General features: G+C 36.4%; 1 protein-coding gene across 2 annotated transcripts; it reads left to right on the top strand.

The window, feature by feature from the left end:
- The first annotated feature begins 18374 nt into the window (after positions 1 to 18374).
- LOC126617325 (Holliday junction resolvase MOC1, chloroplastic-like) lies at positions 18375 to 22417 on the top strand. Of its 2 annotated transcripts, XM_050285356.1 has the most exons (6): positions 18380 to 18940; positions 19273 to 19378; positions 19446 to 19498; positions 20474 to 20605; positions 20978 to 21050; positions 22006 to 22417. In XM_050285356.1, exons 1-6 carry the CDS (start codon positions 18575 to 18577, stop codon positions 22095 to 22097), a joined length of 822 nt encoding a protein of 273 aa, XP_050141313.1. In that variant the 5' UTR covers positions 18380 to 18574; the 3' UTR covers positions 22098 to 22417. The 2 variants fall into 2 exon arrangements, with proteins under 2 accessions (XP_050141314.1, XP_050141313.1); XM_050285357.1 differs by lacking the exon at positions 20978 to 21050 and having other exon boundaries at positions 18375 to 18940.
- Positions 22418 to 72089: the final 49672 nt, after the last annotated feature.

The following is a 72089-nucleotide window of genomic DNA, read 5'->3' as shown; positions in this document are numbered from 1 at the left end:
ATTCAAGTAAAAGTCAATTTTCGTCCAAAGTCATTCATAGTGTCTAGTTTAAGTTTATTTGGTTGTTTTAAGCTGTTTTGAGTATTTTAAGTTTGCTTTGAGTCTTGTGAATCTTGTGAAGTGTTTTTAAGTTTAGTTTTATGTTTTTGAGTCAGTTTAGAGGTTATTAGCAAGCCCTCCTAATCCCCAGTCCAGAACGATCCCTACTTATACTTATACTACAATTGTCAAAATAGGGTTAAATTTGTGTGTTAAGTTAATTTTCGCATCAGCCACGAGATATGGTACAAGTCTATCCGTGTAGGCCTCCAGAGGTTTAGGGGATCAAAACCCAAGGAAGTGCACGATGCCTCTCACTCCTAGTGTCTCTCAATCTTGGAGTGTTTATTTCCAACAACTATACCACATAGACTATCCCGCAGGAGTAGCTCGTCCGTATAACACCCTCTGAAGGTTTCGGGGATCGAAACCCAGGGGAACTTCACAGTCCCTTTCACTCTCAGATCATCAAAATCATCCATGGAACCTGCATTCACAATCCACATGAAACTACATGCCCAACCTCACGCGTGAGTGATTCACAATACATATGCATTTCACATAAATGCCCCATGATTCATAAAACTTATGAAATATTTCAATATCACTGCAATCATATTTCACATCATTAAACACACGAGAATACACACACACACACACACACACACACACATACACACACACACACATACATTCACTCTCCTACCAGTGCGAGATTCATAATACATGTGTATTTCACATTAATGCCACATTAATCATAGGAATTATGAAATAATGTAATATCAATGCAAATCATAATTCACATCCACAAAGCTCCATAATGTTCCATATTGTAAAGCAGGATCATTTGCTCTGATACCACTTTGTAACAACCCAAAATTCTTATTTGGAAGCTAAATCAGGTGATAGGCCAAAACAAAGTCATCTTTATGCTATGAACCATAACAAATTTCTTTCCTTAAAGAAATCAAGTACAATAATAAATTTGGGTTAGTTTATGGCTGCATCTAACTGTGTGGTTAGACTGCCTACGTATCCTACGAAAGGATCAAGTCCTTCGTAGTTCACAATTCAATGTTAATCCATTTTCTAAATCATTCAAATAACAGAAATAACCAACATTAGTTTTAATAATCGAAACACATCAATTGAATACCAACTACATATTTAGAATATCAAAATTTGCATAAAAAGGCATCATCAGCCCATTGGCCACGCGCCGCTATGAGTGGCGGTTTCCGGCAAACAAAAACTCAGTTTTCTGACAAACTCCAAAAATTACCAAATTTTATAACAAGATAGAGCTCAACAAGAGGAACAAGTTTTATGACTGCCACAATGTCCCAAAGTGGACGGAAAAAGGTCAATTTTGCTAATAAAGTCGGCATGTGCCTAAAGCTTCCTAGTGTCAATTTGTTGCCTACGGTGGTCCAACGAGGTCAAAGCTGGTCGGGATTTACTCCTGGGATGATGGGCTACAAAATCCAAGTGGTGGCATCAGCCATCGCTTTGCCGATTCGCCAGAAAAATGAGAAGGGCCAAAGTACTGTTGATTTTCGTCAGTTTTTGTGGCCTTGCACCGCCACGTACGGTGGTTAATCAAGATGTCTCTTGGTTGGGTTTTGTAGAGGGGAATGAGTGCTTCAAGATGGTGGTGGTGGCGTCGAAAAATGCTACCAGAGTTGGCCAAAATCGAGCTCTGAAAATGGGAGGTTGCGAAGGTCAAATGGGGTGTGTTTTCTGGGTTATTTAGGCCTCTGAACCAGGTTTCCCAAAATGGAAACCTGCTAATTTAGGCAGTGGAAACTTACTACCAATAGTAAGTCCACGTGTCTAAAAGGTCTCACTACTTCCAAAGCTCGTAACTTATTCGCTCTAACTCAGAATTAAGATCCGTTTGCATCTACGCGCTGGTAATGTCGTCCTATATTCAAATATACCAAAAAATACGATAAAATATATGAGGATAAAATACGTCCTCGTATAATTACGTTAACCACATAGAGGTATTTTCATCATTCCCCACTTAACGAAAAATTATACGACATAAATAATAATAATAAAATATGGAAGTAGAATTTCACATTTTCCCCATTCGAGTTTCATAACCATAAATCGATTTATTTTTTATTTTCCTCCACATAAACAATAAAATGAATATCCATATCATTTCTAAAATATTCAGGGTGTTACAGCATTGTTAACTAACGAAAAAACTATCGTCAGGCAAGTTATATTCATCGAGCCAAGTTGGTCAACGCACTTCGCTTGACAAAACTAGTCGTCAATAGTTTCATTGATGGATTTTAAATTTTCATTGAGCAAATTTTTGCGCAGCGAGCTTTGCCAGACGAAACCTTATTTGGCTTGACGAAATCCTTTTATTTGGAAAGTGTTTTTTTTTTATTTTTTATTTTTATTTTTTAATTTTTAATTTTTTTATGTAGTGGTATCGGAGATTGAAAGTTAGATGAGATACGGATCGGATCATGTGGAAGATGACTTTTCATCGATATCTCTCTCTCTTTGCTGTTTATCGCCCATCCTCATTATCCTTCGAAAACTAAATGTTTTTAAATAAACTATTTCTAGTAGAGGTTATTTATGTATGTTGATTTATGACTAATAAATGCTAGTCATAAATCAGGTAGATGTCATTTCACATGCTTGCTACACAAATTGATTTACTTGGAGTGTTTGATTGATTTACTTTCTTTGATATTATGAGTGATATGAAGAGAACTTGTTTACTATTATGGTAGTATGATATTTATGTAGTTTTTGACTATATAAGTGATTTAAAAATGGAGGTTAGTATGTGCAAAGGATTTTGACTAGATAAACTTGATCCACTCACACTATGTTTTGTTGACCCCTTAGGACATAGCGAGAACAAGGAAATTCATGGGAGTGACGAGTGGGCTTGGCAAGGAGGCTTCCACCTACGGACTTGGGTGATGACTCCTTTACTGCACTTTTATCTAGTTTGTAATAATTGCAAGATCGTACATCTGATTATGCATGACACTGCACTATGTTGTGTTAATTGTTTTATGAACTATTATCTGAACATTGCAGAGTTATACTCAACAACCGTCTTAAAATTATGGATTCTCATGTGTGCCCACTTATAACGAGTTCTTGGGAGAATCACCGTTTTTTGGTGATTATATATGTTTCTCAATGAATTCTAGAGAGCCAATGGGTCTTCAACTGTTAGATACTTGCTTTTCAATCCTTCATGGAAGTGGTGGCAAATAAAGATTATGGGTTTCGCCCAATCTTAGGAGGATGTAGTGCTTCCCTCCTTCATGGTGTCTCCAATATTTCCTGCCTCTAGATGGATCTTGGCATCCACGACCTAGGTAAGGTAGTTTTGCCTAGTGATATTAAGTGCAACAAAATCAAGCTTTGCCAGTTCACCATTTTCCTTTTCTGAAAGAAAAATGAGATGTGTAAGAACTTGTAATAATATAAATTCTAGAGGAATGTAGTGTTAGAACTTCTGGTTCTTACAAATTTTTCATTTTGAATTTCAAGTCAAAATGATAAGCACTCGAAACTTTAAGCTCGAGATTTACATAATTTAGACATTAATTCAAATATTATTAGGTAGTTAGTAATACTCTAGTACGCAGACACTGCCATCAGTATTGTGCACTACCACCAGAAAGAAAGAAAATTAATGAGGAAGTTGATTCTACTACACCACTCTCATTAAGATAATATAGTGTAGAATAGTTGATTATACTGCACCATTCAAGTAGCAGGAAAACTAAATATGCAATGCAGGATGAGTGACTACACCGCGTCATCTAAAATTGTCGTAAAATTAAATATTTAGTTCAAAGTGGGCGATTATACCAAACCATCTAAAATTGCAGTGCATAATTAGTAATAGGAGCTACATCAAATAAGAAATAAAAAAAATATAAGTAATTATTAAATTGAGGACTAGGAAAACGCATGGTGCTAGTAGCTTTTGGTGAGGAAACACAAAGCAAGTGAGGCAGATAAGGAAGAGGAACAATAACATCCTATGCGAAACATTTTTTGGCAAAGGAAATGAAAACTAGTTAGGGTTCGAGCATTGTGCTATAAACGTGGTATAAATAGGTAAAAGTGAGAGAGGTACCAATTGCTAGAAATAGAAGTGGAACGAGTGCATGTATCTAATATGCACAAATTGTACTACTTATTCTATCCCTAAAAACGACATTTTGTAGTGATATCTTTGCTTATAGTTGAAGAGATTTCAATAGAGCAAAGATCAAAGAAAGATGGAGAATCAATCTCTTAATTCCATCTTCAAGTCAGGGGTCTTCACCAAGAGTATAAGGCCATCTCTAACCGAAGGGTCCAGAGGGCCAGAGGGCCGAAAATAGCCCTAAAACCGTCTCCAACCGAGGGCTAGGGCCAAAGGGCTCTGGAATCTGGGAGGGCCCCACGGGATCGGAGAGGGCTGGAGGGCTGGCTATTTTTTTTTTAATGGTTTCCTATTGCTGTCGGTTATAACCGACAGCATTAAAGAGATTATTTTTTTAATAGTTTTACTATTAGTGTCGGTTATAACCGACACTAATAATTTGAAATGTTTTTTAATATAACGGCTAGCTGAGTCAGCTAGCCGTTGCAACTAGCCGTTGGGTTTTTTTTTTTTTTTTTTTTAATTTTAAACATTTTTTTCTTCTATAAATATGGTGAAGTTCTTTCAATTCTTCACTTCATTTGCAATATTTCCTTCTTCAATATTTTTCAATATTTCCTTCAATATATTTCTCAATATTTCCTTCATCTATAATATTTGTTTCAATTTTTCAATATTTCCTTCAATATATTTTCCAATATTTCCTTCATCTATAATATTTGTTTCAATTTTTCAATATTTCAATATTTCCTTCATCTATAATATTTCTTCACTTCATTTGCAATATTTCCTTCAATATTTCCTTCATTTTTTTTCAAAAAAAATGGCCTCATCTGCAATGAAAGGTAGGGCTTGGACCCGAAAAGAAGATGAAGCTCTTTGCAAGGCTTATAGATGGATCTCAGAAGATAGTGTGAGGGGGATTTCTCAAACAAGTGAAGGTGTTTGGACTCGTGTGTCCAAAAAATACTTAGAGTTCTACGAAGGCACCATTCCACCGAATACCCGAAACCACGAAAGTTGTTCTTCAAGATGGAAGAAACATCTTCATCCAAGTTTGAATAAATGACATCAAGCACTATTAGCAGCAGCAAGTAGACATGAAAGCGGCGCCAATTACTATGACGAAGTTAGTGTTTTTACAGTTTATTTTAAATGTTTAATTATATTACATTAATTTCGTGAATTAATTTCCTAAATTTTTTTTAATTATATTTTCTAGGTACGCCAAGCGGAGGACTTGTATATGGAGGGCAGCTCAAAACCCTTTCAGTTTCACGGTTGTTGGGAAATTTGTAAAGGGTGGGTGTTATTTGAAGATCCACCTCAACATATAGTGGATCCTTTGGAAGCTGCATCCCCATCTGTAGATATGAATGAAGATGGATTTCCTACCATTCAACAAACAAGGGTAGAAAATCCGACCCCGTCCGAAAGTTCTTTACCTAGGGCTATGGGACGAAACAAGGCCCGAAGGTTGAGGGAAAAGGGCAAGGCAAATGCTGATTACGCCGCTCAACATGAAGTGGCGGCCTTATTTTGATTACTGGCGGAAGAAAGGAAGTGTAGACATGAAGAGCGAGCCAAACAAATACAAGAAGAGATGGATGATAAGAATATGGAAAGGAACACTTCGAATTACACTCCAATGAGTAAGGCCTATTTTGATAGGAAAAAAAAAGAAATTATGGCTCGGCGGCAATTGTTTACCTCTGACTATACTCCTACAATGGCGGATGATGAAGATGATATTGATTATGGATATTAAATTTAAGTCGTTGTAATTTTTAAATTTAAGTTAATGTTGTTTTTAAATTTAATTTGTAGTGTTTAAATATAAGTTGTTGTTTTTAAATTTAAGTTGTTGTAGTTTTTAAATTTAAATAATAAATTATGTTTGGTCCTATGGCCCTTTGGCCCTCGGTTGGAGATGGTTTTTTGTGACAGGGCTAAAACGAGCCCTTTGGCCCTCTGGCCCTCGGTTGGAGACGGAGGCAAATATGGCCCTGTACTGTTCATTAAAATATTAATATCTTGGGGAATCTTGGAGGGCCAAAGGGCTCAAACGAGCCCTCTGGCCAGCCCTCGGTTAGAGATGGCCTAAATATGAGAATTTGGGTGCTGATTTGGTTCAGTTGGTGTGGGGATTTGATCACTTTCAGAATTAGAGGATGTCCATTTGGGAAAAATACGATTACCGTTTCGAAACAACCAAGGAATCGAAGAGGGCAATATGAAGGCTATATCTGCAACGATTAAATCCAACAGGCACAAGGTAATAAATCGGTGATTAAGTCTTTGTCGGTTACCGAAAGTAAATGAATCAGAAGGGGGAAGAGAAAAAAAAGAAAAAGGAGTGGCTGTTTGGCATTAATTTGGAATATTTTTTGTTGATCATTAAGGATCATTGAAGAAGGTATTGGCAGAGCAAATAGAAGAAAGTAGTGGGAGAGCAAGGGGATTTTTCAGGCTTTTTCTAAACTAAATTTTCTTCTTATTTCTTATGGATTCAGTACCAATTTTGATTATGTTTGGGAACTAATTTCTTTTCGTTAGGGCTACAATGTAGCCTAACTATGAATTCTTAATTTCTCAGTTTAATTATTTATGAATTTTCATTCACTTTGAGTATCATTTTGTTGTGCTTATGAGCTTAATTTTAATCTTGGTGATTAGCTACCACTTGGGTTTGAATCGAGTGTATGTGATGCGAGTTAACGCATATGCCATTTTGTTAACTCGGTTTTAGCATCTTGCAAATGGTACCATGAATTCCTTGTTGTAGATGCCATACACTAGGTTTCATGAGGTCTTTTAGTTAGTTCTCAAATTGTTAATGAACTTGTGTGTGTTTAGTAGTCAAGATGCCATGGATTATTATCACATATGAGTATATGTAGTAATCTAGATGCCATGGATACTATATGAATTAGAGGAACTAGACCGTCAAGTTGGATGTTTATTCGTTAATAATTAACTGTTGGAATTAAGTAATATTGATTATGGTGAATCGGATGCTCTATTGTTTTTCACAATTGAATTATAATTTGTTTACTTTGTCGTTGTCATCACTTAGCTAAGTTCATTTCATTTTATTTACAATCACCATTTCAAAATTCTTATTCAAATCATCAATTTTTCTATTCCAATTCAAGTGAAACTTAAATTTAGTTAGATAGTTAGAATTACATTCAATCTTAGTTGGAACGATCTTGTGCTTGCCTACTATATTATTCTACGATTCGTACACTTGCGAGCATTAAAATTTGGACTTCATTGGGTTGATTTCAATTAATCTAATTTTAGCAACAAGTTTTTGGCGCCGTTGACGAAGATTGAGTTAGTTCTTTTTCTAACTTATTTTTATTGTGATTTGTGTGATTTTAATTTTTGTGTTTGTTTTCTTTTGCTTTCAGGTACGTTTTGAAGTGCATGCATGGTCGCCGTTCTCGAAGTTTAGAGCTTGAACCGTTTGATCCAGAGATTGAAAGGACTTTCCATCACTTACGAAGAGAGCAAACTAAGCAAGAACTGACTGACGAAATGGCTCTTCCTAATCTTAACGAGAACCAAATGTTGATGAAGTTTTCTGCTCCTACTATGACAACCTTACCGTCATGCATCGTTCGACCGAAATTTGCTGCGAACAACTTTGAATTGTAGCCATCTTTCATTCAAATGACACCATCATTTTATGGCTTGACTACTGAAGATCCTAATTTGCATATCAATGAGTTTCTCGAGATATGTGATACTTTCAAGATTCATCATGTGCCAAGTGAGGCTATCAGATTACGCATGTTCCCATTTTCCCTGAAAGACAAGGCGAAAAATTGGCTTTATTCACTTCCACTGAATTCAATAACTACTTGGAATGATCTGGCCAACAAATTTTTGCAGAAATTTTTCCCTCCCAAGATTGCAAAGCTAAGGAATGAAATAATGACTTTTGCTCAATTCCAAGGCAAGCCTTTCTATGGGAGTTGGGAGAGATTTAGAGATTTGTTACTAAAATGTCCACATCATGGTTTGCCGAAATGGTTGCAGCTTCAGTCTTTCTATCAAGGTTTGAGCACTGACAATAAACGAATGATAGATGCTGCCAGTGGGGTGCTATAATGACTAAAACTGTTGGCGAGGCGTCTACACTTTTCAATACCTTGGCTGCCAATTCTCAAAACTGGGGTGGAGAAAGAGAATAACCAAAGAAAGCTGGCGTACATGAGATTGATGCATTTACGGCTATGGCTGCCCAAATTTCTAACTTAAATAAGAAATTTGATTCTTTAATGTCTTCTAATCAGTCAAAAATGGTTTCTAATATGTGTGAAATTTGTGCAGGTACATGTTCTAGTATGGATTGTCCTATGAAAGGTTCATTTCCGAAGTTCATTGAAGAACAAGCCAATCAAATTGGAAATTTCAATTGCCAACAGTTTAATCCATTCTCTAACAAGTATAATCCCGGTTGGCGTCATCATCCAAATTTTGCTTGGAAGAACAATCAACAAAGTCAAGTGAACCCACCTCCACCGTTCCAAAACAATGAAGCTAAGAAAAGTTCAATGGAAGATATGATGGCTCAATTGGCTCAAACAACCAACACTCTAGCTCAAAACACCAATAATTTCGTGCAAGCAACTCAAACTTCTCTACAAAATTAGCAAGCATCTATACGGAAGCTAGAGAATCAAGTTGGGCAGATTGCACATGCAATGGTTGAGAGGGAGAACGGCAAGTTTCCCAGTCAAACTGAGATTAATCCGAGGAATATGGAGCAATTAAATGCTATTACACTCAGGAGTGGGAACACTATAGAGATGAATGGTGAAGAAAATGGGTCGTTGGTTGAAAAGTCTAAGAATGTTGTCACCAAAGCAAAAGAGGAGAGTTTTATGAATTCAGCTGCTCAAGTTCTTATACATCAAATTCTACACATCTAGGCGATTCGATTTTGGAGAAGGCCAATGTTGCACTCGTTCCATATCCTTAGCGACTTCATAAGGCTAAGAAAGACCAAAATTGTTCTCATATCTTAGAGTTATTTAAAAAAAGTGAACATTAACATACCTCTACTTGATGCAGTGAAACAAATTCCCAGTTATGCAAAGTTCTTGAAGGATGCATGCACGAACAAGAGGAGGTTTTTGGAGCATGAAAAAATAATGCTTTCGGAAGAGTGTAGTGTTATTTTACAAAAGAAGTTGCCATTGAAGTTGACCGATCCAGGGAGTTTTACGATTCCTTGCACAATTGGAAATTCTTCCTTTGAAAAAGCTTTATGTGATCTTGGTGCTAGTATTAACTTGATGCCATATTCTATTTTTAAACATCTAGGTTTGGGCGAGATGAAACCTACTCTTGTGTCTCTACAACTAACGGATCGATCTGCCACTTATCCACGAGGCATTGTCAAATATGTGTTGGTTAGAGTTGATTATTTAATCCTACATATTGATTTCTTGATTCTTGATATGGAAAAAGATAGAGAGATTCCAATTATACTTGGTCGTCCATTCTTAGCTACTGCCGGTACATTGATTGATGTTAAAAGTGGTTTGCTTACTTTGCGAGTTGAAGACAAAAAAGTGGTGTTCAAAGTTTTTGAAGCTATTAAGCATCCAAGAAAGCAGGAAGAATGTTTTAGTATTGATATCTTGAATCAAATTGTGAGCGGGCAGTTCTGAGCACAACATCCAATTGAACCTCTTGAAGCTTGTCTAGTTCATTCATCCATGCCTAGAGTTGAAATGGAAGAAGTTACTGAAATTGTCAATATTCTCAACTCTACCCCTCTACCCAATCTGCGTTGGAGACACCATTACGAAGCTTTGGGACCTACCCTGGTGAAAATTTATCCATCTGTTGAAGTTGCACCAAAGCTAGACTTGAAACAATTGCCTACCCATCTAAGGTATGCATTTTTAGGTGCTTCTGAGTCATTGCCAGTGATTATTGCATCCAAGTTAACTTCTCTCGAAGAAGAAAAATTGCTTCGAGTACTCAAAGAATACAAGACAACATTGGGATGGACTATAGCTGACATCAAAGGCATCAGGCCAACCTTATGTATGCATCAAAATTCTTTTTTAAGAAAGTAGCAAGCCTATTATTGAGGCACAAAGAAGACTCAATCTGCTTATGAGGGAAGTTGTTCGAGCAGAAGTTCTCAAGCTTTTAGATGTGGGAGTTATCTTTCCAATATCTAATAGTAAATGGGTGAATCCGATTCAAGTAGCTCCCAAGAAGAAAGGCATCACTGTTGTTAAAAATGAGAACAATGAGTTAGTGCCCATAACCGAAAACAGATTGGCGAGTTTGCACAGATTATCAGAAGATAAACAATGACACATGCAAGGATTATTTCCTTATGTCGTTCATTGATCAGATGTTGGAGAGACTTGCAGGTCATTCCCACTACTGTTTTTTAGATGGCTATTCTGGATATAACCAGATTGCCATTATGTCGGAAGACCAAGAGAAAACAACATTCACTTGTCCATTTGGGACGTTTGCTTATTGAAGAATGCCTTTTGAACTTTGCAACACACTTGCCACTTTTCAAAGGTGTATGATGAGTATTTTTTTCTGACATGATTGAAAGGTTTATCGAAGTCTTCATGGATGATTTTTTTGTCTTTGGATCTTCCTTTGATGATTGTCTTCACAATTTGACTCTTGTAATGAAATGGTGTCAAGAGACGAACTTAGTGTTGAACTGGGAATTCAAAAGGGCATTGTATTGGGGCATCGAATTTCTAGCATGGGCATTGAGGTTGATCGAGCAAAAATTGAGCTTATTAAAAAGCTTCTAGCACCTACATCAGTTAAAGGAGTCCGAAGTTTCGTTGGCCATGTGGGGTTCTACCGGTGATTTATTAAAGACTTCTCCAAAATAGCTAAGCCTCTTAGCAACCTACTGCAAAAAGATGTCGCATTTGAGTTCAATTTGGAGTGTTTGTTAGCTTTTAACACTTTGAAGAAGCTTCTCACATCAACTCCAATTATTACAGCACCCAATTGGAGTCTTCCATTTGAGTTGATGTGTGATGCAAATGATTATGATGTGGGAGCAGTTTTGGGACAACGAAAGGAAAAATTACTGCATGTTATTTACTATGCTAGTCACACTCTAAATGATGCCCAGTTGAACTATTCAACCACTGAAAAAGAGTTACTAGCTGTTGTATTTACGCTTGACAAGTTTCGATCCTATCTTATTTATTCAAAGGTCATTGTGTACACTGACCATGCTGCCTTGAAATATCTTCTATCCAAAAAAGATGCAAAGCCAAGGTTGATCAGATGGGTACTTCTTCTCCAAGAATTTGATCTCGAGATTTGAGATAAGAAGGGGTCCGAAAATGTGGTGGCAGACCATCTATCCAGGATAGTTCGATAAGAAGATGTTGATGTTGTTCCATTCACTGAGACTTTTCCTAATGAACAATTGTTTGTTGTCCAACATGGTGCAGTCCCTTGGTTTGCTGACTTTGTAAATTACTTGGCAAGTGTGGTGGTTCCGAAGGATTTGAATTCTCAACAAAGGAAGAAATTCTTCTCTCTAGTGAAGCATTATTTTTGGGATGATCCATATTTGTATAAGCATTGTCCACATTAAATCATTCACAAGTGTATTCCTGAAGATAAGCAGCAAAGTATTTTGAACCATTGAAATACATATGCTTTGGAAGGCATTTTGGAGCAACAAAGACATCAGCCAAAGTTCTGTAATCTGGATTCTTTTGGCCAACCTTGTTCAAGGATTCTCATTCATTTGTTGTTACTTGTGATCGATGTCAAAGGCTTGGTAATATCTCTCATAGAAATCAAATGTCGTTGAACAACATTTTGATAGTTGAGCTTTTTGATGTATGGGGCATAGACTTTATAGGGCCCTTTCCTTCATCATATCAGCACAAATACATTCTAGTGGTTGCTGACTATGTGTCTAAATGGGTGGAAGCCATTGCCACACCAACCAATGATGTTATAATTGTTCTACGGTTTCTCAAGGCCAACATTTTCACTCGGTTTGGAACACCAAGAACAATTATTAGTGGTGGAGGTTCTCATTTTTGTAACAAGTAGTTTAAAGCTCTTTTGGAAAAGTATAATATCACTCTTCAGGTCGCTACACCATACGATCCTCAAACTAGTGGCCAAGTAGAGGTGTTAAATAGAGAGATTAAGCGGATTCTGGAGAAGATGGTGAATGCATCACGGAAAGATTGTTCTCTTTGTTTAGATGATGCTATATGGGCGTTTAGAATAGCTTACAAAATGCCCATTGGGATGTCTCCATACATATTGGTTTTTGGTAAAGCTTGTCACTTGCCAGTTGAACTCGAGCACGAGGCTTATTGGGCAATCAAAAAGCTTAATTTCAATTTTCAAGTTGCTAGATAGAAAAGGCTTTTGCAATTAGATGAGCTTGAGGAGTTGAGAAACGAGGCTTATGAGAATGCTCGAATTTACAAGGAAAGAACTAAGCGTTGGCATGATAAAAACATCCTGCGAAAAGAGTTCTATGTTGGTCTGAAAGTGTTGTTGTACAATTCTAGATTGAAGCTTTTTCCTGGAAAGCTTCGTTCACGTTGGTATGACCCATTTCTAGAATTACAAGTCTTTCCTCATGGTGCAGTTGAAGTGCAAAATTTGGAGATCAGGAATGTATTCAAAGTTAACGGTCAACAATTGAAGCCTTATTTGGAAGTCAACTTCAATGCAATGAAGTTTGACATCCCTTTATTTGATCGAGTCTGAGCAACACTATAGTCCGGCTGAAGACTCTAAATTTAGCGCTCTTGGGAGGCAACCCAAATTTTCTTTTCCTTTATTTTTCCTTTGTTTTCCTTTTATTTTCTGTCATTTTATTTAGTTTTGAATTTTGTTTCTCTCTTGCTCGGTTACTGATCCTTTCCTTTCCTTTTACCCTTTGTTTTTGTAGGTTCATGTTGCTGCCATCCAACACAAGTTAGAACTCTGAAACATAGAAGTTTAGGGGTGGTGATTTCATTGGAAATTGCCTTTACGAGTTGGAAAATAATGGCTGCCATACGGTGCATAAATTAGGGAAATGTCTTACTCCCAATGTTTTTCCTCATTCATTTTCATTTGCTTGTCTTTAGTTATTATGTTTTTAAACATTGGGGACAATGTCCAGTTTAAGTTGGGGGGTATGACAGGAAAAAATTGAATTGAACAAGAACTGGTGCTTTGTTTCTATGTTGCTTCATGCATTGCACTGGAAGTTTTTATTTTGAAAAAAGAAATCTGAAAATTTGAAAATCCAAAAATCATTGTTTTGTTTTAGATTTTTGTTAGTTTCCTGACTCAATGTTATGATTGGATTGAATTCGAAACATGGTGATCGAGAATTTAGTAAGCATGTTTTAGGTGAATTTCCTTATTCTCTTGTTAGTTTGTACATGTCCAATCATCCTTCAAACACAAATGCACATAGCCTTGTTGGTGTGAAACTAGAGCATGACTTAGCGCTTCATGTGTAAATTTAGTGATCTAATGCAACCCTTGTGAGATTTTGAGCCTAATATGATTGAACTATCATGCATCAGTCACATTTATTCTTGTGTGTTTGATCTCATTTTTACATGTATCTCTAGAACTTGCTTTATACCTCTCGATTCATTCATCAATTCATATAATAACTTGGAAAGGATATTGGCCATTCTTGGATCGTTTAAGCCTTTCATGCCCTTATATGTTAATTTTATCCTAGCAACCGTTTGAGCCTATAAGCCTTTTCTTTGTTAGCCATATCTCCCTACCATTCTTCGATATTGGAGTTGAGCCCTTATGCATATACCTATCCTTTATAATTTTGAGGAAGTATTACCGAGGTTGTGCTAGCTATTGGGGTTTTGTTGTATAGAAAAATGGATAGAGAGTGTGTTACATTGACATGTGAAAATGAGGGGCATTGTAGCTTTGTAGATTTGAGCATGATAAAAAAAATAAAAAATAAAACAAAAGAGAAGATTAAAAATCCGCAAGAAGGTCGTTATTTTTGTGGGTTTCATTCATTTATGCAAAGATTGAAAAGAAAACAAATTGGAGTTCTATGGTGTTGCAATGTGTTTTGTACATGCATACTTGTATTCTTAATTCATTGTTATCATTTGTAGAAAGCTTGAGCATGTGATTGCATAAGGTGGAGGGATAGTTTGTGATGCAAAGTTCATATTTTCCAGTCGAAATTGAGATGGGGTGCTACTGTTTTTGGCTTGCTCTAATGTATACTTTGTCAAAATGTTTGAATTCCATATTCATTCTTTTAATAGCCAATAACCCTTAGCCCCATTACAACCTGACAAAAGACCTTTTGATCCAAGGAATTACTTGAAATTGATATAAAGTTAGGCTGGTAAGCAAGCATATGGCATCATGTTTTAATGAGATCATTTGAGTGAAATACATAACCAAGAAATATGTGTGAATGAGTGTATGCCCTGTGAGAAGGTCATGTGTTTGCATATGATGATTTAAGAAGCTTGGAATTGCATAGGCTTGGCTATTACACACACTACACTTCATGGATGATAGAAAGGTTTCGGCTAACATTTGGAAATGGTTGATTCACTTGCTTTGTGCTTACGAAAATTCTTGCTTATTATGAACTCTTGATTGAGATTCTTTGAGATCATAGGGGGAACCTAACGTTTTCCATGCTATTACTTTTTCATGTTTTTCTTTCTTTTGCTCGAGGACTAGCAAAATGTAAGTTTGGGGGTAATTCATAAGCACAAATTGTACTACTTATTTTATCCCTAAAAACGACATTTTGTAGTGATATCTTTGCTTTTAGTTGAAGTCATGACATGTTTATGTATTTTTAAACTTAAATGCAAGAAATTTCATGGTATTATGTTTTGATGGCCAAATTAAGGAGATGAAAAAATCCTATTATTTTCTTCTTTTTTTGTTTGTCGCACATGTTGGTTGGCATATTGTCCATGTTGTGATATGTTTTTATCATAATAATGTTATGTAGTATGACAAATTAAGAGAAAAGTAGAGTATTTGTCTCACATAGGATTCTTCCTTATGCATCAACACATGACTAGCACAAGTAAGGGCTGGCCTACTTTTCATTCAAACCGACAAAAGAGAAGCAAGTCCATCTTTAATCCAATTTTTTTGGAGCTCTAGCCACCGACACTCTAGCAGCAGACGAAGAGATTTCAATCGAGCAAAGATCAAAGAAAGATGGAGAATCAATCTCTTAATTCCATCTTCAAGTCAGGGGTCTTCACCAAGAGTATAAATATGAGAATTTGGATGCTGAGTTGGTTCAGTTGGTGTGGGGATTTGATCACCTTCAGTATTAGAGGATGTCCATTTAGGAAAAATACGATTACCGTTCCGAAACAACCAGGGAATCTAAGAGGGCAATATGAAGGCTATATCTGCAGCGATTAAACCCAAGAGGCACAAGGTAATAAATCGGTGATCAAGCCTTTGTTGGTTACGGAAAGTAAATGAATCAGAAGGGGGAAGAGAAAGGAGGAAAAAGGAGTGGATGCTTGGCATTAATTTGGAATCTTTTTTGCTGATCATTAAGGATCATTGAAGAAGGCATCGACAAAGCAAATAAAGAAAGCAGCATCAGAGCAAGGGGATTTTTCAGGCTTTTTCTAAACTAAATTTTCTTTTTATTTCTTATGGATTCAGTACCAATTTCAATTATGTTTAGGAACTAATTTCGTTTCGCTAGGGCTACGATGTAGCCTAACTATGAATTCTTAATTTCTCAGTTTAATTATTTATGAATTTTCATTCACTTCAAGTATCATTTGTTATGCTTATGAGCTTAATTTTAATCTTGGTGATTAGCTACCACTTGGGTTTGAATCGAGTGTATGTGATGCGAGCTAACTCATATGCCATGTTGTTAATTCGGCTTTAGCGTCTTGCAAATGATACCATGAATTCCTTGTTGTAGATGCCATGCACTAGGTTTTATGCAGTCTTTTAGTTAGTTCCCAAATTTTTAATGAACTTGTGTGTGTTTAGTAGTCTAGATGCCATAGATTATTAGCACATATGAGTATACGTAGTAATCTAGATGCCATGGATACTATATGAATTAGAGGAACTAGACTGTTAAGTTGGATGTTTATTCGTTAATAATTAACTATTGGAATTAAGTAGGATTGATTATGGTGAATCAGATGCTCTAGGGTTTTTCACAATTGAATTATAATTTGTTTACTTTGTCGTTGTCATCACTTAGCTAAGTTCATTTCATTTTATTTACAATCACCATTTCAAAATTCTTATTCAAATCATCAATTTTTCTATTCCAATTCAAGTGAAACTTAAATTTAGTTAGATAGTTAGAATTACATTCAATCTTAGTTGGAACGATCTTGTGCTTGCCTACTATATTATACTACGATTTGTACACTTACGAGCATTAAAATTTGGACTTAAATGGGTTGATTTCGATTAATCTAATTTTAGCAACATTATCACAGCGTTTATTTTCGTAACTGTATCACACAAAAGATGCAGGTAAAGAGAGGGGAAGAAAATTGGTATTGTTACTTTTACTCTTGATCTTGTGTGTTGTTTGATCTTACACTATGCTCTTTATATAGAGTCATTTAATTTAAAGAAAACTAATGAAAATGACTTCAAATCTTTACATTTTAATAAAAAAACCACCCACTAACTTTATTTTAATAATAAGGATAAAAGACTAATAGGAAAGATTTTTTTTTAAAAAAAAAAAACCTAACAAACCCAACTTGCGCTAGGTGCGTACCAGCCCCCCTCCCCTCCCCAACTTCAAACACTCTACTTTTTCCTCCTATCTTTTTGTCCCATCTTCATCTACATTTATGGATTTTTTTTTTTTTTGCTTAGAATAAGAAAAATACTTCGAATTGAATTACATTCTCCTATTTTATTTTTGTGGTGTTATTTTCCAATAGTAGTCATGGTGGCGAGAAACTTTTCAATATATCCAGAACACGGGATGGTACCTTTTATACAAGTTGTGAGATTCTTATGTTAAAAAATTAATAACATAAAAAATAAAAAATTTCACCACTCATATAATAACACGTGGTATACCATTTGTGTTATGGACACAAGAAAAAATTTCTCCAAGATGGCACCCAAGCTCAAGAAATTGGATGGAGAGCTACATTTATTATTGTAGGTATATGAAACAAAATGAGGAAATTTTAATTTGGTAATTGAAAAGAGCTTTTTAAATATAATTACTGAGAATATAATCTTCTCAAGGTTTTGATCTAAAGAGTCACTTATGGGTTCATCGTTTTCGACACAATGGGTGCTTTTACAGGACCAAAAAGGGCTTAAGTTTCAAACGTTATGACACTGAACCAAGAATTAAACATTATTTATAAAACTTCACTAAGAAGTAGACATTATTCATGAAATTATATCAATAAGTAGACACTATTTATGAAACATGACCAATAAGCAGACACTATTTATGAAACGAAAACAAGAATTAGGCCTTATTTCCAAAACTAAACCAATAGGTGGAAACTATTTATGAAACCGAACCAAGAAAGATATATTATTAATGAAACTGTACCAATTACTATACATTATTTATGAAACTGGACCCAAAACTAGACATTATTTATGAAACATGATCAAGAATTAGACACTATTTATGAAACATGATTAAGAACTAGACACTATTTATGAAACATGATTAAGAACTAGACACTATTTATGAAATTGGATCAATAAATAGTATAATACTATTTAGTTTTATAAATAGTTTCAATTTCATAAATAGTGTTCAGTTTCATAAATGGTGTACAAGTCCTGCGCACATGTCAGATTTTTTTTTTTTAATTGTGTCATTTTCATTAAAAATTAAGTTTTTTTTAATCATTTTTATTAAAATTTAAGGGGTTTTTATTAAATTTTTATTCTTTTTCATTAAATAAAGTTATAACATGATTTTTTATTAAAATAAATTTAGCACAAGACATTTGCATTAAAGTTCTATTTAATTAAAGCGCAGAAGTCTAGCAGAAAAATTAATGAAGGTTGAAAACAACGTCTTTCACCAAGAAAATCTGGGAATACAATTACTTATGATTAAATCATGTGGACATTCAATTCGCACGACTTTTACAACATTTTATTCTCGAACACAAGTGTGTTTAATTCTGTTCGAGGCTAGAAATAGAGAGACGAAAAAAACATAATTTTTGCCTTCAAAATTTCCCCCAAAGAAAAAGAAAAAAAGTTTTCGACTTGGACGTAAACTGGAGGAGGTGGGCGCCTGATAGGATGATGTGAATGAGTTGGACCAATTGGTTGGTGGAGTGAAGTGGGAGTGGGTGAGAATTTGAAATCTGAAATTGGATTTTGATGGAAGCTTTCCACCCCCAACTTCATCCCCAACACATGATAAGACTTCCTCTCTCCTTCTCTTCCAAACTCAACCTCCATCGGTGTTTTTCGCTTTACTCTCACTCGACGACACCCTTCTCCTCTGCCTCCGCTTCCGGGGATGGGGTTAAGGCCGCCACCCCCGCCAAGGTCTCCGACGCTGCTCAGCTCAAACACAACTGGTTGGCCTCTCTCTCGTGCCCTTTTCCTCACGCCCCTGAGACCTTGGATTCGACCCGTACCAATTCGGATTCCAGTTGGGTCATTGGGGTCGACCCGGATGTTTCTGGTGCTTTGGCTCTCTTGAAAGCGGATGATGATGACCCTGCTTCTTCTTCTGCTCGGGTTAACTAACTAACTGCCTTCCTGCTTCAAATGCCCTATTTTTTTCAAATTGCACCCCTATTTTCCTTTTAATTTTTAGCAACAGTTAGTTAGTTAGTTATTCAGTTTAATGGCATCATTGTTTGTCATCTTGGGTATCAACTGTTTCAGTTTGTTTCGATTCGAGGAAAGATTCTTTACAGTTTAAGATAAATTGTTTTATACACTAAAGAGATTCCTACATGAGTTTGATAAATCAGGGTACAATGCCATGAATTTTTCCTTACTAATCCTGCTTTGGATTGTTGTCCCTGTCAACTTATGCAATCTCCTTTTGTTTTCCGATTTCTCAGGTATATGACTCTCCACATTTGAAAGTGCTGGTTGGTAAAAGAGTTCGGAGGCGTTTAGATGCAAAATCTATTGTTCAGTTGCTCGGCAGCTTTGATGCTCCTCCCGGTATGTTCTCTTCTTCTTTTCATTCTTTCCCTTTATCCTCAATCCTAACTGCGCTTTCGTGTTTAAGGTACGGTTGCATATGTGGAGCAGTCGACCCCCTTTCCACAAGATGGAAAGCAGGTTAGTGTGATATCTCTCAGTATACTATTCCTTGGTCTCATTATGCTATTTTATAAACCATTTTACATCTGGTTCCTTTGTTTTTATAAATTGTGCGTATGACCGGCACCATTGTCATCCCCAGTAATACGAAAAATTGGCAAAAAATCAGGGCCGTTAAAACACTTGTCTTTATTTCAGCATAAGAGATTACTAGCAGGCTGGTTAGTCTTTAATAGTAGGGTCTGTAGTGCTTGCATATGTGTTGATCCTGAAAATAAGTTAAATAACAGACAATATACTAAGCAGTTTGTGTGATGAACACTTTTGGCGAGATTCAAATCATTTGATCTGTAATTTGATATATGGAATCAGATTACCGTCGTAGAGATACAAAGCAGACCCATCCCTGTGGTAAACCAGCTCTGATACTTCGTTAGATAACCATTTGACTCCAAAAAATTAAGTTTTTAGGGAATGGGCCAACAATGCATATCAGCTAAGTAACCGCCTGCCCTCAAGCCAACACATGGAGGGAGAGAGAAAGAGAGAAATGTGCAGGTACAGCCCCACTCTGCACCTTGCAAACCGCGCTTACAAGTTGGAAGTTGGGATCAGAACCCATGTTAAACCGATGGATTCAACTTGTCCTTGGGAAACTAATTTACAAAGAAAGGTTTCATGTACACTACATATTCCTTGAAAATGTGAGCCTATGCTAAAGTAAATTCCCGTCAAGTTTTACAAACTGATTTTCGGTTCCAGTAGATTCTGTAAGAGAATATTTCTCCATATTTTCCAGTTTATCTCATGACATTTATCGTTTATAATTAGCGATAGAGAAGCCTTTCGGCCAATTATTTTAGCCGTAAGCCTAGACTACTGTTATAATTTCCATTTTGCTTGACTGATTGCCTTGAAACTGAATAGGAAAAAGAATACAGAAATCTGTTTGAATTCTTTTGATTCTTGCTGAGAGCCTTTTCCTGGATGAAGGGATGGTGGAGTGGAGGGTTTGGATATGGACTATGGATTGGGATCTTAGTTGCGATGGGGTTTTCTGTTGTTCCAGTGTCATCTGTTTCGTGGAAGAGCAAATTTGAAATCAGCGGAAGTATGTATACAAAGGTTAATTGGGCTCAACTATATGTGCTTTCACAGCCTATTTACAGCATTTTGATTTCAGAATTTATCATAATTTTTTTGTTGAATAGAAACAATAGGCTAGGCCAATGGTTCGATTCCCTTCATCTGTATAAAAAAATATATATAAAAAAAAAAGAAAAAAAGAAAAAATGAAACTAGGACAACTTTATTGTATTTGACATTGCTTAACTAATTTTTTAGAATATGTTCTGTGAATTGTTCCATTGCATAAATTTCAAACGCTAAGTTTTGATGATACCCGGACAGTTGGAATTGCATTAATTTCATCATTGAGTTCTATGTTGGAAAGGAAAAAAGATGGTATTAATTCTATTCTATGTATTGACTTGATAGGATGATAGCCGGAGGGTTGCGTCTGCATTATTTCCATCATTGAAGTCCATGTTGGAAAGGAAAAAAGATCACGGTACTAAATCTATCTTCTTAATTATATATATATATATATATACACACACGCACACATACACATACACATACACATACATACATACATATGTGTGTGTGTATATATTGTTTCTACTATTTTATGTCAATAAATGATAAATAAAGAAAATTCTCAGAATTGAGAAAGAGAGTTGGGAAGGAAAGAAAAAACTCGGGGGATATATGACTAGAAGCTTCTAGTCTACTTTTACCTAATCTAGGAATAGAGGAAAGTTGGAAGTGCATGTTTCAAAGGGCGTCTCTATAGTCTATAGGTTTGCGCTTCTGTTATGTAGAAGACATGTTTGCTCATATCACCTGTCTTTTCCTCTGTGGTATATATGCTTGTGCTAATCCTTGCAAAAGCTTATCTCCTATCTTATGATCATTTTAGTGCCTACTGTTTTCGCCACTTGGTACTACGGTCTAGTGGTATTCTTCTTCACTTGTAAGTGAGAGGTCTTAGGTTCGATTCTCACCAAAGGCGAATTTAAACCACATTATTGTTAGCCCATTGTGATGCTTAGCCCACTTCCCCCCTTAGTATAGATAATATCGTTTGTTCAAAAAAAAAAAATTGTTCAAAAAAAAAAAAAAAAAAAAAAAAAGCCTGCTGTTTTCATCTCGACTTTTGGACGTGTCCCCTTGGGAGATTTTCTTATTGATTTGGAGCAAATTCAATATAAACTCAACCCTCCTAACTGTCTCTCGTAAGTGACTTTACTTAATGTCATTTTCTAGACAAATTTCATTGCTACATGAACCCTTATATGAGCGAGGGAGCTAATGCGGTAATCATATAAAGGATCAAACGTTGTAATAAATCAAGTTCAAAGTTCTAAAATGTTCTTTCTCTTCTGTCTTTAGTGTTGAAATATCATCGTACATTCATTGTTCCATTGAATTCTAAGATTGTCGTGAATTTTCCTGATATTTAGGGAGGGCCGATGCACTACTCATTGCCGCATACGGAAAAGGGATGGAGATTAAGTCAGACCTATCGTCCAACCCAGAGGTATTTGTGACTTAAAATTTGCAGATTGCCCCCGATTGCTTGTTATAAACCAAAAGAGAGGAATGATGACATGCAGCATGCAGCAGTTTGAAAGATTTTATCAGATTTAGATCATTGGTGCGACCATTTATTAGAGGTTAATGTTAGCTTTTAGTACGAAGAATCTTTTCATTATTATTACTTTGAGAATGTAATTTCCTAGAGTGTATGGTTAGTGAACCGTTGAAGTTTTTCCTTGCTTGGGATCCCCCTCTAAAAAGTGCCTTCAAACCCAGGGCGTGTTTACGAAACGGGAATGGAATAGCAAGAAACGGAATTGCACTGTGTTCGAAACATTCATGCGTTTACTTTTCATTCTGATTCATGTGTTTTAGTAAACAACTTATATGGATAAATACAATTTCTAATCCGATCCCAAGAAATTTTAGTAAACAGTTTCAACATGAATTTGATTCTGATTCTATCCCTCAATTCAACTTCCCTCGTTCTGATTACAGATTGGTAAACGAGCCATTAATGTTGATGGGGATTGATTGATCAGAGATCACAACAAACATAAAATAGTCAAATAAGATAACTTCCCTGCAAAACCTGCGGCAGTGTTCCAGTTATACCTGTAAATTGGAAAAAGCGAGCTACTGAACTAACACATTCCGGTAATACCTTTCAATACAACTTTCCCCTGCCATTTTACATTTTCCCTAAACATTATCAGAGCTATATACTTCCAGCCCCAACTATCTTATGCTTTTTAACGGTGGAGTGAAAAATTATTTAAAGGATCTAGAATGCAATCGCTATAAACGAAAAACCCATATGAATAACGCTCTCAGAAATTCTGAAGGAGTCTGCAATGGATGTGCCGGTAATGGGTGTTGGGCGCTTACATGTCATATCCCAAAACATTTTGTGGATCTTTATCAAGCCTCACTCATAAGAAAGAATGTCAAGACTAATTTCATCAACCAAACTGATTCGTTAGATATACCTGATCCACTGTCTAATTTATCAGGTCAATTGAAACAACCCATCTAGATGTTTCCAACTTTATTGTGGAAATGAGGAATTAAGTTTATAAGTGTACTCAAATCAATTTTATTCTATGTACTATTGTTTCATTATCTAAACTTGTTGTTTGAAGCTTGTAATTTTAATTCAATAAAAGTAGCATTGTAGTTTCTTTTTATTATGAATACATTGCTTTTAACTCAGATTGTCTTACTCATCAGGTATACGATAGTTCGAGATCAAAAATATTTCTCAAGCTTGATACTTTACAAAAGCAAAAGTAACGATAATATTTGGCCAATTAGACGTAATTGAAGGTTTCAAAAAAGCCCAGGTCATATTACCAACCAGAACAATATTATTCATATAAAATGCATTACACGCTACTTCTTGAACTTTAAAGATATATGTTTGAATAGATGCTATATTGAAACAAAAAATGCAGATAATATGGGATATATATGCATACCTCAAATGATACCCAAAAGCGCACATTGAAGAAGTTGCGTGGTTTATCAGTGAATTGTATTACACATACATAAAGACAATTAAAACACGTAATGTCGTGAACTAGAAGTTCACTGATCAAAAAATTTACATGCTTTGACATGATCGTCTGGGTCATACATGATCCACCTTGATGCATAGTATCTATACCAACTTTAATGGACATCCATTATTGAGCAAACATATTGCTATATCAAATGATAACCCATGCAAGGTTTCTTCTCAAGTGAAGTTAGTAATCAGACCATCTCAATCAAAGATTGATACTAGATTCTCATCATTTTTGCAAAGAATTCAAGGCAATATTTGTGAGCTCATTCAACCACCTTGTGGACCATTTTGATATTTCATCGTTTTGGTTAGACCTGACAATTTCTTACACAACCAGTTAACACGACACAAAAATAACGGATTTTGGATCAACACGATAACTAATCAGGTCGTTATCGGGCCACCCATAAAGAACCCAATAATAACAGGTCCTTAGCGGATTTACATACGGGTAACCCGTTTTGACCCATACAAAAAAAGTTATTTTAATGATTTTAAAGTTAAACTACAAAAAACTTACTATCAAATACAATAGTCATGTGTACATTAAATATGTATGATTGTATTATTATTTCTATATAAGTTTAAAAAAATTAATTTTTATATATTTATTTATTTTTATTATAAGAATTCCTTATTATCATTATTGAGATAAAATTTACTTGGCCTATTGTCCAAAATTCAAATCAACTAGTATAGTATTAGTATTGACAAAAAAACAAACTTTCAATTTTAGAGTCAACAACCTAACAAGTTTTTTACTCTTTCTCATACAGTCATACTCATAAATGTTTTATCCTCTTAAAAGTGAGATTAAAACATTATAAAAACATTAAAAATAAATATATCAAAGGAATTTAAAAACATCAAACACATTAAAAAAAACGGAATTGTTATTAGCACTCCAAAAATCTCATTCTACACTCCTCACACGTGTATTTTTCTTTCTAATTATAGAGAGTTTGGAGTGCTAATACAATTCCATAAAAAAAATTAGGATTAAATACCAGAAACCCCACAACCTTTTTAGTGTCATTCCAAATTGGTCTATTGAAAATGCCACATCCGTTAAACCCCAATTAATTTTTCGAACATAGATGTTATATTCAAAACCTACCAAGTAGGTCTATCATGGTCAACATTAAAACTAGTTGCCTTAAAGTCTAAATTTCAAACGCAGACGGTATACTATGGAATCCAATGATCAGTATAAAATTGAATTGAAAATGGACCCAAATTGAAGTTACATCAGGAAGGCAATCTCCTAACAAAAAGGAGGGTTAAGAATTCAGATAGGGTTTCAAGGAGCTTGTTTCTGCTCATGTGATTTCTCATTTTCCGATTCTCAGCTCGCAAAGCTTCCAGTTCTTCTTTGTCGACAGTGAAGATGATGGTGGCCGCATTATGGCAGTCTATATAATTTTAGCAACCCCTATAACCTCTTCTCAATGTTAGCATCTCGAGTTGTAGGATGGAGTTGGTGGTTTTGCATTGAGTTTGGAGGTGATGGCTTGATAGGGGTGGTGGTGACTGTTAATTGGTGGATGTTATGTTTTCATGACCTTCTATTGATTTTGGCGACAACATTAGCCTAGTTAATTTAACAAATTTTTAACTGAGGCTTAACAAATTTGACATTTTTAATAGGTTGGGTACTTGTTTGGAATATTTATAAAGGTTGAGACCAATTTAAAATGACACTAAAAGGTTGAGGACTTTTAGGTACTTAATCCCTTTATAATAATTAATCTACAAGTACGAATAATGTCTTTTCATAGGTTGTTATTTGGAGTATGTAATACTTACAAGACAAATGTGTTTTTATGTTTTGAAGTAATACTTAAATACAATGTGGTATGTATTGTGACATGTTGTCCCAAGATTTATTATATTTTATTCTCAATAGTAGTGAAATTATCAAAATGCCCTTGAGATGCCATGTAGGCCTTCCACATGGACCTCAATTTTCCCTTCACTTTTCCACTCTTATTTTACTATTTTTAAATAGTCCTCATTTTTACAAACACATGACCTCAAGCGGAACTCAATTCGGAATTGTGACGAACCGTTATGTCCGACACTGTGTAAAACTATCGGGATAATTTCAAAACTTGAACTGTGGCTTCGTGCAGTGGGCTGCCTTGGTCTTGTCTATCTAATGACCCTCGTGCATACCAAAGGCATGCATGGGTTTGAAAAATTGAACATCACATGGGTTGTGGACAAATGGGCCATTAAATATTTATCTTGGGTTTTAGAAACCTACACTTGTTCCACCACACACATCACTTCATCATTTTCCTTCTTTTTGGTCTGTCACCTCACATCTCTCACCCTCTCTCCCGTTGCTTCCTCTCTCCCTCTTGATGCGAAAATTAACTTAACACTCAAATTAAAACCTCTTATTGTCAAATTGTAGTATAAATGCAAGTAGGGATCGTTCTAAATCAGGGATTGTGAGGGCTTGCTAAAACCTCTAAACTGACTCAAAAACATAAAAACAAGGTTAAAAACGTTAGAATAGACTCAAAGGACTCAAAACAGGTTCACAAGACTCAAAACAACTTAAAAACACTCAAAAATGTCTAAAAATACCAACTAGGTAGTTTCTGACTCTAAACACAACTTTGGACGAATTTAGGGTTTTGGCTTGACTCAAAACACTCAAAAACACAAACAAAACAGATTCTAACTAATTAGACACTCTAAAGTAAAGGGGGATTGGGTTTTGGACGAAAATAAAGTAAAAACAAAACAGAAACTAGAACTAGACAGATTTGCACAAAATTGGGGATTTGAATGGATGATTGGTTAGCTAGAGTTCCTTCTCCACACATGACACACTTGCATACAAATTGATGTTCAGTTGTCCTTTCGATAAACCATAAACCTCAATGCCCCAGATTAACCGTGAATTGCACTAAATAACCCTCAGATTTTCCTAGTTTCATTGAATTGGATGATTACATGCGAGAACCCAAATTATTCCTCACAAGTTCCCTACATGAATTGCATAATAGAGATACGAACAAGGATCATTAAGTTCTATGAAAATCATAAGCATTGACAAGGCACTTGTAACTATGAATTGCATGATACTTATGCCAGGAATTTACTTAACATGATTGTGACTAGCAACCTCCACTACTTGTGAATATAAGTTCATAACGATTAGGTGAAACTCCCTTATATTCTAGCATCAAATTCATGCATGCAAACTAAGTGTCGACCCTTAATCAACATACAAGAATAAGTTATCAATCAAGCTGTTAAGTAAATTGCATTCAAGGTTTATGAAGTCACAAATGAAAGTAATCAATTCATATTGCAAATATATTCATGGCTTTGAATTCCCTCTAGCAAAAACGGGTTTAGCCACGCATGTTCACAGAACAAAGATTATTAAACTTAAACATTGAAAACAAAGAATGAAAACACCTAAAAATGCTCCAACAATCCAATCTTGAATGGCAAGCACGTCCAAAGGTCTCCTTCCTTCTCCTTTGCTGCGGCACAAGGTGTGGGATGATGGATGAGTGGTAAATTATGGTGGTGGATGGATATAGGTGAGTTATGGTGAGAGGTGGATGGGTGGATGATGGAATGTGTTGATGGATCTCCCCAATGGTGCGGCAAAAGGGCTTTATTTATAGGGGGAGGAAAGGGCACGGTTTTGAAGTAGTTTTAGGGAAGGATTTAGCTTTCCAAATCCCCAAGAAAAGCTAACAGAAATCAATGAATTTAGGAAAGGAAAATATTTGGCAGATTCGAAGGAAAAGAGGTAAATAATTGTGGCAGAGAAGATGAAAGGTGGAATTTGGTGCGGCATAGGGTTTTAGGGAAAAGGAAATGTGTTTTAGGACATAAAATAAGAAGGAGAACCTCTCCCTTGTGCGGCAAGGGATAGAACAAAACAGGAATGTAGTTTAGGTGCAGAAAATAGGAAAGAAAGGTTGTGTCTTGTGCAGCAAGGAACAAGAAATCAAAGGAGTGTTGCGGCAATATCTAGGGCAGGTTCTAGGACTTCTAGAAACATGTAATTAGGTAACCTAACATGTTTTGAAACCCTTTTGTGGCTGGAACATAGGTGAGGAAGGATTAGGAAACTTCCAACCCAAGAATAGAAACTTCCAACTTTAGAAACTTTGGCTTCCAATTCTGAACTCTTTGTTCTTCATTTTGATTTCTTCATTTCTTTCATCTCATTATTCATTCCTAGCCTCCTTTGATCTTCAATTTCGTCCATCTACTTAGCTCCAAGCATGTGCTATCCATTCCATGCCCAAAACTGCTCCAAAAGGCCTAAAATGCACTTTCTTGCTACTTTAGCCCTTTGGACCTACAAACACACAAAAATGGCTTGAAATACTAAATTAACTAAGAAATAACAACATAATTGCACAAGAACAAGCTAACTAAGTCACATAAATATGCTCCTATCACCTCTCGTCCACGCTTCACTTCTCTTTACCCACTCAACACACTTTCTTTTAACCGTCTCTATCTCTCTCTGCACTTTCCATTTATATCGGCCAAGTAAAGAAAAACCATCACCATCGCTTGCTGAAACCTTTTGTACACACACTAATAGTTGGCAACACCCTCATAGAATCTACTACGAACACCAAGCCAAGCCTAGCTCTGCACAATGGGTTCCACTACTATTCATCGCATACCCCGATGAGTTCTTAAGCTCTCAACTTGAGAATTCCAACAACGATTTTCGAAACCTTATTGTTCTAGGCAAAACTAAGTCCTTGGTTCTAACCTCCATTGTCACGAGGAGCAAGAGAGCTTGCATGCCCGACATTTTTGAAGGATTATTTTGTGAAAACATGTTCATTTGAGCAACATCATAAGCATGCAATTAACAATTAAAGGCGGAATCATGCTAGCATGCACTAAAAAACAAAACATCAACCATGAAATTCAAAGCCTAGTAGATTGGTGAACCAAAACTCAACTCAAAACAAAGTGAGTTGAAATTATACCTATGTAGATTCCTCCTTGCATAAACAAAGGCTAATCACCCAAAGAGAGGGCCTTCATTCCTTGCATCTAAAATCTATGGATTTGGATGGATGAAAAGGTTTCTCCAAGTTTCCAAAATTGAGAACCTCTAAGTATCCACACCAAGGTTAGATTGGAGAAGAAATGAGTGACCTTGGAGTAGTAGGATTGCTAGATTCACCCTCCAAGGGGGCCGGCCTCTTTAGAGAGAAAAGGAGAGACATGTTCTCTCCAATTTTCTCCAAAAGAAACCCTTAATGAATTTAGGCTATAAAGTCCTTTATATAGTCACTTCAAATAAGTGACCTAAAGAACCAAAAGGCCATTCTCTCTAACATGGCCGGCCATAAGGGTTTTATTGGGCTTTTGGGCCTTTGTGAATTAAGTTGTCATACAACTTAAGTCAATGGGCATGACGTTCGAAGCCCATTGGGCCTTGAGGCCCAAAACTAACCCATGGTCTTTTAACGAACTTTATTCGTTTGATTAATTAACATATTAATTAATCCTTGCCATAAATAATTAAACCATTTAATTATTCTTACTCATCTCCATTGTTTCTTCAATCTCCACCTTACACGGTGTATGATCCATTAGGTTCCTTTTAGCGAGGCAGTGGGCGATTAAAACCATTTCACATCGATTGTGAATTGAAACTTACTTTCAATTCTCCCTTTAGTGATTACACACGTTTAGGGCTTCCACAAACCATGAGTGACACCTAGCAGCATATCATGGTTACCCAAGCTAATCAGAAGAGGTGGAGAACCTATTCAGTTTAGGATTACAAATGCAATACGGTCTTTCTCTAATACAATACTCTTGACCACATTGTTTGGTTTAATAGTTTATTTATTCATGTCTACTATCCAATGTGATTCGTGTGCTTATATGATTACCTTGAATGTGATTTGGAACGACTTCCTAAATCTCATTCATACTCTAGCCAGAGGTTCTAAATCATATCATAGAGTATTCTCCCTCAAACAGTTTGAAGGTTAGAGATCCCTTGTTGCGCATTCACTTGTCTCCATGGCTAAGTGGCTTAACCCCAACGATGCCGTGGACACCCTCCAAATGGAGTGACTTTGACATAATCAAAGATCAAGGACTTAACCACAAGACAACTGTGATGCCTCAGGTCAAATGACTACTTTGCATTATCCCAACCATGAGTTCTCATGTGACATGAATATGAGAACTCTTCGTTGATCGTGTTCAGTGAACTCATTCTCTATTGAGCACCTACGTACTTGTCTTGATGTCACACACACCAATGACTCAAGACTAGTCACTCTCCCTGAGAGAAGACACAGCACGTACTGATCTTAATGGACTGTCAATGCCCAATTGGCAATCCTATGATCATGAACGTTTAGGATATGTATATGAAAGAGAATGGTCTCATGAATCTAACTTCTTTAGATCGTATTCTCCTAATCACATATTCCTTGGACTTATCGTTTAAGCATATAACATTTATATGAGACGGCTCAAACAATAATATTTGCCCCTTATATTTAAACTAGATTAGTTTAACATGTGAAATGTCCGTAAAGTATCATCATATGATTGGCTTTAGGGCACATTTCCAACAATCTCCCACTTACACTAGAGCCAATCAGCTTGATCATCAGTGATGATACCTCTTCTGTGGTCATTTCATAAATGGCTGAATAGTAGGCCTAGACAATGGATATCTATATGTTATCCATAGAAGCAACCTTGAGAATAACGACGTCACCATTATACATGATTCTCAATCATGTGGTTCAGTCTCTCATATGAGTTCGGATCTTGATGAGACCTTGATTCCTTGGCTTGAGCTATCGCCCCATTAGTGTCGTAGTGTCGGTACACTAGAGACACTTTCTGGTTGGAACCGAATAGAGAGTTCATAAATGAACTTTCCCATCCAAACAACAATGTTGTAAGTTTCTATATGGCAATATATATTTTGCATTCATAATGGAACATACTAAAGTCATTACTTTTAATGTTTCCATCCAAATATCTCTTTAGTCATAATAAAGAGATATCTGATTATCTCTTCATTCATAATGAAGAAATATCCAATGATGGATTAGATTCATAATCTAATACATTTACGCTTCCTTTACGTTACTCTAATTCTTCCTCATTCTTTGAGGAATCTATCCTTTAGTATTTCTTAAATACTTAAGGACTCACTTGACAGTTGCCATGGTTCTGATCCTGGGCTTGCACTGATATCGTCTTGTACTGTTCTAGGTACAACTCATATCAATGTTTTTCATACAATATGAAATACATAAATCACCTTTATGCGTATGCATAAAGGATTCTATTTATGCATTATTTCTTTGGGAGTCAAAGAGTACGTTCTCTTTGAGAAGAGCAACTTCTTAGTCTCACTAGAGCTGTCCTTCTAATTGAAGTTTATCATCATATGAGAAACTTCCTAGCATCTATTGTCTATTATTAGGGATTGATATAATCCAATTATATCATGAAATATATCATTATAGATTTCCATCCTATGTATATAGACTATATCTCCCATATACATTCTATCTTCATATAATGTTTCAAAGTCATCACTTTAAAGAAGAAGTATTCTTTTCATTTCCAAAATTAATATATCATATATATTTAAATTTTAGGAACATGATTAACTCCCATATACATTCTATCTTCATATAATGTTTTAAAGTCATAACTTTAATGAAGAAGTATTCTTTTCATTTCCAAAATTAATATATCATATATATTTAAATTTTAGGAACATGATTAACTCCCACTAATCTTTTGTAAACCTAGTAAACAAAAGATTCATTTACATCTTTATGAGAAATCAAACGATTTGATCCTTTTCTCATAAGATGCTCATAGCTCCCACTAGCTTGCTTAGATTCATGATGGATGGATCTCTACAACTTACATGTCTTGTGATTCATAGTTTTAGCATATATTATTAAGACTATCTTAATAATGGTTTTGGAAACCCATATTATGTCCAAACATTGAATCACCATTTAGTTGTAGCTAGCTATCTTCGAATTAATTGAAACCAAGACTACGTCAAAGATGGTTTCTTCAAAGTCAACCATCCTTTTGATTGTAGTTACCTTAAGCTACCAATTAGCTATTTAAGGTTTCATTATTTCGGGTCAAATGGTACTTTACCATTTCCTTGAGTATATATCATATATACACTCAATGTAGTCATAAGGATTTTCTTTCTTATTTCTTTCGAATTAAGAGGTGCAACTTTATGACATAGTCATAAAGTTCAAACCATTCAACTGAGACGGTTTATAAATCCTTCTTGACTACGTTGGAGCTTGTGGTATAGGAACTAGGTTGTTATATTTGTTGATTATCATCTTGTCTCTCAAAGAACCCATTCTTTGAGTTCTATCTCTCGTTCATTTGCTCTTAGGCAAATCACATTGTAGGATTACAATGAACTACCCAACAAAACAACATTTGTTAGTTGGTTTATAAAAGCGATATCCAAAAGTTAATTTAAGGATATCCCACAAGATTGTTATCAAACAAATATTGCTTATTAGCTCACAACCCCAAATCTTAACATGCTTAAGATTTGTCTTTCTTTCCAACTACATCTTATGGAGTCATGAAAAATTTGGAAGATCTTCTAATTGACAATCATATTGTTTTTAGAAGTATATATCCTATATATGGGTAATAGATAACATCTAACGAACTAAATCTTATTCGAGTTCGTTCTTCTCCTTAATGGAGAATTTTATTATCTTATGATGCTTCTTTCCTTGATATCTTTCAAGGAGACTCATCTAAAGTGTTTCTTTTCCTTGGATCAAATCTAAGGAGGTAAATACTTTAGACGTCTTACTCATCAACTTACATTTCTTGAATTCTTTGAAACCTTTTGCAAAGTATTCGGATTTGTGTTTATTCAAAATAAACTATAGTCCAACCGAGAGTGATCTTCGGTGAATGTCATATAACATGAGTAGTATTATGTTGTGGACAAGTGCCACTAACATCTAAGTGAATTAACCTCAACAACTTTGTGATTCTTTCTTCTTTCCGAAAGAATAAAGATTCGAACATTTCACCTCTATACAATTTTTAACAAAAAGGTATTGGATCCGGATCTAACGATCCAGAGCATCCATCTATGACCAACTCGTAATTTATGTTTTAGAGGTATCACAACTCAGTTGGGATTAGTCACTACCATGCAACCTTTTGGGTTTTAAGCATCATTGTATTCTAAACAGTTAACACTACCATATCATCTCTACTATAGAGACAATCAATTAGATTACTATAATCCAATCATTGATTAATAAAGAACAATGTTTTGTCAAACAAAACATTCATCCATCTCTACTATAGTGACGGAATTAAATTCCTTAAAATTGGAATGTAAAGACAATCTTTGGTTTTTCCAATTTCTTTGGTAGTTCATATGAGGAAGTAAGTACTATCTGCTTTCGCAGAGATCTTTATTTTATTCACGTTCCGAATGTGAAGCACCTTTTCTTCTCTCATATATCTTCTACTTCTTATTAGTCACACTTTTACAACGATTGTAAAACATAGTTGCTAATACGGAATCAAGCATTCAAGTAGAAGAACCAACTGTTATGAACTATTCAAGAACAATTTACAACACCTTCGAAAGGTGTGTTCTTGACACTTGCAAGACATTTCTTGCAAATACCCCTTCCAATGTCCATCCTTTCATAAAGAAAGTTTGTTCCCTTGGAGTTATTTTTATCTTCTTTATTTGACTTTCACCTTTGACTACATTAGTCATGGTCCCTAAACTCCCACTATCTCTCTTGAAACTTATTTCAATTGTGTTATACACATCAAACATTTTGGGGAGTATGTGTTTATTGTTCACCATACAGTTTACAATAAACTTAGTGAACCATTAGGATAGGGACATAAAGGTGAAGTCCTTGCCTAGTTTCCGTCTCGTTAAGTGGTTTATCACTTCAACACTCAATGATTCAAAATCATCATAAGTCCATGTTGATGGACTATTTTTGTCAACCAACCATTATGTTCTAAACATAATTACAAACTTTCAAGAGTTGTACAAGGCAACTCTCATTTCTTCATACAACAATTTGTAAGTGAAGAATCATGGCACATTAAGTGTCCATGCCTTTGTGCTTTCTTCTAAAGTTCCTTGTTCATGTAACAAAGAAACAAGCACTAATGTTTGCATTGATTAAGGGTTGTTCAAAGCAACTCTTATTTCTTCATACAACAAATTGTAATTGAAGAATTATGACATTAAAAGTGTTGTCCTCTTTATGATAGACTTTATCTAACATGTTCTTCCAATGATACATTATCAATAGGAAGATTGTGAGGATGAGACTACTTAGGTACTTCTACAATCCATTTAAGAGAATCTTTGGGATTGTTGTACCATGTCCGGAAACTAAAGCATTCGGCTTTTCTTTGTCAAGTTTTGGATAACGTTTGCAAATATATTGGTAAACAAATACATAACGAATATAAATTGATTGATTTTAAGCCATTTGATTCGGGTCTTTAAATCAAATAGCACCACCCACTATTTTTGGCAAATTCCATATCCCTCATTGGAATTCGAGAGTTTTGGAGGAAACTCTTAGTAGGGTATGGGAGACTCACTACTACCAAGCCCACCTCACAATGATATGATGTTGGCTAGCATTAATAATAATGAGAGAGTACGCTTACTCATTTGCATCTCTTGCAAGTACCCATCTTATTTGGCCTCTAGAGAATGTCACCTCACAATGATATGATGTTGGCTCCATTGCACTTAGTTAAGTCATTCCCACCATGCTGAGTTTGTGAAGGGGTTCAAGAATAGCCTCATAATGATATGATGTTGGCCATCCTCGTTGCCTACACTCACCTCATCAAGTATGTATATAGACTCCTCCTGAGTATAAGCATGCACTTTGCACTCCCCCATGATAGGGTGAAGGCGGTGTACAAGTCATAAACGATTGAAGCCTACCACGGTGGAAGGCCACGAAAGAGTGTTCAAAGCACTCTCACGCTTGTCAACTTAATAATGGTTTGGTTGAGGGTTTTAGGTCTCATCATATATAAACATACATTTTAATCTTATTAAAACAATTTTGGTCCTATTACAACTATTGGTCCATTTGATTGTTTTAGTTGTATATAATACTCCCACTATGCTTATAAAACGGTTTTTAAAGCAAGAGTATATGATACTACTAACATAAACTTTGCATTCATTTGATGGACTATATAGTTGCCTTAGGGTCTTAGGATGACTATGAACCTTTGATTAGATTGATAGGAGCATATTTATGCGCCTTAGTTAACTAGTTCTTATGCATTTTCGTTATGTTTTCTTAGTTTAAAGTAGTCTTTTAAGCTAGTTTCTTGTGTTTTCAGGTTTTAAAGGCATATTACATAAAAAGATGCAATTTGGAGCCTTTTGGAGCAAAATGGAGCTTGGATTGGATATCACATATTTGGAGCCAAGGGTTTGGACGAAAATGAAGATTTGAAGATGATGATTCCTACTTGAGCAAGGATTCCTAGTTGAAGTAGGAAAAGAGCCAAATTGAAGATGAGATCCTAGTCCAAGAAGGAGTCCTAATCAATCAAGGATTCCTAATTGAAGATGGATTCCTAGACGAATGAAGTTTCCTACTCAAACAAGGTTTCCTACTTGGAGTAGGAAAGTGAACCCTAATTGGCTTTGATTTTCAGCAACAAAGAAGTATTCCAAGTTGAAGAAGGAAAAGGTTTCCAAGAAGAAAGAGGAGTCCCAAACACTTTAGGACACCTTGTCCTTATTCTAGATGGTGCCATGCACTTTCCTTGCATTGGAGGGTTTCTAGAAGCCCTATCCCTTCACATTCAAACCATGCCGCACCTAAGCCCTTCTAGAAACCCTTTTCCTTGCCTTGCAAGGCATTCTAGAAGGCCAATCCTTCCCCCATCTAATCTGCCGCACCTATGAGGCCTTTTCCCTTGTGGATTCTGATTTCTAAGCCTATTTCCTTATGGATTTGGGTTACTCAAGTCCATATCTGATTTACCTAGGGTTTTAAGTGCCTATAAATACTCATATTAAGCCTTGGCCAAACTGACCACCTCTCACATTCAAAAATCACGCCAGAAATCTGCCCTCATCTTTGCCGCACCCTTCCACCACCATACTCCCAAATTTCTGCCACATATCACCCTTAGCCGCACCACCTATCAACCCTAAACCCTTCCATACCATTCCCTATCAATTCTACACCATAAATCCACCCAAAAACCTGTCCACAAGCATCATGCCGCAGCAAGGAGGAAGGGAAATCCATTGATGCACCTGCTGTCCAAGTTGGAGCATTCTAGGTGTTTTCTATCTTTGATTTTAATGTCTAAATTTATGTATCTTTGCTTTGCGAGTATGAGGAACTAAACCCCCCTTGGCTAGGGGGGGATTTGAAACCATGTTTATGCTTGCTATATGATTTGATTACTTCTAATTGCGTTTCATGAATTATGAATTCAATTTGCTTATCTACAAGAATTAAAACTAATTTATGTATGTTGGTTGAGGGTCGACACTTAATTTGCATGCATGAATTTGATGCTAGGATATAAGGGAGTTTCACTTAATCGTTATGAACTTATATTCACAAGTAGTAAAGGTTGTTGATCACAATCGTGTTAAGTAAATTCTTGGCATAAGTTTCATGCGCTTTCATAATTATGAATGCCTCATCAATACTTATGATTTCCATTGAACGTAATGATCTTTGATTGTATCTTTATTATGCGCTTTCATATAAAGAACTTTTGAAGAATAATTTGATTGCGATGCGCATTTTCCGTCCAATTCATTGACATAAGGGAAATCTGAGAGTTAATTTAAGTGGACCTAATTAACTTGGAGTGTTGAGTATTCATGGTTTATTGAATTGCAATTAGAGATCGTTTTGAATACAAGTATAACATGTGTGGAGATGAACCCCTTAGCTAGCCTTCCATCTATCCATTTAAACCAAATTCGTTTTAAAACCTGTTTTGTTTTACAAGTTCTTGTTTTATTTTTAAATTCGTCAAAACCAATTCCCCCTTTAGTTTCAAGTGTCATATTAGTTAGAAAGTGATTTAGTTTGTGTTTTTAAGAGTCTTGAGTCAAGTTAGAACCAATTTTCGTCCAAATTCTTCCCTAGTGCTCAAAACTGCCCAGAAAGTGGTTTTAAAGCAGTTTTGAGTGTTTGTTTGCTGTTTTGAGTCTTTTGGTTTGTCTTAGTGTTTTAAGGTTTAGTTTTGCATTCTTTGAGTCTAGTTTAGTGTTTTAAACTTTGTTTTTAAGTTTTGAGTCAGTTTTCAAGTGATTTGGCAATCCCTCCTAATCCCCGGTCTAGAACGATCCCTACTTACATACTTGCTACAATTGATAAAAAGAGGGTTTAATTTGTGTGCTTATATATTTCGCATCATAGATTCAACACGAGCCTTGTGTTGAATCTCGGTTTAGGGATGGTGATTGATTTTAGTTACGCGTTTAATCACATTAAGGCGTGTTGTCTTAGGGGCGTTGGACCCAACTACTTCATTTTCATGCATATCAAATAAAGCAAGAAAGAAGTACTTCAAAGTAAAGGTGAGCTTATGCTCTTTACAACATTTGAATAAAACAAATTACTTTAAAGTAAAGAAGAGCTTATGCCCTTTTACAACATTTGATCAAATCAAATTACAACCAAAATCTAATCTACACATTCCCATGGTTCAAACAAATTTGAAACGGCCTTTCACATAACTCAATTATATTAGGCTTAGGTTCATAATCACCCTTTAATTAATTAACGCTTTAACTAATTAAATTGAATGCAACATTTTCATTTGGTTTTTGTATCCATAAAATTGATTTAAATGGAGCTAAATGAAATGAAAATCCAATTCTCATTTAAAGAGACAAAACAATTTTGTTCTCAACCTAATTTGGGCCAAAATGCAATAACCACAACATTTGGGCTATATTGCAAAAACATAAACTTTTGGGGTCACTTTGTAAAAACACAAAAGTGTACTACTTCATGTAATTACACTAGAACCCAAAATTTAAATAATGCAAAAACTTCATTAAAGGAGCAAAACAATTTGTCCTTTAGCGTTTTTGGACCTAAACGTAAAAACGTAAACTTTTGGGCCAAAGTGCAAATACACAAAAGTATCAAAACTTTATGTAATTGCATAAAAGCCCCAAAAGTACCCTACATGTAGGGTGGCCGGTTTTGGAGAGGAGATGTGAGTGATGTGTGTGTTGATTTGTGAGTTTTGACATAAAGCATGCAAGTGCACAAGTGGTGTGTGTGAAAGGGAATTAATCCTTTCACACCCACCATTATTTCTATCACCATTTAAACAAATATCTAAAACATTTAAACATTTGAAAAACATAAAACATAAACTTTATGAAATAAATCAAAACACAAAACTTTTTGTTCTTGGCAAAAATGTCAAGAACAATGAAGAACATTCATGAAAAACCCAAAAATTTTCCATGAACATTTTTCATCCAAAAAACATCCCAAAACCATTCAAACTTAAGGGAAATAACATATAACCAAACTAGGGTACATAGGGGTTCCAAAAGTCACTTGAAAACACTTTTAACAAGTCAAACAAGAACCCAAAAATCCACCCTTTTGATTTGGCCGAAAATTCCCAAAAACATGGCACCAAATTTTAGCTCCAATATTCATGCTCATATGAACTACATCTACAACATTTGAGATGGCAAATTTTCTAACAAAATTTACATTCAAAGAAACAAGAATAAAGCTTGTAACATATTACAACTTTTAAATCACAAACTATGAACTACAAGACCCAAAAGGATTCACCAACTACTAGACCTAGGCTCTGATACCACTTGAAGGATTATTTTGTGAAAACATGTTCATTTGAGCAACATCATAAGCATGCAATTAACAATTAAAGGCGGAATCATGCTAGCATGCACTAAAAAACAAAACATCAACCATGAAATTCAAAGCCTAGTAGATTGGTGAACCAAAACTCAACTCAAAACAAAGTGAGTTGAAATTATACCTTTGTAGATTCCTCTTTGCATAAACAAAGGCTAATCACCCAAAGAGAGGGCCTTCATTCCTTGCATCTAAAATTTATGGATTTGGATGGATGAAAAGGTTTCTCCAAGTTCCCAAAATTGAGAACCTCTAAGTATCCACACCAAGGTTAGATTGGAGAAGAAATGAGTGACCTTGGAGTAGTAGGATTGCTAGATTCACCCTCCAAGGGGGCCGGCCTCTTTAGAGAGAAAAGGAGAGACATGTTCTCTCCAATTTTCTCCAAAAGAAACCCTTAATGAATTTAGGCTATAAAGTCCTTTATATAGTCACTTCAAATAAGTGACCTAAAGAACCAAAAGGCCATTCTCTCTAACATGGCCAGCCATAAGGGTTTTATTGGGCTTTTGGGCCTTTGTGAATTAAGTTGTCATACAACTTAAGTCAATGGGCTTGACGTTCGAAGCCCATTGGTCCTTGAGGCCCAAAACTAACCCGTGGTCTTTTAACGAACTTTATTCGTTTGATTAATTAACATATTAATTAATCCTTGCCATAAATAATTAAACCATTTAATTATTCTTACTCATCTCCATTGTTTCTTCAATCTCCACCTTACACGGTGTACGATCCATTAGGTTCCTTTTAGCGAGGCAGTGGGCGATTAAAACCATTTCACATCGATTGTGAATTGAAACTTACTTTCAATTCTTCCTTTAGTGATTACACACGTTTAGGGCTTCTACAAACCATGAGTGACACCTAGCAGCATATCATGGTTACCCAAGCTAATCAGAAGAGGTGGAGAACCTATTCAGTTTAGGATTACAAATGCAATACGGTCTTTCTCTAATACAATACTCTTGACCAAATTGTTTGGTTTGATAGTTTATTTATTCATGTCTACTATCCAATGTGATTCGTGTGCTTATATGATTACCTTGAATGTGATTTGGAACGACTTCCTAAATCTCATTCATACTCTGGCCAGAGGTTCTAAATCATATCATAGAGTATTCTCCCTCAAATGGTTTGAAGGTTAGAGATCCCTTGTTGCGCATTCACTTGTCTCCATGGCTAAGTGGCTTAACCCCAACGATGCCGTGGACACCCTCCAAATGGAGTGACTTTGACATAATCAAAGATCAAGGACTTAACCACAAGACAACTGTGATGCCTCAGGTCAAAGGACTACTTTGCATTATCCCAACCATGAGTTCTCATGTGACATGAATATGAGAACTCTCCGTTGATCGTGTTCAGTGAACTCATTCTCTATTGAGCACCTACGTACTTGTCTTAATGTCACACACACCAATGACTCGAGAATAGTCACTCTCCCTGAGAGAAGACACAGCACGTACTGATCTTAATGGACTGTTAATGCCCAATTGGCAATCCTATGATCAGGAACGTTTAGGATATGTATACGAAAGAGAATGGTCTCATGAATCTAACTTCTTTAGATCATATTCTCCTAATCACATATTCATTGGACTTATCGTTTAAGCATATAACATTTATATGAGATGGCTCAAACAATAATATTTGCCCTTTATATTTAAACTAGATTAGTTTAACATGTGAAATGTCCGTAAAGTATCATCATATGATTGGCTTTAGGGCACATTTCCAACAATTTTAGCAAAATTCAACTTCCTCGGCCACCTAGGGGAGCCTTGGTTCTGATACAAGCGTATTCAGATCGACGAATGACAAGGCTTATCGAAAGCAAGCAAGCTATGGTTATGTGAGTGGGTATTTTCTTTTATATAGTGTGTGTGTATACATATATATATTATTTGAGTTTCTGTACATATATTAATAATGCATTTTCTAAGTGATGCCATAATTAAATTGACGTTATAAGAATTGTCACAATGATGAAAATTATGAGATCATTATGAATACTATGGGATGCATAGGTATGCATATTATTAAGGGATGCCTTATTGATACTTATGGCTATGAATAGTATTATGTCAACTAGAATTATTGTTTTACCGTTGGATGATCATATTTATGTTTTTTGCTCATCGTGTGCTACACTGGTGTTAGTACTCGTCGGGGCCAGGGTCAGTCTTCACGTGTATGTTCACATCGCACCATACACTCACTTTGGATCCATTGTAGGTGCTAGTCCTGTCCTAGATTGTTAGAGGCAATTAGGACTTGTATGTGATGCGCACAGCGCTAATCTTGACATGATTGTAGTACTAGAGCGTAAATCATTATTACACACAATCATGTTCATGTCAGAATATCTTTGCATGAACTTGTGTGTCAGCATATGTCGATGATCACTCGATATGATATGTTTATTTATGCGAGATTAAGTGATTACAAGACGTTAGGTGTTTATTTTTGAAATATTGTGACGTATTGAATTCTTGAGATATTGCTAGTTACGGTAAGTATTTTCATATTATACCTAATATGTTATTTTGGAAACTATACTTATTTTACGGCAAGGGGATATTACATTTTCGAAAAGGTTTTTACAAACTTTATTTTTAGGCCCACTCACCCTTGTTTTTCACCCCTCTAGGCTCCAGGTTATAGTGACAGAGTTTTTGTGTCGATGAGGATTCTTGGCAAATCTTGGTATTGGAGATTACCTTCAATGATATAAATTCTCATTCTACTTTTATTGTACTTTACTTGTGCTCTGACATCACGTGTGAAATGGGTTCATTCCCGCTCACAAGCATGCTTTTGCATTTAGGCACTTTTAGGTTTAAATCTACTCATATTTCCACATCACTACACTTTATGACTTTGTCACCTTCCTGATATCGGCCATCACAGCTCGATTCGGAGTTTAGGTGGACATTCCGGGTCGGGGTGTGTCATGTATATACTAATTTAGTATTATATTTTTCATTTGATTATTTATTGGTTTAAAAAATATTTTCTTTAAGGGGTAACGGGTTGAGTCATTTTACCCGTTAATATTAACGATTCGAGTTGGGGTAGGGTCATATTACCTGTTTATCAAGCGACTTTAATTAATCGCTCGCACTCTTCTCATGATACAAAATTGCAAATGTCTGCATAGAGACCTGTTATTCTACATGCTGCATAATTAGTTCGATTGAGATATGTTACCAACCATCAATATTCCTCACTACAACTCGTGTTTAGACACCAGCCAAACATTTCACATTTACGAATTTCTAGTTGTGCTGTCAATGTGCCTATCACACCGCCACAATGTACTAAAATGGAATCTCAATGCATGTTGGAATGCCAGAGTGGGATTGCTGTACTTTTTTAAAAACTGTTTCTGATGTGCTTTAAGAATAATCAGCAGTAAAATTAAGCAGTTGTGTGTATGATCTATTTTAAAAGAGTTGTGAGTATGAAAGCAGTGTAAAAACATTTAGTAAATTTAATGTAAAAGTGAAATATTTGTATATAGTGACAAAAAATGGACATAAGTAGTACGGTGGTGATAGCAATAGCGATGGCGAGAGTAGTGGCAGTGATGGCAGCAGCAATGGTAAGGGTGTGATGATGGTGCCAGTAATAGAGTGTGGTGGTTGGGATGTAGAGGTAACAATGATGATAGCGTAGTTAAGTTGGAGTCAATGAGGGGACATGTCCAAAATTTAGGGAAGCCATAGAGAGGCCACTTATAATTTTTGATGCATAATATTTGGACTTTTTTTTTCAGAGTGAATTAGGATATCATTCATTGTGAGCCTCATGATCATAAGGCTTCGTACAATGGACTAGGATTCTATCCCCTCCTCTTTCCATTCCGTTCCATCCTCTCCTCTCACATTCTCTATTTTATCTTTCTTTTTCTATAAAAAAATTAATATAAGATATTGACGTGACTTAACCGTGACTGTTCAAATAGGAGGGGAGGGATGGAGAGGGGAAAAAAGGAAGAAAAAAATCCTACTCCTCGTACAATACATAGATTCACCTACTTTCTTGTCCGTATAATATGATTGATCACGGGATGCATGTTATAATTGAAACTACTCATTTTATAAATCACAAATTAAAATACTTTATGCAAAAAATCCTCAAATTTTAAATTGTCTTTCGATTATAACAAGGGACAAGGTGGACAATGATTTCTTTAAATCTTATTTTTTGGGTCCGTTAATTGTCTTTCTCGTTTCTTTTCGTGTCCTATTCCGTTCATTGTTTTTTATAAGGAGACTCTTCTTAATGCCAAGTGCCTCTTAAAAAAAAGAAAAAAAAAAAGAATTGACGATGGAATTTGCCAATCTCTAGCCTTTAAACTAGAGTCATCTTCTCATAAGTTGCTTAAAATAGTGTGTGTTCATATTTTCAAAGTTTAGATTAATTAAACTATCTATGAAATAAAACAATTTTTTTTTTCAATGATACGTGACACTAAGTGATATCAAATTTAACAAATAAAAAACCTGCAACATTTAATACTAAGTAGCATTGAAACAAAAACTAAGAAATAAAGCCATATTTATGATTGAAAAAGAAATAAAACAATACACTAAGAATTGGCAACGGCTATAGCGTGGGGAATTAATGGAACCGTGTACGAGGAGAGACCAAGCAATAAAAAATAATAAAACAAATTGACCAACTTCCAGCTACCTATCGAGTTGAGTACAGATCTGCAGTGCCGAGATTTCCTCTGCCCACCCTTTACCTGCATTTTGGTATTGACAAGTGTCCTTTCATTGGACGCCAATTTAACAAGGTTAACGGCGACTTAGTACTGCACTCTTTTTCTTTTGAACTGAATTGAAATTCATGGCAAGTTCTTTATCATCGCCTATTATGCACACTATCCTCAAGCTTTATATATTTTCCTTGATCAAAGAATATTGTACCGTTTTTTTTATTAAAAAAAGTTAAAAATTTTAAGTTTGATTATTGTCAAATGTAAATTTAAATCACATTATTACTAGCCTATTGCGAGGCTGACCCCACTCTCCCATCCCTTTAGTGTAAATAATAATGTTTGTTCCAAAAAACAAAGAAAGGTTAACTTTATTCAACCAAAAATTAAGCAAGTGGTCATTTAATCACAGTGCTGGAAAGATGTTGAGCCCTTACATGATGGTATGAGTTCAAATCTCGTCAGTAGCTAATCTAACATCTAATATAACAAAATATATCGTTTAACAAAAAAACAAAAAAAAACAAAAAACCAAAATTAAAAAAAAAAAGCCCGCGACCGAATTCGCCCAAATCCTTGTCAATTCCCAAGTGTGGTCTGGTGTTCCCATTAGAAGGGATGAAGACTTGAAATTCGCAGACCTCCATGATAGGATTAAATTTTCACGACAAAGTAGCACAAAAAATGCCGTATTGATTTTCCTTATTAACACTAATATTTGTCAATTGTAGCATATGAGAATAAGGTCTTCCCCCCTCAGAAGATTGTCTTGCCCAACTACTTAAAATATCACAAAAACTAGGCGGTTGTTTCTACTGACCAGCCACTGAAAAGTAATTATTAGACTAACTTAAGCTTATCTAAATTTAACGTAATTTTATATGCAAATACTAGACACACAGAGGTACACTCATACAAATTTTCAGGATTTTTCGGAGTTGATTTGCTATTTTAATTAAATCCAACAAAATTTAGTTCACAATGATAAAATGATAAAATGTCGAAAAACAAAATTTAGTTCACAAGTTAAGAAAACAAGTTAGGAAAAGTCTTATCCACCACCAAATAATTATGCAAACATGTTATGTTTCATTCAAATTCCTTTTATTTTCGGATGAAGGTGCTCAGGTCTGGTTGGCTCACTGTTAGAACTCAACTTATTATTACTCTCTCTCTCATGTAGTATGTTAAGAGCACTATTCAAAAAAGTGGCCAAGCGGTGCCTAGGCACTCGACGGCAGTCCGCCGTTGCGATTATCCTAAAATCGTTCAACAAATCAGCAAGCTATTAATCGGTGTCTAGACGGCAGGCTAGGTGGCTCGGTGGTCTCATTGTCTTACTTATCCTAGAAATTGGTTCACATGTTAATCACAATTAACAAGTACAACTCTAGAACGTATGTAGACCCTCATTCGGTAAGGGCATGCACACACATATTCATAGAATTAGAATCATATGCTTACTAAGTATGCATCCATAGAAAACACATAAAGAATTCATCCATTCAGAAAAGAAATTCAAACAAAATGTCATAACAAACTTGCAATTATAAACAGGGCTTCAAAACAGCCCCTAACTTTTGGAAATTAGTTACACATAATTCGTAAATTAAAACAAAATAAAGACATGAGTTTCAAGAGTTTAAAAGAAACCAAAAGAAGAGAATGCCAAGATTTCCTCCTTCATCCCCCTTTCTTCCTGTCAGCTCCCCCTTTTGTTTCCTTTGATTTTGTTCTATTTGTTTCTTCTCCATAACTCACCAAACTTAATGCCCTGTTTAATGATGACAATAAGGGAGAAGAAATGGAAAAACAATTGTAACTCCTTGGTAGCCTTTATGCCAATTACTCTCACTTAATCTTCATCTTTATTTCCATTTCCCTTGATATTTGAAGCAATGCATTAATTAGCTGGTGGGAATACAAAGAGAAAGCGAAGCTTCTCTTTTTTATGAAAAAGAAAGAGTAAGGCCATTCTACATGTGGTGATCAACTTTCATGCAGAACAAGAAAAATTAGATGTATCAATTGAACCCAATGGCACACACAAATGCAAGTTAACGATACACAAGATATTTTCCAATTCAATTGACTAGTCCTCGAGCCAAAGATATTTTCCAATTCAATTGAACCCCCAAACTTACATTTTGCTAGTCCTCGAGCAAAAGAAAGAAAACATGAAAAACATTAGCTTCTCCCTATGCGACCCTCATAGAATTTTATTCAAGAGAACAAATCATCAAGAACCTCAGGTATGGAAATAAATCGCACTTGGACTTGGAATTAGATTATTCTAGGAAAGGGAAATAAATCGCCACCAAAGCCTATTTAAGCCTACCTTAAGTAGGGGATTAAATCAACTTTGGAGGGCAATTATTTATCCCTACAAGAAAAAGAGAAAGCTAGATGATATTTGTTCCCCATCCCCTAGTATTCTTCTTCGCTTACCCGTGCAAAGTACCGTATTCCCTTAATTTCTTTGTCTTCTCCACATCGCACCAAGGTAAGAAAAACTTAATTTTCTTTGTTTTCTTCTTAGGTGGTGTTGCCGCGGGGCAGCTGTCGGGGTGGTGCGGCACGTCGACAACAAGGGCCAGGAGTCGGCTAGGCATAGGCCGAGAAGACGGTGTGGCAAAGGCCATGGCTTACGCTGCTCGACTTGGCCAGAGCCAAGGGTTGGCTTAACATGGACCAAGGAAGTGGTATGCCACAATTTGGGCTGCCACGTCTGTGCTGCTTGCCAAGAAGGAGGAAATTGCTTGAGTTTGATTTCTCAGCTATTGTAGATTGAGTAATTGAAGATTTTGTTGCCAAGATTAGAGCTGCTAAAGATGAAATGTCGAGTGAGCAAACTGCTGAGTGCGAAGTGGCTGCTGAAGGTAGGATGGTTGCTGGAGAGCCCAAGGTTATCCAAGCTGCTAAATGAGTAATCTATTTTGTTTTGCTTGTGTCGAATTTCGGCAACCTTTGTATAAGTTTACAATTTGCTAGAAATTTAATAAACTGCTTTTGCTTTATTCCATCTTTGTTTTTCTTGAAACTTTGCTTGCTTGAAGCGTCTTGTAAAACTTTTAGCCATAAAACCATCGGTGGGGCACACTGCTTCAAAAAAGGCTAACGATCCCACGAAGTCACTATGGCTGTGAGTTTTGGCTTCTTTGGGAGTCGAGCTGTTGAGTTCGTCATCGGCTCACCCTAACAGTTTGTTGCTTAGCTGGTATTCGAGTATTCGATCCTTTGAGCTGTGTGGCCTGCATCACAACATGATAAAGATATGTGGAATATGAAAATCGTTAACTACTCACATCAAAATGAGTAGTTGTGTGGATATTCATAGGCAATTTGCCTTATTTTGTTGAAGAGTAGACCCCAATGGGTGTCGGAGAATTTGTTTATCTTATCGCACTGGAGAGCTTGGAATTGGTTTACCCTCTCGCACTAGAGAGCTTACCCAAATGGGTGTTGGGGAATTGGTTTATCCTCTCACAATGGAGAGCTTACCTAGATGGGTGTCGAGGAATTAGTTTACCCTCTCATATTGGAGAGCAATTAGTTTACCTGCTCACCCTAAAGAGGAGACCCATATGGGTGTCGAGAAATTGGTTTACCCTCTCCCATTGAAGAGTAATTAGTTTACCCTTTCGCACTGGAGAGCTTACCCAGATGGGTATCAGGGGATTGATTTACCTTCTTGATAGGAGCATATTTATGCGACTTAGTTAGCTTGTTTTCATGCATTTTCGTAGTTAGTTTGTGTTTATTATAGTGATTTAAGCTATTTTCATGTGTTTGTAGGTCCAAATGACAAAGTTGGCAAGAAAGTGCAATTTGGATTATTTTAAGGCAATTTTGGGTATCAAATTGATAGCTTATTAATGGAGCAAGATGGATGGACGAATTTGAAGTTCAAGAGGCTAGGAATGTGCTGAAAAGATGAAGAAAATAAATTCAAGACAAAGAAGATAAGGAATCAGCTTAAAAGAATGAACATTATCCAAAACCTTATCTAACCTTATCTTATCCAATCTTATCTTATCTTATCCTTGCCTAATCTAGCTTTATCTTATCTTATCTAAATCAGTTTCTGCCTTAAATCCAGCTGGAAGAGGACCTAAAAACCTGATTTCTAGAAGGCATATCCTAATGTTCTAGAATCCCTAAATTGGTGCCGTGACCACCCATTCTAGAAGACCCTATAAATCTGGCGTTTTTCCTTGTTCTAGAAGCCTTAGAATCTGTTGGAAACCTTAATCCTTTTCCTTTTGGATTTTTGCCAAACCCTAGTCCTTTTTCTCAAGGATTGTGCAATCCAAATCCTTAGGGATTGTGCCATGTATTTCAACCTATAAATACACATCCCTGCTGCATCAAATCACCACCCTCTACCATCAAATCACCACCATCTACCCACCTTTCATCACAAATTCATCCCCTTCATCCACACCACACATACAAGAGCCAAAACATCAGAAAATACATATTTTTGCACAGATTTGTAAGGATGGAAGGAGAGGAGACCCTTGGAGTCGTGCCTGCCATTCAAGTTTGGATTATTGGAGTGTTTCTAGGTGTATTCTATCCTTAGTTTTAGTTCAATGTTTAATTTAATGTTATCTTCAGTTTTTAAAGACATGTGTAACTAAGTTCTTATTAGTTAGTGGTGAATTTGAAGCCATAGACATATGTTAATATGAATTGATTCCTTTCAGTTATTGTTTCATAAAACATGAATGTGATTTACTTATCTATTTGATTGATAACTTATTCTTGTGTGTTGATTAAGGATGCATACTTAATTTGCATGCATGAATCTGATGCTAAATTATAAGGGACTTTCACCTAATCGTTAGGAACTTATAATTACAAGTAGTGGAGATTGTTAGTCACAATTGTGTTAAGTAGATTCTTGGTAAGAGTATCATGCAGTTCATAGTTATAATTGCCTTGTCAATGCTTATGATTTCCATGGAACTAAATGAACTTTGAATGTATCTCTATCATGTTGTTCATATAAGGAACTTGATGAGAATAATTTGGTTGCGATGCGTTGTCCATTCAATTCGATGAATTTAGGGAAATCTGAGAGTTAATTTGTGCATTCACGATTAATTTGGGGCATTGTCGTTCATGGTTTAAAGAAACAATACTGGAAAATCGATTTATGTTGCATATGTTTATGTGTGGAGAAAGATCCTCTAACTAACCTATTTCACCATTCAATTCACCCAATTTCATATCTAGTTTGCTTTAGTTTACAATCTGTTTAGTTTAATCAAATTCGTCTAGATCAACCACCCTTTTAATTAAGTGTCTTAGATTAGTTAAAAAGGTGTTTCAATCTGTCCAAATTAGTGTTTTAAGTCTCATTAGTGTTAAATTCGTCCAAATAGTCCTTAGAACCTGTTTTGAGTCTTTTTAAGTTAGTTTTGCTGTTTTGAGTGTTTTAGGTTGGTTTAGAGTCTATAGAGTCTAGTCTTGTGTTTTTAAGTCTAGTTTAGTGTTTTAGAGTTTAATTGAAGTAGATTAGCAGACCTAGTTAATCCCTGGTTAGAATGATCCCTACTTGCTTAATACTACAATTACATATTCAATAGGGTTTAATTTGTGTGTAAAGTTAATTTTCACATCATTTTTCACATTGGAAAGCATACCCATATATGTGTCGGGGAATTGGCTTACCCTCTCGCACTGGAGAGTAATTAGTTTACCCTCTCGCACTTGAGAGCTTACCCAGATGGGTGTCCGGGGATTGGTTTACCCTCTTGCACTGGAGAGCATGAAAGTCGTTTTCGTGAGCACAACTAAGGAAACCTAGACTGCTAGATAACTAAAATAATACTCAACCGGTGAGCTATTCTTCGGCAATCTGCTTGAGACTTTGAACTGCTTATGGAACCTGCGTAAGGGTGTATGTATGAGCGCAGTGAACTGCTTTCGGACCTTATTGTGCATCCTTGGATGTTTTGTCACGTGCTCTCTTGAGGCATAGTTAGTGATCAGCTGAGAATCTACATGGATTGCAAGCTTCATCACTGCTAATTCTTTCGCCAGCAAAGGCTGCCAGTAAAGCCTCATAATCTGCTCCGTCGTTGGATGCTTTGATGTTTGAAGTGTCGTAGGCTTAGTTGGCGTAGATAGGAGTCGTATGGAAATATCGGCACGACTGGGACCCGTGGTGCAAGATCAACATGGTTAGGAGTCTTGGTTCAAGATTGACACAGTTGGGAGGCATGGTGACAGATCGAGGGAGGTCGGGAACCAAGAAGCAAGTAGGGACAACTGTGAGCGCGGAGCTGGGCTAACTTGGGCCAAGTTATGTGTAGCAAGAGAAATTGGACCATTGGGTTCACGGTGTTCAGCTATTGGTAATGTGTTACTCTAGTAATGAATCTTCTAGAGTGATGAAAACAAAACATGCCCCTTGGTTCTTGGTGGTTGGGTTGTGTGTCGTTATGGTACTTATGTGCCCCCGATGTGCCATTAGGTTAAGTTGTTTATTTGTTTGAACATAAGTAATCTTTGTATCTGCCAATGTATGATGATGGTTCTGTCTGCTTGATCTCGTTAATGAAATATGACCTACTTATGTTGGTTGTGTCTTGTCAGAGCACATTGTCAGTGACTTCGTTACGCTGGAAGTTACGCAATCATTCGGTCAAGAACCTCTCTACTTCTTCTTGAATTTTCCTTTGTTAGGGTAGCATAGCTTTCAACTACTGATAGAAGCATATTTATGAGACTAAGTTAGCTTGTTCTCATGCATTTATGTTGTTATTTCTTAGTTAATTATGTATTTTAAGCTATTTTCGTGTGTTTGTAGGTCCATAGGCCTTATGAAGCAATAAGATGCATTTTGGTGCATTTTGGAGTAGTTTTGGGCTTGGAATGAATAGCACATGCATGGAGCAAGGTGGATGGATGAAATTAAAGACTAAAGAGGCTAGGAATGTGTGAAAGAGAAAGAAGAATTAATGTAAAAAGGACAAAGAGCTCAGCCACAAAGGGGTGTCACTCCACCATTCACCTTTCCATCATTGTCGTGCACCACCATTGCACTCCCTTTGGATTCCTATGCCGTGCATCATCATCCATGTTCCCTCAATTGACTCATTTGTTGCATCATTCCACCTCCATTTCCTTTCTCACCATGTGTACAATCATTCATGTTCCTTAGCTGCAACACCATTCCATTTTACCCCCATGCTTGCATCATCACTTCACTTTCACCTTTGAATCATTTCAAACACCACTCATTGCACTCAATTGCTACACCACTCCATGTTCCCCTCCATTGCCATGCACTTCCTTTATAAAAGGAAATGTGTGTAACATAAATTGAGTTCATACTTTGTTAGATCATTCACTCCCATTTCAACACAACCTTCATCCAAACACATCCATTGATCTTCATATCCATTCCTCTATACAAACAAACCTTCAAACACTCACCATCACCTTGTGCCGTAGCAAAAGAAGGGAAGGAAAATGCTTGGACGTGCTTGCTATCCAACTTGGATCGTTGGAGCGTTTAGGTGTTTTCTTTCTTTTGTTTCTAATGTTTTAATTCATTTCCTTTCGTTTTGTTGTACATATGAGTGGCTAAACCCCTCTTGGCTAGGGGTGATTTTAAAGCCATGATTATGTGTGCAATATAATTTGATAAATTCCAGTTATGAACTCTTGAATCGTGAATGCAATTGGCTTAACTATTTGATTGATAACTTATTTGTATTTGTTAATTAAGGGTCGACACTTAATTGGCATGCATAAATCCGTTGCTAGAATATAAGGAAGTTTCACATAATCGTTACAAACTTATATTCACATGTAGTGAAGGTCACTTATAAACGATCGCGTTAAGTTCAATTCCTAGCATGAGTGACATGATGTCATAGTTACAAATGCTTTGTCAATGCTTATGATTTTCATTAAACGTAATGATCTTTGATTGTATCTCTATTATGATGTCATGTAGAGAACTTTAGAAGAATGTTTTGGGTTGTCGAATGATGTCATCCAATCCAATAAAACAAGGAAAATCTGAGAGTTAACTAGTGATGTCACGGTTAATTTGGAGCATTGTCGTTCATAATTCAATGAAGTAGTAACTGGAAATCGAGTTATTTGCATACATGTCATGTGTGGAGAAAAAGCCTCTAGTTATCCCATCCATCATCTTATTTCTCAAATTTGTTTTACAATCTATCTAGTTTTTCATACTTGTTTGTTTGTTTCAACTTCGTCCAAAACTCAATCCCCCTTTACTTTAGTGTGTCTAATTAGTTAGAATCTGTTTTAATTTGTGTTTTTAAATGTTTTGATTCAAGTAAAAATCAATTTTCGTCCAAAGTCATTCCTAGTGTCTAGTTTAAGTTTATTTAGTTGTTTTAAGCTGTTTTGAGTATTTTAAGTTTGCTTTGAGTCTTGTGAGTCTTGTTAAGTATTTTTAAGTTTAGTTTTATGTTTTTGAGTCAGTTTAGAGGTTATTAGCAAGCCCTCCTAATCCCCGGTCCAGAACGATCCCTACTTATACTTATACTACAGTTGTCAAAAGAGGGTTAAATTTGTATGTTAAGATAATTTTCGCATCAAGTTTTTGGCGCCGTTGCCAGGGATTAGCAACTTTGCTGATCCCTTGTTATTTCTTTTTGTTTATTTTCATGTGTTTTTGTTCCTAGTTGCTGATTTTACTTGTTTTCTTGTTTTAGGTGGTTTATGACTCGAAATTCTCAACTTCTTCATAAGCACATCTTTGACTTTGACGACGATTTTGAACGAACTTTGACACGAGCAAGGAATCAACAAGATCCCCAACCATCTCAACCTGCACCAGATCTTGAAGAAGACAAAGTAGAAGAGTAAGAGGAGGCCACGACAAGGACTTTTGAAGAAGTCCAAGATATGGTAGTAGACAATCGAACAATTAAGGAGCTTTCCGCTTCCGGATTGGACAATGCTCTGCCTTTATGCATTCAATATCCAAGAGCGGCCCAAAACAAGACCGACGAGTTCGAATTAAAGTCCAGTTTATTGCACCATATTCCTAAGTTTCATGGGTTGTCCATGGAAGATCCTAATAAACATTTGAAGGAGTTCGAGCATGACCCCTGTGAATGTTGATGGGAACATTCTGAAAATGAAGGCTTTTCCCTTTTCTCTCTTGGAAAAGGCTAAAGATTGGTTGTATGAGCTAGCCCCTGGAACTATCACATTATGGGAGAGTATGAAACGGGCATTTTTAGAGAAGTTTTTCCCAACTTCTCGAGTCATTCTACTACGCAAAAGGATTAGTGGCATTCAGCAAAACCAAGGTGAATCCTTTCCCACTTACTATGAGCGTTTTAAAACCCTTGTTGCTTCATGTCCACAGCACCAGATGAATGATGAGCTTCTTCTTCAATATTTCTACGAAGGGCCTCTACCAATTGAACGCCAAATGTTAGATGCCTCAGCGGGAGGAGCTTTGGTGGATAAAACACCCATGGATGCCAAGACCTTAATTGCTAACCGAGCATTGAATGCCCAACAATATGAAGGCGTTGGTCAAAGAGACAACCCACGGTAGCAACAAGTTAATGAGGTAAGTGCTATTTCCGAACTTCAAAATCAAATGGCTAATCTTACTACTCTTCTTTCACAGGTGGTTGAAAAACCAAAAGAACAAAGTGTAGCCGCTTGTGACGTGTGCTCAATGAATGGACATCTCACGGATAAGTGCCTTCAATTGATCGAGAACGGAGGGTGGGAATCTGCCAACGCCGTGGGTTTTGGGAGTCAAAACCAACCAAGGAATGATCCCTTCTTGAATACATATAATCCAGGTTGGAGAGATCATCCAAATTTCAAATGGAGGGATCCCCAACAAACCCAACAACAAAATGCATTCAGACAGCAACCTCCGGGATTCTATCAAAGGCCGTATGCACCCGCACAACCCCAAACACAACCTGCCTAAAAAACTCAGGTTCGTCTTTTGATAATGCTCAAGTTATTCAGTTACTAACTACGTTGGCAAAGAGTCAGGAAAATCAAGCCAAAGATATGCACAATTACGCCAAGGAAGTGCAAAATCAAGGTCGAGAGGTGACTGAATTGAAGAGACAAATGGGACAAATGGCAAAGTTTATAAGGCAATTTAGTAGAGAACCAGGTAAGTTACCTAGTTCGACAGATGTGAATCCAAAGGGAGGCTTCGAATCTGCCAAAGCCATCACCTTGCGAAGTGGAAAAGAAGCTGGATCTGATCCCAGCCCATCTAAATCCAATCAAAAGGAGGACGAAAATATGCAATCTGGGGAGAAGGAACAAGGTTTGCCCTCGGCAAGGATTGAGCAATCTTTGCCGCAGCCACCTACACGCCCTAACTCGACCACCAAAGGTAAGTTGGGTTCAAATTCCATGACTTCTAATTCCATTCCAACCAATGCACATTTTCCTCGTAGGTTTATGCAATCAAAAAAGGATGAGAGGGACAAAGACATCCTTGACACATTCAGAAAGGCGCAAGTCAACATTCCACTTCTAGATGCAATTAAACAAGTCCCCAAGTATGCTAAGTTCCTGAAGGAGCTGTGCACTACAAGGAAGAAGGCTTCGAACAAAGAGATGGTAAGCGTAAGTGAGAATGTCTCAACTGTGTTGCAACGAAAATTACCTCCTATGTGCAAAGATCCCGGCAGTTTTACAATTCCTTATGTTATAGGAAATACTCGCTTTGAATCTGTCATTTTAGATCTAGGTGTTGGAAATGTGCCCTAAAACCAATCATATGATGATACTTTACGGACATTTCACATGTTAAACTAATCTAGTTTAATATCAAGGGCAAAAATTATTGTTTGAGCCGTCTCATATAAATGTTATACGCTTAAACGATAAGTCCAAGGAATATGTGATTGGGAGAATGCGATCTAAAGAAGTTAAATTCATGAGACCATTCTTTCGTAGACACATCCTAAACGTTCCTGATCATAGGATTGCCAATTGGGCATTGACAATCCGTTAAGATCAGTACGTGCTATGTCTTCTCTTAGGGAGAGTGACTAGTCTCGAGTCATTGGTGTGTGTGACATCAAGACAAGCATGTAGGTGCTCAATAATGAATGAGTCCACTGAACACGATCAACGAGGAGTTCTCATACTCATGTCACATGAGAACTCATGGTTGGGATAATGCAAAGTAGTCCTTTGACCTAAGGCATCATAGTTATCTTGTGGTTAAGTCCTTGATCTTTGATTATGTCAAAGTCACTCCATCAGGAGGGTGTCCACGACATCGTCGGGGTTAAGCCACTCAGCCATGGAGGCAAGTGAATGCGCAACAAGGGATTTCTAACCTTCAAACCGTTTGGGGGAGAATACTCTATGATATGATTAAGAATCCCTGGCCAGAGTATGAAAGAGATTTAGGAAGTTGTTCCAAATCACATTCAAGGTAATCATATAAGCACACGAATCACATTGGATAGTAGACATGAATAAACTATCAAACCAAACAATGTGGTCAAGAGTATTGTATTAGAGAAAGACCGTATTGCATTTGTAATCCTAAACTGAATAGGTTCTCCACCTCTTCTGATTAGCTTGGGTAACCATGATATGCTGCTAGGTGTCACTCATGGTTTGTGGAAGCCCTAAACGTGTATAATCACTAAAAGGAGAATTGATAGTAAGTTTCAATTCACAATCGATTTGAAATGGTTTTAATCGCCCACTGCCTCGCTAAAAGGAACCTAATGGATCATACACCGTGTAAGGTGGAGATTGAAGAAACAATGGAGATGAGTAAGAATAATTAAATGGTTTAATTATTTATGGCTAGGATTAATTAATATGTTAATTAATCAAACGAATAAGTTCGTTAAAGACCTCGGGATAGTTTTGGACCTTAAGGTCCAATGGGCTTCGAACGTCAAGCCCATAGACTTAAGTTGTATGACAACTTAATGAATAATGATTCATAAAGGCCCAATTAGCCCAATAATACCCTAAGGACGGCCATTTAGAGATGGAGTGAGTTTTGTACTTATTTACAAGTTTGCCACTCCAATGAATTAAGGTATAAATATGACTTTATAGCCAAAATTCATTTAGGGTTTCTTTTAGAGAATTGGAGAGAACATATCTCTCTCTTTTCTCTCTAAGAGGCCGGCCTCCTTGGAGGGTTTAGCTAGCAATCCTACTACTCCAAGGTCACTCATTTCTTCTCCAATCTAACCTTGGTGAAGAGACTTAGAGGTTCTCAATTTTGGGAACTTGGAGAACCTTTTCATCCATCCAAATCCATAAATCTAAGATGCAAGGAATGAAGGCCCTTGATGCGAAATAGATAAGCACACAAATTAAACCCTCTTTTTGTCAAATTGTAGCAAAGATGTAAGTAGGGATCGTTCTAAACCGGGGATTAGGAGGGATTGCTAAACACTTGGAAACTGACTTAAAAACTCAAAAACAAAGTTTAAAACACTAAACTAGACTCAAAGAATGCAAAAGTAAAGGTTAAAACACTTAAACAAACCTAAAACTCAAAACAGCAACTAGAAGGCTCAAAACTGCCTAAAACCCACTTTCTGGGCAGTTTTGAGCACCTACACTAATTTGGACGAAATTTGATGAAAACTTGAATCAAAGTACTTAGAAACACAAATCAAAACACTTTCTAACTAATCTAAGGCTTCAAATAAAAGGGGGATTTGTTTTGGACGAAAATTTAACACAAAACAGAAACTTGAAACTAAACAGATTGTAAAAACGATTTTGGTGAAATCAATGGTTAAAAGGCTAGTTAGGAGGTTCTTCTCCACACATGTCACACTTGCAAACAAAACGATTTTCAGTTGTTCTTCCGATAAACTATGAATACTCAACGCCCCAAATTAACCGTGAATTGCACTAATTAACCCTCAGTTTTTCCACAAGTTATTAAGTTGGATGATTGCATACGACAACCCAAAACATTCCCTACAAGTTCCCTACATGAATTGCATAATAGAGATACAAGCAAGAATCATTACGTTCTATGAAAAACATAAGCATTGACAAAGCATTTGTTACTATGAATTGCATGAAACTTATGCTAAGAATTCATTCAACGCGATCGTTTTCAAGCGATCTTCACTACTTGTGATTATAAGATTGTAACTATTAGGTGAAACTCCCTCATAATCTAGCATCATATTCATGCATGAAAACTAAGCGTGCACTCTTAATCAACATACACAAATAAGTTATCAATCAAATAGATGAACGAATTGAATCCACAACTTATGAAATAACAACTGAATGTAATCGAATCAAATTGCAAGCATGTACATGGTTTCGAATTACCCCCCAACCAAGGGGGTTTAGTTCCTCATACTCACAACATAAAGTTTATTGAATTGAAACATCGAAGACATAAGAAAGATTACACCTAAAACGCCCAAGAATTCCACTTTGAATTTCTGCACGTCAAGCTCCTCTTCTCTTCTCCTTGCTGCGGCAGAGATGGTTTTGGGGGTTTTTGGATGTGGTTTTGGTTCAAGAATGGAGTTAGGATGATATGGTGGTGCGGCAAGGTGTGTGGGTGGTGGAGGGAAGTGTAGAATGGTGTATGGAGGTGGATGGTGGCTGCGGCAAGGTTGGGAAGTGGCTGGAATGGATGAAGGTGGCTGCGGCAAGGTGGGGAAATAAGGGTTGGATGAATTTCTGATTTTTAGAATGGGAGAGGATCGGCCAAAGGATGTAAAACACATATATATAGGCACCTAAACCCTAAAGAAATCAGATTAGACAATGGGCTAGGGTTAGGTGCGGCTAGGGTTGGAAATCCACCAGAAAATTGGGTTTCTAGAACATTAGGTGCGGCATGGGCTTAGGAGAAATGGATTAGGGTTTAACATGGCAGAAATTGAATGATTAGGCCCTAGGATGCGGCATGGACTTAGGGTTCACAAGGAATTAGGGTTTAAGTCATCTAAAAGCCCAAAGCCGAGAATAGAAACTCACGAAAATGGAAACCTCCAAGAATAGAAACTTCCAACTTTAGAAACTTTGGTTGCCAATTCCGATTTAGGAAAGATCAACCCAAAATGGAAACTTTTAGGCTTAGCTTTCCTACTTCAAGTAGGAAACCTCAAATCTCGAACTCTTCAATTTCATCCCAACCTTGTGTTCCAAGCATGTCCTTTTCATTCCAAGCTCACTTTTTGCTCCAAAAGCTCCAAATTGCATCATTTCATGTAACATGTCCTTTAAACCTGAAAACACATGAAAGTAGCTTAAAAGACTACTTTAACGAAGAAAACATAACAAAGATGCATCAGAACTAGCTAACTAAGGCGCATAAATATGCTCCTATCAGCCCTCTCTTTGGGTGATTAGCCTTTGCTTATGCAAAGAGGAATCTACAAAGATATAATTTCTCAACTAACAAATGTTGTTTTAAGTTGAGTCAAGGTTCACCAATCTACTAGGCTTTGAATTTCATGGTTAATGTTTTGTTTTTGAGTGCATGCAAGCATGATTCCGCCTTTTAATTGTTAACTGCATGCTATAGATGTTGCTTAAATGAACATGTTTTTCACAAAATTTCCTTCAAGTGGTATCAGAGCCTAGGTCTAGTAGTTGGTGAATCCTTTTGGGTTTTGTAGTTCGTAGTCTTTGATTTAAAAGTTGTAATATGTTACAAGCTTTATTCTTGTTTCTTTGAATGTAAATTTTGTTAGAAAATTTGCCATCTCAAATGTTGTAGATGTAGTTCATATGAGCATGAATATTGGAGCTAAAATTTGGGGCCATGTTTTTGGGAAAATTCGGCCAAATCCAAAGGGTGGATTTTTGGGTTCATGTTTGACTTGTTAAAAGTGTTTTCAAGTGACTTTTGGAACCCCTATGTACCCTAGTTAGGTTATATGTTATTTCCCTTAAGTTTGAGTGTTTTTGGGATGTCTTTGGATGAAAAATGTTCATGAAGCTTTTATGGGTTTTTCATGAATGTTCTTCATTGTTCTTGACATTTTAGCCAAGAACAAAAAGTTTGGTGTTTTGATTCAAAGTTTTGATTTATTTCATAAAGTCTTTGTTTTGTGCTTTATCAAATGTTTTAATGTGATTGAAATTTTGAAAGGTGATAGAAATGGTGATGGGTGTGTAAGAAGTACTTCTCTTACACACACACCACTTGCATGAATTTATGTCACACACACCACTTGCATGGCTTTATGACTTTGTTGAAAAATTTCAAAATTTTGCATTCCTCACTCTATCTAAAACCGGCCACCCTACAAGTGGGATGCTTTTGGGGCTTTTATGCAATTACATAAAGTTTTGGTACTTTTGTGTATTTGCAACTTTGGCCCAAAAGTTTACGTATTTACGTAAAGGCCCAAAATCATTAAAGGACAAATTGTTTTGTTCCTTTAATGATGTTTTTCAATTTGTTGAAATTTTTGGGTTCTAGTTGTGATTACATGAAGTAGTGGACTTTTGTGTTTTTACAAAATGAGCTCAAAAGTTTAAGTTTTGCAACATAGCCCAAAAAGTTGAGATTATTGCATTTTGGCCCAAATTAGGATGAGAACAAAATGGTTTTGTCTCTTTAAATGAGAATTGGATTTTCATTTCATTTAGCTCCATTTAAATCAATTTTATGGATACAAAAACCAAATGAAAATGTTGCATTCAATTTAATTAGTTAAAGTGTTAATTAATTAAAGGGTGATTATGAACCTAAGCCTACGATAATTGAGCTATGTGAAAGGCCGTTTCAAATTTGTTTGAACCATGGGAATGTGTAGATTAGATTTTGGTTGTAATTTGATTTGATCAAATGTTGTAAAAGAGCATAAGCTCTTCTTTACTTTAAAGTAATTTGTTTTATTCAAATGTTGTAAAGAGCATAAGCTCATCTTTACTTTGAAGTACTCCTTTCTTGTATTATTTGATATGCATGAAAATGGAGTAGAGGGTCCAACGCCCCTAAGACAACACGCCTTAATGTGATTAAACGCGTAACTAAAATCAATCACCATACCCTAGACCGAGATTCAACACTAGGCTCATGTTGAATCTAAACAAAGGTTCATAGTCATCCTAAGGCCCTAAGGCAACTATATAGTCCATCAAATGAATGCAAAGTTTATGTTAGTAGTATCATATACTCTTGCTTTAAAAACCGTTTTATAAGCATAGTGGGAGTATTATATACAACTAAATTCAATCAAATGGACCAATAGTTGTAATAGGACCAAAATTGTTTTAATAAAGATTAAAATGAATATTTATATGTGATGAGACCTAAAAACCCTCAACCAAACCATTATTAAGTTGATAAGCGTGAGAGTGCTTTGAACACTCTTTCGTGGCCTTCCACTGTGGTAGGCTCCGATCGTTTGTGACTCGTACACCGACTTCACCCTATAATGGGGGAGTACAAAGTGCGTGCTTACACTCAGGAGGAGTTCTATATACATACATGATGAAGTGAGGTAGGCAACGAGTTTAGCCAACATGATATAATTCTAAGGCTATGCTTGAACCCCTACACGAACTAGGCATGGTGGGAATGACTTAACTAAGTACAATGACGCCAACATGATATAATTCTGAGGCATCATTCTCTAGAGGCCAAATTAGATGGGTACTTGCAAGAGATGCAAATGAGTAAGCGTACTCTCTCATTATTATTAACGCTAGCCAACATGATATAATTATGAGGTGGGCTTGGTAATAGTGAGCCTCCCATACCCTACTAAGAGTTTCCTCTAAAACTCTCGAATTCCGATGAGGGATATGGAATTTGCCAAAAATAGTGGGTGGTGCTATTTGATTTAAAGACCCGAATCAAATGGCTTAAAATCAATCAATTTATATTCGTTATGTATTTGTTTACCAATATATTTGCAAACGCTATCCAAAACTTGACAAAGAAAAGCCGAATGCTTTAGTTTCTGGACTTGGTACCACAATCCCAAAGATTGTCTTAAATGGATTGTATATGTACCTAAGTAGTCTAATCCTCACAATCTTCCTATTGATAATGTATCATTGGAAGAACATGTTAGATAAGTCTATCATAAAGAGGACAACACTTTTAATGTCATAGTTCTTCACTTACAAATCGTTGTATGAAGAAATAAGAGTTGCTTTGAACAACCCTTAGCTAATGCAAACACTAGTGCTTGTTTCTTTGTTAAATGAACAAAGAACTTAAGAAGAAAGCACAAGGGCATGGACACTTTATGTGCCATGATTCTTCACTTACAAATTGTTGTATGAAGAAATGAGAGTTGTCTTGAACAACTCTTGAAAGTTTGTAATTATGTTTAGAACATAATGGTTGGTTGACAAAAATAGTCCATCAACATGGACTTATGATGATTTTGAATCATTGAGTGTTGAAGTGTTAAACCACTTCTAGAAACGGAAACTAAGCAAGGACTTCACCTTTGTGTCCCTATCCAAATGGTTCACTAAGTTTATTGTAAACTATATAGTGAACAATAACCACACACTCTCCAAATCGTTTGATGTGTATAACACAATTGAAATAAGTTTCAAGAGAGATAGTGGGAGTTTAGGGACCATGACTATTATAGTCAAAGGAGAAGCCAAATGAAGAAGATAAAATTAACTCCAAGGGAACAAACTTTCTTTATGAAAGGATGGACATTGGAAGGGGTATTTGCAAGAAATGTCTTGCAAGTGTCAAGAACACACCTTTCGAAGGTGTTGTAAATTGTTCTTGAAAAGTTCAAAAAAGTTGGTTCTTCTACTTGAATGCTTGATTCCGTATTAGTAACTATGTTTTACAATCGTTGTAAAAGTGTGACTAATAAGAAGTAGAAGATATATGAGAAGAAAAAGGTGCTTCACATTCGGAACGTGAATAAAATAAAGATCTCTGCGAAAGCAGATAGTACTTACTTCCTCATATGAACTACCAAAGAAATTGGAAAAACCAAAGATTGTCTTTACATTCCAATTTTAAGGAACTTAATTCCGTCACTATAGTAGAGATGGATGAATGTTTTGTTTGACAAAACATTGTTCTTTATTAGTCAATGATTGGATTATAGTAATCTAATTGATTGTCTCTATAGTAGAGATGATATGGTAGTGTTAACTGTTTAGAATATAACGATGCTTAAAATCCAAAAGATTGCAAGGTAGTGACTAATCCCAACTGAGTTGTGATACCTCAAAAACATAAAATACGAGTTGGTCATAGATGGATGCTTTGGATCGTTAGATCCGGATCCAATACCTTCTTATTAAAATTGTATAGAGGCGAAATGTTCGAATCTTTTTTCTTTTGGAAAGAAGAAAGAATCACAAAGTTGTTGAGGTTAATTCACTTAGATGTTAGTGGCACTTGTCCACCACATAATACTACTCATGTTGTATGACATTCACCGAATATCACTCTCGGTTGGACTATAGTTTATTTTGAATAAACACAAGTCCGAATACTTTGCAAAAGGTTTCAAAGAATTCAAGAAATGTAAGTTGATGAGTAAGACGTCTAAAGTATTTGCCTCCTTAGATTTGATCCAAGGAAAGATAACACTTTAGAACAGTTTCCTTGAAAAATATCAAGGAAAGAAGCATCAAAAGATAATGGATTTCTCCATTAGGAGAAGAACGAACTTGAATAAGATTTAGTTCGTTGGATGTTATCAATTACCCATATATAGGATATATGCTTCTAAGACAATATGATTGTCAATTAGAAGATCTTCCAAAATTTTCATGACTCCATAAGATGTAGTTGGAAAGAAAGACAAATCTTAAGCATGTTAAGATTTGGGGTTGTGAGCTAATAAGCAATATTTGTTTGATAACAATCTTGTGGGTATCCTTAAATTAACATTTGGATATCACTTCTATAAACCAACTAACAAATGTTGTTTGTTGGGTAGTTCATTGTAATCCTACACTAGGATTTGCCTAAGATAGCGCAAATGAACAAGAGATAGAACTCAAAGAATGGGTTCTTTGAGAGACAAGATGATAATCAACAAATATAACAACCTAGTTTCTACACCAAAAGCTCCAAGGTAGTCGAGAAGGATTTATAAACTGTCTCAGTTGAATGGTTTGAACTTTATGACTATGTCATAGAGTTACACCTCTTAATTCGAACGAAATAAGAATGAAAATCCTTATGACTACATTGAGTGTATATACGAGATATACTCAAGGAAATGGTAAAGTACCATTTGACACGAAATGATGAAACCTTCATAGCTAATTGGTAGCTTAAGGTGACTACAATCAAAGAGAATGGTTGACTTTGAAGAAACCATCTTTGACGTAGTCTTGTTTTCAATTAATTCGAAGATTGCTAGCTACAACTAAATGATGATTCAATGTTTGGACATAATATAGGTTTCCGTAACCATTATTAAGATAGTCTTGATAATATATGTCTAAAACTATGAATCACAAGACATGTAAGTTGTAGAGATCCAACCATCATGGATCTTAGCAAGCTAGTGGGAGCTGTAAACGTCTTATGAGAGAAAGATCAAAACGTTTGATTTCTCATAAAGATGTAAATGAATCTTTTGTTTACTAGGTTTACAAAAGATTAGTGGGAGTTAATCATGTTCCTAAATTTCAATATATATATATATATACAAATATATGATATATTGATTTTGGAAATGAAAAGAATACTTCTTCGTTAAAGTTATGACTTTAAAACATTATATGAAGATAGAATGTATATGGGAGACATAATCTATATACATGGGATGGAAATCTATATTGATAGATTTTAGGATATAATTGGATTATATCAAGCCCTCATAATAGACAAGAGATGCTAGGAAGTTTCTCATATGATGATAAACTTCAATTAGAAGGACGACTCTAGTGAGACTAGCAAGTTGCCCTTCTCAAAGGGAACGTACCCTTTGACTCCCAAAGAAATAATGCGTAAATAGAATCCTTTATGCATACACAGAGAGGTGATTTATTTATTTCATATTGTATGAAAAACATTGATATGAGTTGTACCTAGAAAGGTACAAAACGATATCAGTGCAAGCCCAGGATTAGAACCACGGCAACTGTCAAGTGAGTCCTTAAGTATTTAAGAAATACTAAAGGATAGATTCCTCAAAGAATGAGGAAGAATTAGAGTAACGTAATGGAAGCGTAAATGTATTAGATTATGAATCTAATCCATCGTTGGATATTTCTTCATTATGAATGAAGAGATAATCAGATATCTCTTTATTATGACTAAAGAGATATTTGGATGGAAACATTAAAAGTAATGACTTTAGTGTGTTCCATTATGAATGCAAAATATATTGCCATATAGAAGCTTACAACAATGTTGTTTGGATGGGAAAGTTCATTTATGAACTCTCTATTCGGTTCCAACCAGAAAGTGTCTCTAGTGTACCGACACTACGACACTAATGGGGCGATAGCTCAAGCCAGGGAATCAAGGTCTCATTAAGATCCGAACTCAAATGAGAGACTGAACCACATGATTAAGAATCATGTATAATGGTGACGTCGTTATTCTCAAGGTTGCTACTATGGATAACATATAGATATCCATTGTCTAGGCCTACTACTCAGCCATTTATGAAATGACTACAGAAGAGGTATCATCACTGATGACCAAGCTGATTGGCTCTAGTGCAAGTGGGAAATTGTTGGAAATGTGCCCTAAAACCAATCATATGATGATACTTTACGGACATTTCACATGTTAAACTAATCTAGTTTAATATCAAGGGCAAAAATTATTGTTTGAGCCGTCTCATATAAATGTTATACGCTTAAACGATAAGTCCAAGGAATATGTGATTGGGAGAATGCGATCTAAAGAAGTTCGATTCATGAGACCATTCTTTCGTAGACACATCCTAAACGTTCCTGATCATAGGATTGCCAATTGGGCATTGACAGTCCGTTAAGATCAGTACGTGCTGTGTCTTCTCTCAGGGAGAGTGACTAGTCTCGAGTCATTGGTGTGTGTGACATCAAGACAAGCATGTAGGTGCTCAATAATGAATGAGTCCACTGAACACGATCAACGAGGAGTTCTCATACTCATGTCACATGAGAACTCATGGTTGGGATAATGCAAAGTAGTCCTTTGACCTGAGGCATCATAGTTATCTTGTGGTTAAGTCCTTGATCTTTGATTATGTCAAAGTCACTCCATCAGGAGGGTGTCCACGGCATCGTCGGGGTTAAGCCACTCAGCCATGGAGGTAAGTGAATGCGCAACAAGGGATCTCTAACCTTCAAACCGTTTGGGGGAGAATACTCTATGATATGATTAAGAATCTCTGGCCAGAGTATGAATGAGATTTAGGAAGTCGTTCCAATCACATTCAAGGTAATCATATAAGCACACGAATCACATTGGATAGTAGACATGAATAAACTATCAAACCAAACAATGTCGTCAAGAGTATTGTATTAGAGAAATACCGTATTGCATTTGTAATCCTAAACTGAATAGGTTCTCCACCTCTTCTGATTGGCTTGGGTAACCATGATATGCTGTTAGGTGTCACTCATGATTTGTGGAAGCCCTAAACGTGTATAATCACTAAAGGGAGAATTGAAAGTAAGTTTCAATTCACAATCGATTTGAAATGGTTTTAATCGCCACTGCCTCGCTAAAAGGAACCTAATGGATCATACACCGTGTAAGGTGGAGATTGAAGAAACAATGGAGATGAGTAAGAATAATTAAATGGTTTAATTATTTATGGCAAGGATTAATTAATATGTTAACTAATCAAACGAATAAGTTCGTTAAAGACCTCGGGATAGTTTTGGACCTTAAGGTCCAATGGGCTTCGAACGTCAAGCCCATTGACTTAAGTTGTATGACAACTTAATGAATAATGATTCACAAAGGCCCAATTAGCCCAATAATACCCGAAGGCCGGCCATTTAGAGATGGAGTGAGTTTTGGACTTATTTACAAGTTTGCCACTCCAATGAATTAAGGTATAAATATGACTTTATAGCCAAAATTCATTTAGGGTTTCTTTTAGAGAATTGGAGAGAACATATCTCTCTCTTTTCTCTCTAAGAGGCCGGCCTCCTTGGAGGGTTTAGCTAGCAATCCTACTACTCCAAGGTTACTCATTTCTTCTCCAATCTAACCTTGGTGAAGAGACTTAGAGGTTCTCAATTTTGGGAACTTGGAGAACCATTTCATCCATCCAAATCCATAGATCTAAGATGCAAGGAATGAAGGCCCTCTCTTTGGGTGATTAGCCTTTGCTTATGCAAAGAGGAATCTACAAAGTTATAATTTCTCAACTAACAAATGTTGTTTTAAGTTGAGTTAAGGTTCACCAATCTACTAGGCTTTGAATTTCATGGTTAATGTTTTGTTTTTGAGTGCATCCAAGCATGATTCCGCCTTTTAATTGTTAATTGCATGCTATAGATGTTGCTTAAATGAACATGTTTTTCACAAAATTTCCTTCACTAGGTGCATCAATAAATGTCATGCCTTATTCAATAAATGCATCTATGAACTTGGGAGAATTAAAAAATGATGGAGTGATCATTCAACTGGCCAATAGATCTAATGCGTATCCAAAAGGTGTTTTGGAAGATGTTTTAGTGCATGTGAATCACCTAGTCTTTCCGGCAGACTTCTATGTGCTTGAAATGGAAGACTCGAACCATTCCCCTAAATTACCAATATTACTTGGCCGACCATTCATGAAGATTGCCCATACAAAGATAGATGTATTCAGGGGAACATTGACCATGGAATTTGATGGGGAAGTTATTGATTTCAATATTTCTGATGCTATGAGATATCCTCATGATGGTCACTCTTGTTTCTCTATTGATGTGATTGACTCTTGGGCACAAGAATTCCTTGATGATTTGAGTGAGGATGCACTTGAAAAGACTCTCACGCAAAGCATTGGACTAAAAAACGAAGGGTTAACATTTAGGCATGCACACGGCAACAACAAGGAACATCTTGCCGTGCCTATTCAAGAAGAATTAGTGGAGATGGTTGCTGCCCTAGAGTCAAATCCAAGGCATATTGGTAAGTCTCCTAACCTAATTTCAATTCCCAATTTGACTAACAAGTTGCTTCCTTTTGTAATCCAGCCCCTTTCCCTAAAGCTTAAAACATTGCCGAGCCATTTGAAATATGTGTTTTTGGGAGAACAAGAGACGCTGCCCGTCATCATCTCTTCTTCACTCACTGCACAAGAGGACGACAAGTTGGTGAGAGTGCTTCGGGAATACAAAACTGCCATTGGGTGGACATTGGCCGATATCAAAGGAATTAGCCCTACCACTTGCATGCATCGAATACTCTTGGAAGAAAGAGCCAAACCATCTAGAGAAGCACAACGCCAGCTCAATCCACCCATGATGGACATTGTGAAGAAGGAAATCATCAAGCTATTAGATTGTGGAGTGATTTACCCAATTTCTAATAGCAATTGGGTCTCGCCTGTCCAAGTTGTTCCTAAGAAGTCCGGAGTCATTGTGGTAAAAAATGAAGATAATGAGCTTGTGCCCACCCGAATCCAAACCAGATGGAGAGTTTGTATTGACTATCGGAAGCTCAACGCTACGACAAGAAAATATCACTTCCCGCTACCCTTTATTGATCAAATGCTAGAAAGGTTAGCCGGTCATTCATTTTATTGTTTTCTTGATGGTTATTCGGGTTATAATCACATTGTGATAGCTCCCGATGACCAAGAAAAGACTACCTTCACATCTCTCTTTGGTACCTTTGCTTATCGACGCATGCCATTTGGGTTATGCAATGCACCAGCCACATTCCAAATGTGTATGGTAAGTATTTTCTCAGAATTTGTGGAAAAGACCATTGAAGTGTTTATGGATGACTTTAGTGTTTTTGGTGACTCATTTGATGCATGCTTGAATAATCTTACTTTGATCTTACAACGATGCATCGAAACTAATCTTGTCTTGAATTGGGAAAAGTACCATTTTATGGTAAAACAAGGCATAGTTTTGGGGCATATCATATCAAAAAAAGGGATTGAGGTTGATAAATCTAAAATAGATCTTGTACGTCACTTACCCTCTCCTACTTCGGTAAGGGAGGTTCGTTCTTTTCTTGGCCATGCAGGATTTTATAGGAGATTCATCAAGGATTTCTCAAAAATCGCCTAACCCCTTTGTCGTTTACTCCAAAAGGAAGTAGCATTCGAGTTCAACAAGGAGTGTGAGACTGCTTTCAAAACCCTCAAGGACATGTTGACTTCGGCCCCCATCATCATGCCACCAGATTGGAACCTTCCATTTGAGCTAATGTGTAATGCATCTGATTATGCCATTGGTGCTGTTTTAGGCCAAAGGAGGAACAAACAGCCCCATGTCATCCACTACGCTTCTCGGACACTAAATGATGCTCAATTGAATTATTCTACCACTGAGAAAGAACTTCTTGCAGTTGTATTTGCTTTAGATAAATTCGTTCATACTTACTTGGCACTAAAGTGATTGTATATTCTGACCATGCAGCGTTAAAGTACCTCCTAACCAAGAAGGAGACCAAACCAAGACTGATTCGTTGGATGCTCCTACTTCAAGAGTTCAACATTGAAATAAAAGACAAAAAGGGGAGTGAAAACGTGGTGGCTGACCACCTCAGCCGTTTGGTGCACGAGGAAGACTCCTTACCCATTCTAAAGACCTTTCCTGACGAGCAATTGCTGTCCCTAGAGGTAAGTGAGCCCTGGTATGCTGATTTGGTCAATTATTTGGTCACAAAACAAGTTCCTAGCACTCTAGATAAATACAAGCGTGATAAACTCAGAAATGATGCACGATTTTATGTGTAGGATGATCCATATTTATGGAAGTATTGTCCTAAACAAATTATTCGTAGATGTGTGTACAATTCTGAGTTTAATTCAATTCTTGCATTTTGCCATAGTTATGCATGTGGGGGTCATTTTGGCACCCAAAGGACAGCCCTTAAGGTTTTAGAGAGTGGTTTTTATTGGCCTACATTGTTTAAGGATGCTAGAACATTTTGTATAACTTGTGATAGATGCCAAAGAACAGGTACAATCGGTGCCAAAGGCCAAATGCCGCAAACCCCCATCTTTAATGTGGAGATCTTTGATGTACAGGGTATGGATTTTATGGGACCCTTTCCGCCCTCATATGGTTTTACTTATATTTTGCTAGCTATTGATTATGTGTCAAAATGGGTGGAAGCCAAAGCCACCCATACTAACGATTCTAGAGTGGTGGCAGGTTTTATCAAGGCCAACATCTTTTCTAGATTTGGCATACTGAGGGTGTTCATAAGCGATGGAGGCTCCCACTTTTGCAATCGCACCATTGAATGTGAAGCATAAGGTTTCCACGCCATACCACCCTCAAACAAGTGGCCAAGCCGAAGTCTCGAATAAAGAAATCAAGTAAATCTTGGAGAAGACTGTTAGGTTAAACCAAAAGGATTGGAGCTTGCGTTTAGATGATGCACTGTGGGCATATCGCACTGCCTACAAAACACCTCTAGGGATGTCTCCATTTCGACTAATCTACAGCAAGCCGTGTCACCTACCTGTGGAATTGGAGCATAAAACGCATTGGGCTGTGAAAACATTCAATTTGGACTTAGATGCCGTTGGAATGAATATGAAGCTCCAACTGAATGAACTTGAGGAGATACGGAACGAAGCCTATGAGAATGAACGAATTTACAAGGAGAAAACAAAGGCGTTTCATGACAAAATGATTCGGGGAAAAACATTCTCAATTGGACAGAAAGTGCTACTATTTAATTTTCGTCTACGATTGTTTCCTAGTAAGTTACGATCTAAGTGGATTGGGCCATTTGTTGTCACTAATGTTTTTCCCTATGGTGCAGTCCAAGTTAAAAGCTTAAGGAACGGCGACGAATTCAAAGTGAACGGGCATCGCCTGAAGCTATACTATGAGAGTGTTGTGGGGCAGATTGTGGAAGAAATCCCACTCAGTGCTGTGGGCCCTATCCAAGCTTAGAAGGAAGTTTCGTCCGGCTGCAAGACGTTAAAGCAAGCGCTTCTTGGGAGGCAACCCATGTTTTGCGTTCCTAAAAACCTTCCATTTTCTGCAGTTTTATTTTGTCATGATTGTCATTTTTATTTGTTGCTTGTTTAATTATTTTTGGTGTGGGTTTATTTTTTTAAACATTGACAGATATGCAAGGTATTTGTACATTAAAATTCGTTGAAAATGAACAGGAGGTAGAAAAATACAAGAATAAGCCTTCACAGAGGCTGATTAAGAGAAGTCTTAGTAGTCGGTAGAGCCTTAGCAGTTGGCGGAGCCACAGAATGAGGAGGTATCAGAGGTTGATCATTTGGAGCTTCACTACGTGGTATAGCCCCAGAAGACGAAGGCAAATGCTGTTGGAACAAACCCACAAACCTCTAATGATCAAATAAAATCTGACCATCAGATTCCTGCATCTGGTCAATCTTCCTCTTCATGTTTGTAGCATAGTTGTGTGCAAGCCTATGCAACTGTTTATTCTCATGCTTGAGCCCTCTAATCTCCTGTTTGAGACTCATCACTTCAGCCGCCAATAATTCAACTTGACGGGTTCGAGCAAATAAACGTTGGGCCATATTGGACACAGAACCTGCACACTGCACACTGAGAGCCAGAGAATCCTTAACAGCCAACTCATCTGATCGTTTGGAAAGTAGTCTGTTATCTTTGAGAATGACAAGGTTCCGGGCCACCACCGCAGCGGTCATATCATTCTTCATCACCGAATCCCTAACGGTAAGAGAACCAGTATGGGATATGAAGGATATGCGCCATATGTTGTCTAGAGAAGGCATGGATGCCTCTTCACCAAGGTTCAAGTCAAAACGACGGTCGGAGGGGCCAAACATTTTCAAAGGTGTTGAAGAAAGAAGAGGTCGGACAAATCAAGACCTTAGAAGTGCAAGAAGGGAGTTTCTACGAGTGGAAATTCAAGTATACTTTGAAACAAACTGCGCCCCTCTATAAAAATCAGCACTCGACGGGATTTCAGAAATCAAATAGGCGAGCTCAGAAATTGAAGAGGCTAATTCAAAAATCGAAGAGGCGCTAGCTTTCTAAAAAATTGGGCTTGCTCAGAAACCACGGGCCATCCTCTTTTCCAAATTTGTCCGCACTTGTCACATGTAACCTCTACACTCGACGGAGCTCAGAAATCGAAGAGGCGAGCTCAGAAATCAAAGAGGCAAGCTCAGAAATCGGAGAGGCATTTGCTTTTCCAGACATGTCAGCATCTGTCACATGCACACTCAGCCTTGCGAAAATTACGGGCAATCTGTCGAAGATTTCTGGTGACGTAGAAAGCACGTGAAGTTTACTGTTCAATCATCCAATGGTTACCAACAAGAGTGAAAGAATAATACCGGTTATTAGTTCATATAAATGTCGACCTTCACCTTTTATTGCAAGGCAGACATACATAACCCTTCTTCATCTCCGAGAATGCCTTCCCAACAAAGCCTCTCGAGTCGCTCAGTGTTCCTTATTCCTTAGGATACCTCTGCAAACAACCCATCAAAAGCAAAAGTATTTCATATCATGAAGGTTGAAAGCAAGAGTATCTCATATCATGCTTTCTCCCTGTCCTTCTCCTTGTCGTTGTTTTTCACATGCGGGACAAGGAGAAAGAGAGCAATCAGCCAGCACTTGGTATCAATCTTTCGATCTGGAACCGACTGCCTGGAACCCCTTCCTGATTGCTTACCTAGCCTTGCTCTCGAGTACTCATTTTCAACATTTTATGCTTCCTCAAGCTACCATATGTGCCTGGGGAATAGATAAGGGAAGTGAAAATGATACCTCGAAGCATGTGGAAACAATGTGCTAATTCATCCTCAGCTAGGGACAAGGAGAAAGAAAGCAAATGGTCAGCACTTGGACAGATTGAACAAAGAAACAGACCAACACCTCTACCTCGTGCCTACTTGCCGTGTAGAAGAAACAAGCAGAGAAGAATGTAGACTGCATAACCAAGGAACCTTAATATCCCTCGCTCAAAATTCCAAACCAGTTCGAGATCAAAGCTGTGGAAAGTCAACAAGATCATCTATCTCCAAAACCAGATTTGCGTTCTTAAACTCTATTCTGTTTGGTTTTTACTTTGCTATACTTGTTATATTTATCCGTTGTTTGTTTGTTTGCTTGTTTTTGTGTGAGTTTATGCTTGAAACATTGAGGACAATGTTTGATTTAAGTGTGGGGGGGATAACCAAGTTGTTTTGCATAAAATTCGTAGAAGTTTATCACCCATTACTTCTTGTGTTGTTCCTTGCTGTTTTTAAGTGTTTTTAAGCTGCTTTGGAGTGTTTTAGTGTGTTTTGACATAAAAATCCAAAAATCTCATAAAAATTTGAAAAATTGTTTTGAAAAACCCAAAAAGAGTTGTTTTTGTGTGTTTATTTGTGTCTTAGGGTACCTTCCAACACAATGATGAGGATTTGGTTTTTAATTGCATGACTGTTAAAGAGAGTTATAAACATGGATGAAAATTTGATTTACTCTTTGGTGTACGCTTGGTTGTGGTTATAATTTATGAATTCACATGCAATCATAAAGGAAAAATCAATTTTTGTAACATGCTTGAAGGAAGGAACTTAAATGAACGTTACAACCTTGTGAAACTTGAGCCTAAACGTTTATTTTGAGAGTTAATAATATGTGCACCATTGTTTTCTAAAGTCGTTGCATGATCTCATTATTCTTTGCTTGGTTGCTACTTAG

The sequence above is a fragment of the Malus sylvestris genome, chromosome 3 (assembly GCF_916048215.2).
Source record: "Malus sylvestris chromosome 3, drMalSylv7.2, whole genome shotgun sequence".
Lineage (NCBI taxonomy): Eukaryota > Viridiplantae > Streptophyta > Magnoliopsida > Rosales > Rosaceae > Malus > Malus sylvestris.
The sequence above is the reverse complement of the archived record's forward strand: the minus strand, read 5'-3'. Positions and strand labels throughout refer to the sequence as shown.

Coding starts and splice junctions, on each gene's coding strand:
- LOC126617325 (XM_050285356.1), top strand. CDS start 18,575: ATGGAAGCTTTCCACCCCCAACTTCATCCCCAACACATGATAAGACTT. Junction 18,941..19,272: donor CTGCTTCTTCTTCTGCTCGG/GTTAACTAACTA, acceptor CCGATTTCTCAG/GTATATGACTCTCCACATTT. Junction 20,606..20,977: donor GCGGAAGTATGTATACAAAG/GTTAATTGGGCT, acceptor TTGACTTGATAG/GATGATAGCCGGAGGGTTGC.